This window comes from Malania oleifera, chromosome 13 (genome assembly GCF_029873635.1).
Source record: "Malania oleifera isolate guangnan ecotype guangnan chromosome 13, ASM2987363v1, whole genome shotgun sequence".
Classification (NCBI taxonomy): domain Eukaryota; kingdom Viridiplantae; phylum Streptophyta; class Magnoliopsida; order Santalales; family Ximeniaceae; genus Malania; species Malania oleifera.
The window spans coordinates 70,097,737-70,169,825 of record NC_080429.1 but is presented as its reverse complement, the minus strand read 5'-3'; the positions used below and the strand labels follow the sequence as shown (position 1 = coordinate 70,169,825).

General features: G+C 36.6%; 1 protein-coding gene across 1 annotated transcript; it reads left to right on the top strand.

Moving 5' to 3' along the window:
• The first annotated feature begins 18,526 nt into the window (after positions 1 to 18,526).
• Positions 18,527 to 20,549, top strand: LOC131146854 (desiccation-related protein PCC13-62-like). Its single transcript, XM_058096661.1, has 3 exons — positions 18,527 to 18,969; positions 19,310 to 19,535; positions 19,958 to 20,549. The coding sequence occupies exons 1-3, from the start codon at positions 18,599 to 18,601 to the stop codon at positions 20,333 to 20,335; spliced, it is 975 nt and encodes a 324-aa protein (XP_057952644.1). The 5' UTR covers positions 18,527 to 18,598; the 3' UTR covers positions 20,336 to 20,549.
• Positions 20,550 to 72,089: the final 51,540 nt, after the last annotated feature.

The following is a 72,089-nucleotide window of genomic DNA, read 5'->3' as shown; positions in this document are numbered from 1 at the left end:
GATCTCGAAGAAACTCGCTTGTGCTCATCAACAAAACTAAAACAATCATCCTTTAAAACTTCATTAAATCCATTTTTGAAACTCTAACGAACCACTTTGAAACCCGATTTTTCTGTCTCTGAGGCCTTAGAATCACCATATTCTAACGACTTTTCTTTGATAGTGGAGTTTCTTATTAGACAAATGCTTGACTTTGGATCTTCACTTTAGAGTTTGTCCGACCATGGCTGTCGATTCCGATTGCCCATGATTTTTTACCATGGCTCTTGCTGCTGATTGAAGGTTTGGAACATGGGAGCGAGACGAGAGACCAAATGGGTAAGGGTATTTGGGAAACAACCTTGTTGGAGATGCATCGCTGGTTTGGTTACTCACTATTGCAGAGCTATTGTTTTGATGTTGATGGAGAAACACGCTTGACTATAGTTGTTTGAATTAGTGTGGCTCCTTATTTTTGGTTTCCATACGGTTTAATTTTGGTTTTCTAGCAGATACTGCCTGTTGGTGAATCTGGACGTGATTTGCTTTAAATTTTGGTTTGAGTTTGACTTGTGATTTATTGGATTCTCGCTTGGCTCAGTATTGACAGATTTGGTTTCGCTCTTGCCATCCTTAAATTAATTTGTTTCTTATATCTTGGGTATATTTGTTGATTCTCTACAATCTATTAGTGTGCGGTTGGATGGTAAAAATTATTCTTATTGGAGTTATGTGATGAGAAATTTCTTAAAGGGTAAGAAGATGTGGAGTTATGTCTCAGGTTTGGCTCGTAAACCTATGGAAGGGGTTGATAAATATGAGGACTTATTGGATGTGTGGGATACTCATAACTCTAAAGTTATTACTTAGATAAACAATTCTGTTGATATTCACATTGTGATTCAATTGGTGAAATATGAAACTGTAAAGGAGATTAGGGACCATTTGGCAAGGTTCTATGTTCCATCTAACTTTGCTGTTCAGTATCAATTAATGATAGATATTCGAGCCCTTGAACAAAAGGATAGGAGTGTTTAGTATTTTTATTCAGCTATGACTGATCTTTGGGATCAATTGGCTCTCACAGAATCTGTAAAATTATAGAAGTTTGCTCTATATATTGCTCATAGGGAAGAGTAGCGATTGGTCCAATTTCTGATGGCTCTCCATGATGATTTCGAGGGCATTCGTGGATCAATTTTACATCATGTTTCACTAACTCTAGTTGATTCAGTGGTCAGTGAGTTATTGGTAAAGGAGACTGATTACGCGCTTAAAATGCGTAATTAGGTACTTTAATTCATGTATTACAAATGATATTTTGTATTTAAATGCCTAACTACTCTCAATATTCTAACATTGTGTTCTATTTATAAAATTTGGGTTTTATTGAGTAATGTATGAAATTTTGGTGTTTTTTATTGCAGAGCAACTGTTGGAAGCTAAAAAAACCGACGGTACTTTGCAATCTGTGCGTAACTCTCTCATCCAATCTCTGATTCAGATGATTCAAAATTCCGTAGAAAGATAAGAAAACAATCTACAATTTTCGTGTTTTGTGCCTTGCAAACTACTGGTAGCATCAAGGCCGAAATCAGACGTGAAGTTAGCATACGCCGTTTTATGGATTTTTTCGACAATTCTTCGTAATCTTGGCGTAACTTTCTCATACGAGCTCCGATCGAGATGATTCAAAATTCTGGAAAAGCTGAAAAAGAGCTCTACATCTTTTGTGTTTTAAGTTTTGAGAGTTACGAGCTGTAAGAGGGTCGAAAGTGGGCTTGAAAGAGGAGGGCAGTTCATGTACCTTTGAAAAAAAAAAGAAAATCAAAAAATCAAAAAATGAGATGTGACCCAGCCATGCAGCTGGGTCATCTCATAAGGGCAGTGTGCGCTGGGTACATAGAATGGAAAGACAAAAGAATGGAAAAAAAAAACAAAAAAGAAAGGAAAGAAAAGCAAAAGGAAAGGATTGAAAAAGGAAAAGTCAAAGGAGGTTTCCTTGTGGGGGGAGTGCCGTGTGCAAGAGGAGATTTGGAGAGAGCAGCGTGCGCTGGGGCTGAGGGGAGAGAGGCCGCATTATAGGAAAAAAAGAAAAGATTTTTCTTGGGGGGAGAAACACAAGGGAGGCCAAAAAAAAAAAAAACACATAAAGTTTCTTAGAAAAATTATTTTTTGGGGAGCTTTCTTGTGGTTTTCTTTTGGGGGTGCTGCGAAGATACACACACAGCCAGCAAAGGAGAGTTGGAAGCACGTAAAAAAATACTATCTTTTCAGAATCGGAAGGCGGCGAACAACGGCGGTGTTCGGGGTGTTCGTGACGCGGGACGGCGGTCCAATTTCTGATGGCTCTCCATGATGATTTCGAGGGCATTCATGGATCAATTTTACATCATGTTTCACTAACTTTAGTTGATTCAGTGGTCAGTGAGTTGTTGGTAAAGGAGACTCATCTCAAATCTCATACTAGAAAGGGAACATATCCCACATCTACATCCATTTTGGCTGCTCCTCCTAAACCTCCTTCCTTCAGTCAGAATCAATCTTCGCCTAGCCCCAACAATGAGTGCAACTTCTATAAGGAGAAGGGACATTAGAAGGCTCAGTGTCCAAAATTGTTGAATAAAACTCAAACTTCATTGCTATGGCAATACGGAGGCAAGCCATCTCAACGTTTATAGGGTCCAATGCCCCAGCAGTGGCGACTAGGAGGGCACCAGTCAAATACAATAGCTGTTGCCCCTTGATCAGATAACTCAGGGAATGATTCCTCATTTGATCCTTGCATAAGTGCCCTTGCAGAACAGTTCCCGCAATTTCTTGCTTCACAACCATATGCCATGTCCACTCCATCTACAATAAGTTTGTCATCGTCTACTACTTCAGGTATATCCTTTTATTTGTGGGTTTTAGATTCTTGTGCATCTCATCATATGTACCTTAGCTTCTCTTCATTTGCATCTATACATCCATCATTTTCTTCAAATTTTGTGCTAACTATTGATGACACCCTACGACTTTAAAGGGTCTTGGTTCCATTCGTACTCATAATTTCTCACTTTCACATGTTTATTACATTCCTAAACTAACCATAAGTCTTGTCTTTGTTGGTCAATTGTGTGATTTTGGTTATTCTATTCATTTTTCCTCTACTTCTTGTCATGTGTAGGATGCTCAATCCAGGAAGTTGATTGGGATAGGTCGTAAAGAGGATGGCATATATGTTTTGGATAAACTACGTGTTCCTGATCATGTGGCAGCATCGAGAGTAGACCTATCCTCATTTTTATTGGATTCCCCATCTTCTGTTTTTTACTCGTGGCATTCTAGACCTGGTCATGTGTTTACCTCTTGTTTAAAATTTTTGATATTTAGTTGTGTGACTTACAGATACATGATATTTTTTATTGTAGTGGTTGCAAATTGGCAAGGATTTTTGCATTACCTTTTAATCATAACATGTCTAAGTTTGTTGCACCCTTTGATTTAATTCACTCTAATGTGTGGGGTCCTGTCCCTGTTGACACAAAAGGGGGGGCCTAGATACTATGTTTCTTTTATTGATGATTATAGTCGGTATTGTTGGGTCTATTTAATGAAACGTCGATATGATTTCATCCATATCTATACTGCTTTCCGTTCATTTATTTATACTCAACACTCTATTGTAGTTAAGTGTTTTCGTTTCAATTTGGGTGGGGAGTATACTTTCAAGGCATTTTCTTAGTTTCTCATCTCTGATGGTATTGTTTATCAATTTTTTTATACTAATACTCCTCGACAAAATGGTGTCGCCGAAACAAAATATCACCATATTGTTGAAATAGCTTGCTATCTTCTCTTATCTACTAAGGTTCCTAGTGAATTTTGGGGGAAGCAGTTCTTACAGCGATACACTTGATTAATAGAATCCTCATATCCCACAATTCTAGCCTCTCCCCTAGGAAAATATTATATGCCCCCCCTCGATTTCTCCTCTCTTAAAGTCTTTGTTTGCCTATGTTTTATCCTTCGTCCCACTATTGAGCGTACTCAATTATCACCACACTATGCCATGTGTGTATTCCTTGGTTATGGAGAAGGATAAAAGGGTTATAGGTGTTTTAATCTAGTTGCTCAAAAACTATATGTATCTAGTCATGTTGTCTTCCTTGAACACATTCCTTTCTTTACCATTCCTACTAGCTCTCCTTATATGGAACAGCCAGACCTTATTCGTATTGACCCTTTCTCTGATGATGAAATGGTGGCGATGGTGGTGGTGATGACGATGCAAGTAGTGATGATGATGATGCCCCTCTTTCAGTCCCCCAAGAACTCTTGGGGGTTGTGGATTCTTATTAGTATCACTATCCCAAGCATGCTCGTAAGTCCACTCAGTTATCAGATTTTGCTCATTATTGTTATTCTGGTTCTTTCACTTCCTTTTTAGCAGCTATTCACCCACTTTGTGAGCCTACCTCGTACAAGGAGCTGGCTGCTTGTGATCCTCTTTGGTAACAAGCTATGGCTGAGGAAATTTTTGTGTTGCATAAAACTCATACTTGGGACTTGGTGTCACTCCCTCTTGGTAAGAAATCGATTGGTTATTGTTGGGTTTACAAAATCAAAATGAAGAAAGATGGTTCTATTAAGCGATACAAAGCTCGTTTGGTTGCTAAGGGTTTTACCCAAGAGTATGGTATGGATTATGAGGAGACTTTTGCCCCGATTGCCAAAATAACAACTATTTGTGCTCTTATTGCTGTAGCTTTTGTTCGTCGGTGGGCTATTTCTTTGTTGGATGTTAAAAATGCCTTCTTGAATGGGGATCTGAAGGAGGAATTTTACATAGTACCTTCGCCAGGTGTCTCTCATAACCTAGGTGAGGTTTACAAACTCAAGAAGGCTTAATTTATATGGTATCAAACAAGCCTGTCGAGCTTGGTTTGAGAAGTTTTCAATGGTTGTCACTTCTCTTGGCCTCTCTTCCAATGCTCATGATTTAGATCTATTTGTTAAGTGTACTTCTGCTTGCCATATCATTCTTTGTTTGTTTGTTAATGATATGATTATTATGGGTGATGATATTGATGGTATTGTGGATTTGAAAAAGATGTTGGCTCAGGAGTTTGACATAAAGGATTTGGGGCCACTCCGCTAGTTCTTGGGAATTGAAGTTGCCTACTCCCCCAAAGGTTACTTGCTCTCCCAATTGAAGTATGTTGTAGATATTCTTGACAGCACTCGTCTCAATGAAAGTTGGACTGTTGATACTCCTTTTGAGGTTAATGCCCACTACACTCCCACTGATGGTATTCCCCTACCTGATCCCACCTTGTATCCTACGATTGTTGGTAGTTTGGTCTATTTGACTATTACTCGCCCAGATATTGCTTATGCTATCCACATTGTGAGTCAGTTTGTTGCTTCACCTATATCTGTGCATTGGTCAGCTGTTTTGCGCATCTTACGATATCTTCGAGGGACTCCCTATCAGAGTTTTTTATTCTCTTCAATCTCGTCATTGAAGCTTAGTGCCTCCTCTGATGCAGATTGGACTATTGATCCTACTAATCGAAAATCCACTAACGACTTTTTTTATATTTTTAGGTGACTCCCTTATTTCTTGGAAAAGTAAGAAGCAAGCAATTGTTTGTGCTCTTCCACTGAAGCTGAATATGGTGTGATGGTGTCTACCATGATTGAGATTGTGTGGTTACGTTGGTTGTTGGCTGATATGGGTGTTATATTTTCTGCTCCTACTCCTCTGTGTTGTAACAATAGGAGTTCTATCCAGATTGCAAGGAATTTGGTGTTTCATGAATGGACCAAACACATTAAAATTGATTATCATGTCACTAGACACCACCTTTAGCAAGGGACTATTGCTTTGCCCTTTGTTCCCTCCTCCATGAAGGTTGCTGACTTCTTTATGAAGTCCCACACTGTCCAACGCTTTTGTTTTTTGGTTGACAAACTCTGGATGCTTCTTGCAGCTGCATCATGAGTTTGAGGGGGTGTAACACTCCGAACCCTTAAACCCGGGTCCGGTGCATTATACCTGATCATATCCTGATAAATCATAATCCATAACATACGCAGTGGAAAATATAATCATAGTCTCCATATAACATAACACCAGAGTTTACTAATTCTAATTATAATCCATAATAAATCATCCATCACCTGCATTTCCATAAATCAACATAACTCCCAAAACATTTCAGTATATTCACAATCATTCCTTACTCAACAACTTTAAAATATAAAGACATAAAACATAAATTTTTACATTCCCCAAAACTAACATAGGAATATACCATTTTCTTTTTCTATTTCCCAATAATGCTAGAAAAACTTCGAACTCTCAAAGCTCTATTTCGAGGAAATTCTGAAAAAGAAATACATTTATATTCGGGTGAGACACATCTCAGTAAGGGAATAAATAATAAATTAAAACAGTGTGTGACCAACATGAATTTATATATGACATATTATTTAACATTTGAAAATTGTTAACATAATTTTTGAAATCATTCCTTGAACCTAATCAAACACATGAAAATGTTTAATCCATGAGATTACTCGAGGATAGGGGTGATTATCCGCCTATACAAGTAGCACTCCTCTGCTTTGATATTTAGGCAACCCAAAGGTTGCAGCTAAAGCATACCAGGACACTCACCTTACTCAGTAAGCTCTCAAGTGATAAATTGATCTCGTACTCACACAGTTCATACAAAAGTTTATCGGCAAAAGCCCTAAGGATAGGGAAATCTACCCGCCCATACAAGTAGGTCCCCTCTGCCCTAGTACGTTATGCGGCTACTGCCACATCTGTAACTACTAGTGCACTCGCCTTACTCAGCAAACCCTCAGACGAAAGGTACGCCTCGCCCAATCGTAACATGTTCTATGTACATACATACTTCTAATATCATAATACATCATTCTTTCTATCATTATTCAATCATACACATCCTTTCATGTTCATAACTTAACATTTCCTTGTATTTCACTTTAAGTGACTCTTTCCCATTTGTATCATTCACATTTCACATTTCATTTCATTACATTGTCATTCCTTGTCATTTCATTTCATAACATTTTCATTTCATTCCTTTGTACTACAGCCGTTCTTTAGCCGTCATCAGTTAGTTCACATAGAAATGCGCTAGAATTTGCTACAGTTAGTCCACATAGAAATGCGCTAGAATCTGCTAACCCGACTTTCAACTGTCGTACCTTTACATGGTTGCATTTAACATACACAGACTACATTGTTCATATCATATTTTATTCTCATTACTTTACTTACTTAGCCTGCATCTTATACATTTAACATATATTTGCACAGAATATCATGCCACACAGTTTAGTAGTAAAATTCATACATATTTCTCATAAAATAATCCAACCCAAATTTAACATTTATATTCTCAAAATACATTTCATTTCTTATTTAATTCATCAGAAAATTCTTTTTACTTTCACATATACATAACTATATCGACAATCCTAAGCTCAGAAAACATAAAATTCATGGCTGACATTTTAAACCCACATAAAAACATATATACATAAATAACACATAATCATTTTTAATTCATGAAAAACTTGATTTAATATATAAAATTTTCCCTTACCTGATTTCTTACACTACGCCAACAGGGATCCCAAAAAAATGTCTGCGGCGCTCACCCAGACTCTAAAATTAAATTTCTAATTCTAATAAATTATTCCTGAATAAAATATTATTTAAATATTTCCTAGGGGCCATAATTTCTAAATAAATAGTAATACCCGCAAATATACCAAAATTGTCAAATTTTCCAAATTACACTCTTGCTTTGGAGTAGTGCGTAGAAAACCCCAATTGGGAGTTTACCTAAACCAAAATGACGACAACCTTGATTAGGACCACGTGGTGGTACCTGATCGTCGATTTAACCGCATATTAACAGCGAAATTGGGAAAATGGGGAAAAATTACCTTTCCCCAGGAGCAGTGCCGAAGCCGTTCTCACGAAAAATCTATTCTAGTAGAAATGTCGGCAGCGGAATCAGAAATCCAACGGCACCTTCAGTTTCCTGATCCGCCACAAACTTGTCGAGAAATTGAGAGAAGGAGAGAGACGGAGACGGAGAGGCGCAAGAGAATAAAAATATTCAGGGGGAGGGTTGCGTGCCTCTGTAATTCTTCTTCTTCAGTTACTTTATATATATATATATATATATATATATATATATATATATATATATATATATTCTCTTATTTCAATTAGTTTTTTTTTTTAAATCCAATGTAAAAATGTTTAATTTAATAACTAATTATTTAATTATTTAATTAATCTTAAATATTACCTATAATAATTTATTGCATTATACATAAGAATAACGTATGATAATAATATATTATAAGGTGATTAATATATATTCATACATTGTATACATTTATGTCACAAAATTATTATTACCCATTTTTTAATACTAGAGGGTGGGTCTTAGATTAACAATAAAGTTACTCTGTGCAGTTGATCAAGAATTTGAGTTCAAAAAATAACCTCTCGACATAAAAAGTAGAGTTAAGACTCTGTATAATATGAGACCCTTCCCCTATCTTCAGTTCTTCACCAAGTGAGGAGCCTTTTGGGCCTCAAAGAAACTTTGTTTTTTTTTTTTTTTCAATACTATATAATATTTTACTATAATAATATAATTAACAAGAGTGTGCATGATGCTATATTATAAGAGATATTTTGTGTAACGAGCTCAATTAATATTTTCATTTTCCATGGAAATAAACAATTACCAAGGTTGAGCATGGAACGAAATTCTTATATGGAATCAAAATATTTTAGATCGTATTAGGAGGATAGATGTTAACTCTTAAATTTGAATTTGTATAAATTTGGATAAAACTTGGTAGAAATACTATCTTATTTTTTAGTTTTCAACAATTATACAGGAATGCCGAAAAGTGATTTTTTTTATTGTGCTTTTTTTGAAAAAAAAATCTTTATAAATATAGGGAAAAATGAAATGTGATAAATGACTAATGGAAGGATTAACAAGGTTGGGCTCTACTTTTACCAGATGGGCCAGCCATTCTTGGGCCAGATGGTGGGCTGGGCTGTGGCAGATTAAGGGCTTCAATGGAATTTGGAAGGGCTGGGCTGTGGCAGATAGGACCATTTAAACGTCCACACTTGGATTTGGTATTGAGTAGCAATTAATTAAACTTACAAAATTTAGGGGTGGCAAAATAGATTCAGGGCTGAATTTGAACGAGTCATAGACAGGTGAGGGTTCAACGGATTTGGGTTTGAATTGATCTGTTTATTAACAGGTAAATAATTAGCAAATCTAAATTCTTTTATTTATTAAACGGGTCATAAACAGGTATCTCTTAAGCACCCGCTTAAAATGATAATTTACAATACATCCCTTTAATTTATTAAAAACCTTAAAGTAAAAATAAAAATTATAAAATATTATTTTTTTGATGTAAATGAGTGACCCGATGGGTACCCGATCTCGATTTGTCTAATTCGTTTATTAAACGAGTTGGATTCAGATTGACAGTTTATAAACGAGTCATCTCCTCTTAAACCTAAATCCGATCTAAATTTGGACATTTTAAAGTGCTCCATTGCAATGACTATGCAACCAAAAGACCCTTTTATTTACTTGAAAGAGAAACAAGTCAGTGAATTTAGAAACAAGTCAGTGAATTTACTACATGTTTGCTTGAAAGGGCAAAAAATTATAAATTCCATTCAAAGGGTAGAGATCCGGCCGCTTGGAATTCTGCCCACTTTCCAGAGAAAAATGATTATTCTGCTGACTACTGGTCCAAGAAATGCATGGTACTTAGCCACACTATTTTATTTTATTTTTTGATCATAAGGTAAATGTATATTGATCAAAATGCATAACAAAATGTATATTTACAAGTACTCTGGGCATCCCCAGGTTGTTTGTAACCTTATTCCTTATCCAATTACAATCAAAAGAAATATATCAGAACCTGGGCATTCCCAGGGGCTATATATAGCCAATCAGAAACCTATCAATACTCCAATGATTTAGAAAACCTGTGATAAAAATTCCGAGACTTAATCAATGGAAAACATATTAAATTTTTCAAAGACCCCCATGTATGTGAATTTTTGTATTACATTAATCATTTTAGGAGAGGAAATGTAGTATCCCTCAAATCTAGCTGTATTTCTAAAGTGCCACAGAAAGTACACCGAGGCAGTAAGACCAATTCTCCTTCCTGTAGCATGGAAATTCTTCCCTTTACCTTCTTTGCACAGCCATTTCACTGCAGCTTTGATTGTTGACATTTCCCTTTTCAATCCCAACCATCTTCTAATTCCCTTCCATACCTCAGCTGAATACTTGCATTTAAAGAACAGGTGGTCAAAGCTCTCAGGTTCCACCCTGCAAAAAACACACATTGGATCCATGTCATCTGCCACCACATTTTCACAAGTGGGTAATTTTCCTTTCACACCCAGCCATAGACAAAAAGCATGTTTGGAGAGGATGTCTCCAGACCAAACAACTTTAAACCACGGCACCCTGTGTTTTTTAATCCTCCAATATTTATAACACTGATGAGAGCTCTTTTCCCACAGCTTCATATTTTCTTCTACACTTTCAATACCTCCACAACTGGACACTAATTGATCTCTAATATGCAGCAGGTTTTTGAATAGATTTGAATCCTCTTTCTTTGCTGTAATTTCCTAGATGGAGGCTCTGTCCAGATAAATTTGGTGTACCCACAGCGACCACAGAGTGTCCTTCTTCGAGTGTATATTCCATAGTGTCTTGGTCAACAGAGCTTTATTTCAAGAACCCAAGTCCAATATCCCCAACCCACCTTCATTTTTTGGTACACAAACTTCCTGCCAAGCCATCAGTGACTTTCTTCTTTCGCCCCACAAGAATCCCCTACAAAGTTTTCTAATTCGGTTTAGAACATTGAGGGGGATAGGGAAAATTGCAAGCCAAAAGCATTCAATTCCTTGGATAACAGATTTAAGGACCTCCAATCTGCCAGCATAAGAAAGAGTCTTCTCAGGCCAGTCCCTGAACTGATATGAAATTCTACAGACTAGAGGCTTATAATGGGTAGCATTAAGCCTTGCTGCCAACAGAGGAATGCTCAGATATCTAAAAGGAAATTCACCCAGACCAATTCCAGTTAAGCCCTGAATCTTATCTAGCTCCAATTGCTTAATACCAGCCTATACAAATTTGATTTTAGACTGTCAGCATGAAGCCCCGAGTAGTTAGCAAATTTTTCAGACAGTCCATCATGCAGCCCACTGATGTTGAGTCACCCCTTTAAAATAACATCAGGTCATCTGCAAAAAAACTTGTCACATTATTAATGCAGTGTGATAATGATTGAAGATGGGAAATAAAGACAAATGGATGGGCTCCTCCCAGCTGGCATGGATAACAAGAACAATAGTTTTCAGAACGAAATCCAAGTTGTCCTCAAATTCTCATCCAGTAAATGTGATGTGAATGATACGTGTCAACCGTAAAGGGAGCTTATGAAGTGTGTGCAGGTTGAAAACTCAGGTCCTCACTAATACATTTTAAAAAAAATATATTATGGCATCACTATAGTCATAATACTTGAGTAATTTAAATAAAAAATATATATATTTAAATTACTCATATTGATGCTATAATAGTGTTTATAGTATATATATACTATATAAAGTTTGGGATAAAAAATATTTTTACAATTACAGAAAAAGGTAAATTTCCACAAACACACACACACACAGCCCTACAAAAAATTTAGACAAGTCATGCAAAATTTAGACAAGTCTTCATCTGTTTCCCCACCCTAGCAAAGACCTTTTTCTGTTTCGACATTTTCTTGCCAAATTTAATCACTAACAAATCCATGTGGCCCGATATAGAAGCAAGCCCATCATGGCGTTTTGAGGATTGAGAGAACACTTGATTATTTTAGAGGCCAACCCACATTTAGAAAAAACCCATACGTAACGGGACAGCAAATTAAAGGCACATTAAACCAACTCTCTCCCTCTCGCTCTCTAATCTTCTTTAAAATTTGTTTGGATCAAGCATTTAGTCAAGAGGAAAAAAAATAAAATAAAAAAAATTATTTTTCATTATATTTTTCTTAATATTAAATATTATTAAAAATAAAAAATTATTCTAATTAATATAATTAAGAATAAGAAAATGTCAAGAAAATAACCATAAATTCTGAATTCTCATTCATATTAATTCATTACATCAACATATATTTATAGCTGAAATTAACTACACGAGAACAAACAATAACAGAATTACAAACTGAAAATTTACAAACTGAAAAATAGTTAAGTAATAACAATATTCTTCCTAACTAATTAACTCTCCAACTATTAACTAACTATATAACTGGCTTAACACTCCCCCTCGAGATGAATGTGATTGAGTATGAACATCAATTACACCCATCTTGGGAAGCACCCGAACTATGTGACAATCAATCTCAATATGCTTTGTTCTCTCATGAAATACCGGATTAGCAGCTATATGTAGTGCTACTTGATTGTCACAAAAATTCAAAACTAGCCTTGTATGCTTAATCTTTAAATCTTTAAGTAGTGAAAGCAGCCAAGTTACTTCACAGACAGTAGTAGCCATGGATCTATATTCTGATTCTGCAGATGATCAAGAAACTCTCTTCTGTTTCTTGGATTTCCATGAGATTAAAGAGTTTCCTAGGAAAACACAGTAGCCTATGACTGATCTCCTAGTCTCTATGCAACTAGCCCAATCTGAATCACAAAAGCCTTTAAACGTATGTCTAATGAAGCTGAAAAGAACAATCCTTGACTAAGGGTTGCTTTGATGTATTTTAGCACTCGATATGCTGCAGTCAAGTGTGGTGCCCTTGGATTATCCATAAACTGACTTAAAACATGAATTGCATAGGATATGTGAGGCCTTATAATAGTTAAATATAACATTCTCCCTATTAACCTTCTATAGGCAGTGGGATCTTCAAGTAAATCCCCTTCTTCTGTAGTTAATTTCATGTTTTGCTCCATGGGAAATTTGACTGCCTTAGAGACTATATAGCCCGAGTCTTTGAGAATATCCAATGCATATTTTCGTTGACATATGGAAATACCTTGTTTAGACCTTACTACTTCTATCCCCAAGAAGTGCTTCAATTCTCCTAGATCTTTAATTTTAAACTTCTCATGTAGAAAATGTGTCAGACTCTTAAATTCCTGTAAATTGTTCCCTACAAGAATAACATCATCTACATATACTAGGAGAGCAGTATATGATTCACTAGTATCCTTAGTGAAGAGTGAATAATCTGCAAGTGACTGTTTGTAACCAAATTCTGTCAAAGAAGTAGATAATTTTGAGTACCATTGTCGTGATGCTTGCTTAAGCCCATAAAGTGACTTGTTGATCTTGCATACAATGTTCTCCCCCTTGTTAGAAAATCTAGGAGGCACACGCATATAGACTTCCTCATCAAGATCTCCATGAAGGAAGGCATTATTGACATCTAACTGATGAAGGTGCCAACCTTTGATAGCAGCAATGGATAAAATGCATCTAACACTGACCAGTTTAGCAACAGGGCTAAAAGTTTCTATGTATTCCAAGCCTGCTTGCTGTGTAAAACGTTTGGCCACAAGTCGTGCTTTGGCCCTTTCAACAGTACCATCAAATTTGAACTTAATCTTGTAAACCCAATTATTATCAATGGCAACTTTCCTAGGAGGTAGTTCAGTCAAGATCCAGGTATGATTGTCTTCTAAAGCCTTGATTCAACAGCCATAGCTTTTCTCCATTCAGGATGTAGAGATGCCTCCTTATAAGATTTTGGTTCAACAAGATTGGTGACTAAAGACACAAAAGCTTGATTGGCAAGGGAAAGATTGGAAATGGATATGTAAGGAGAAATGTCATGAGGGCAGCTTGGATCTACAACAGTGGTTGAACTGGACTGAGTTGTCAAAGAAGGCAGAGAGCATTGATAATTTTGGAGGTAAGGAGGAGGACGGATTTGTCTTGAAGTCCTTCTCAAAGGGACAGAAAGAATGGAGGTATTAGAAACATTCGGGGAATCAATAGAAATATTACTCGTGTCTGTTGTGATATTTGGACTATGGGAAGGTAATTCAAAAGTGAATGGTTCTGAAGTGATAAAATCAAAAGAATCTTCCTAGTTTGGCAAAATTAGATAAGGAATATCAGAAGAATGATCTTGTGAAAATTTCTGAAAAGGAAAAACATGTTCATGAAACACAACATCACGGGATATGAATATATTTTGAGTGTGTGGATCATATAGCTTTTAGCCTTTTATAGAATAAGGATAGCCTACAAATATGCAAGACTTTGCTCTAGGATCAAATTTAGTTTGACCATGTGAAATAGTAGAGGCAAAACAAAGACAACCAAAGACTCTAAGATGAAAATAACTAGGAAGTTTATGAAGCAACATTTCAAAAGGAGATTTACCATTGAGAATTGGAGTGGGCAACCTGTTAATGAGATAAACTGTAGTTAGAACATACTCACCCCAGAAATGAAGAGGTAAGTTGGAATGAAATCTAAGAGATCTAGCTACAACAAGAATATATTGATGCTTTTGTTCAACAACACCATTCTGCTGTGGTGTATAAACACATGACTTTTGGTGGATAATGCCTTTGGAAATAAAAAAAATTGGGCATGTGAAATTCTGCACTATTATCAGTATGAATGGTTTGTATAGTAATATGAAACTAAGTTTCAACAAAAGAAACAAATGATCGCACATAATATCTCGCTTGTGCCTTAGATTGCATTAGGTATAGCCAAGTGCATCGGGTGTAATCATCAACAATGATCAGAAAATACTTTGCACCATCAATTGATTTAATAGAAATAGGACCTCAAATATCACAATGTACAAGTTGAAAAGCTTTTGAAGATTTATTATTACTGTTTGGGAAAGGCAACCTCTACTGTTTAGCAAGAGGACAAGTATTACAATGGCTAGAATGAGACTATTTTATTTCAAGAACAGATTTATGCAACAGATCTAGTCTAGATTTAGAGGGATGTCTTAATCTATAATTCCAAACATCAAAATTAGAATTATTGACAGATAATGAAACAGGCACAAGAGTTAGGCCACGATTATTGGAAATTGTATTAGAGACTGACATAGTTGAATGCTTATTGAGGAGATGATATAAACCTGCCCTCTCTTCACCCAATCCAATCATCCTCCATGTTTGCAGGTCCTGTATAAAGCAAAATTTGCCATGAAAAATAAGGCAACAAGAAATAGATTTTAGAAGTTTGCTGGCTGAAATTAAGTTGTAGGCAAAAGAAGGAACAACAAGAACATCAGTGAGAAGCAAGGTAGATGTTCTAAGAATTGTTCCAATGTGTGACTACAACAAGAGCACCAGTCGGTAATTTCACAAATGTATTAATGGAAGTTGTTATGGTAGTGAGAGAGTTGATAGAATTTACCATATGATCAGTGGCCCCAGTGTTAATGATCCAAGTGAGACCATTTTGTGTTCGACCTCGAGTACAGACAGCAGATGAGCAAGAAGAAATACCTATCATTGTGGAGAAAAGATGATAAGCAGAGAAAGGATTTGTATTTTGAAGAAAAGATCCAGTCACTCGAGCAACTGAAGGGTGTGGCTGCATTTTAGGTAAGGGATGCATGATTGCCATCATCTGTTTGAGTTGTTCCTGAGTGAATGGAAGTTGCCGCACTTCACCAGATTGCTCAGTATTGGTTACCAAGATTATTTGATTTGCTAAAGAAATATTGTGCTTGGATCTTGACTTGTACCCTGGAGGATATCCATGTAACTTGTAACATTTTTCAGCTGTGTGTCCTAGAAGTCCACAATGAGAACACAAAGGTCTTTCTTTCTTGCCAAAATTTTGTCTGTATCGTTGATTTCCTATATAGCTTTTCCCAGCATGGCTGTTGGTTCAATAATTATTACTGAACTAATCTCCCTTTGCCTCTCTTCTTGCACAAGCAATGCAAATACCTTGTTTATGGGAGGTAAGGGATTGCTAAAAAGAATTTGACTTTTAACATGACTATATGACTCATTCAAACCCATTAAAAACTTCATTACATAATCTTGATTCTGATAATCAGCCAAGACCTTCAAAGAAGCAAAGGATGTTTCGGGAATAGGCCTATAGCTCATCAGTTCATCCCGTAAGGACTTTAATTGTGTGAAATAATCAACAATATTCATCTGAACTTGTGCCAAATTAAAAATAGATTGCTGTAATTGAAAAATCCTAGGTCCATTGGTCAACGAGAATCGATCTTCAAGTTTAGTCCATATATCCTTTGCTGATTTGATGAACATCACACTGGAATAAACATCATCAGACAATGAATTGAGGATCCATGACTTCACAGTGTCATTGCCTCATTTCTAAGTGGCATAATTTGTATTAGTAGGTAAAGGAGCTACTAGAGTTCCATCAATAAACCCTAGCTTGTTCTTGGCACTCAGTGCCATCGTAACACACATGCTCCATGTCTGATAGTTGTCTTGAGTAAGAACCTTATTAACAAGATGCAGATTTGGACCATTGCTGCCCTGGAAGTAATGAGGATTTGAGTTCGGATCAACAATAGAATTGACAGGAGAACAAGAAGTGTCTGTAGAGGTTGCAGACGAAGCCATGAGAGGAGAATTTCTCTAATCTTGCTTTGATACCATGTGAAGAAAATAACCAGAAAGAAATTCTGAATTCTCATTCATATTAATTCATTACATCAGCATATATTTATAGCTGAAATTAAAATAATAACAGAATTACAAACAAGAAATTTACAAATTGAAAAATAGTTAAGTAATAACAATATTCTTCCTAACTAATTAACTCTTAACTATATAACTGGCTTAATAGAAAAATTAAATACTGATGATATAAAAATCAAATTTTGTTTGTTAATTTATTACATAACACACACTCATATATATATATATATATATATATATATATATATATATATATATTTCACACTTTTTTGACATATTTATTTTATTTAAGTTTTTAAATATTTTTCAAGTTGCAAACATGGTTTTGGGGTTGTTTGGAATTTTTGAAAATGTTAAAAAAAATTAAAAATAAATTAATTTAATATTTTTTTTTCATGTTGGTTATCACTGAAAGAAGAAAATAAAAGAAAAATCTGATATATCGTAGGATAAAAGTAAATATATTTACACATCATTAAATTTTTTAGACAATATTTTGATATCGATAGAAAATACATATAATAAAAAAATAATTTTTTTCCCTTTCGTTTCTTTTTTCTCTATCAAATCTTTGATCCAAATGAGGTTGAGTGCTTGCATTCATTAAATTAAATTAATTAAGGTAGTACTTGAGAGCATGAATTGTAAAATTTGGATTTGAATTTGCATGGAACTAGTTAGAAGAAATTGAATACAATTTTGTACTTCTTTTTCTTTATATTTACACAAATTCAAATTCAGAGTAAATTTTATAATTCCAAACGCAGTGTAATAATAAATTTTCTTATTAAAACAAATACCGCTCAACTATTATGTTTGCGCATGTGCGTGTGTATCAACTTGTTTTGTGGTATGTTAATTAATTATCACATACCAATGTTGGAGTAGTAATTAATTATATGTTTTTAAGAGGAGTCCGGTTAAAAATTGATCACCCATCATCCAAAGATCTAGGGCAACAATTTTTTGTTAAATAATCTAATTTAATCAAATTAGATATCTGAGTTGACAACCTAATTATTTTGAAGCTGGCCTTCATCTAGGTTATCATGTGGGGGATAGCATAGCATAGTTAGGGGACATCTCATTATCATTCATTTTCACTTTTGTTTTGACTCATATATATATATATATATATATATATATATATATATATGTATGTATATATATTTATGTATATATATATTTATGTATATATGTATGTATATATATATTTATGTATATATGTATATATATATATATATGTATGGCACGTGATATTACCATATCATTGGTAACATGAATTTTAGACTTCAAATTTAAATTTGTATAAATATATTTCATGATATGTAATTATATAAATCTAGGTTTGCTAAAAAGATAGAAATCTCTCCTTAAGTTTTAAAAATGTTAGAGACCTCCTCTAAAATTTGCTAATCAGATAGAAATATTCCCTTAAAAAACTTATTTTTTGTAAAATACAAAGAAAATTTTGTATTTTTTTATTTTTATAAACCTCATGTCCGTAAAATTCTAGTGTAGTAGAGATTAGTGTCTTTTGTACTAAACTTTTTTATCAAATACATAAATTAAAATTCAAAATATCTCCCAAACACAGGTGAAATGATTTCCACACAACACCCTACGATCCATCATTCAGCTCCCCACGTGCATGGATGTGTTCAAACTATGGATGACTCACCAGCACCTCTTTGACTGTATCTACCACCAATATATTCTCTTATCTATATATTCTTGGACAAACGTGCAGAGTTAACACACACGAGAGAGAGAGAGAGAGAGAGAGAGAGAGAGGCAGTTTGGTGTATAGCAGAGGTTATGGGGGGCAGGGGTAGTGGTGTGTGGGTGATGGGGATGATGATAAGCCTCCTCCTCTTCTTCTTCTTCTTCGTAGGAGGGGCGTCGTCGTCCTCTGGCGGCGAGGCTAGGAAGGGTGGTGGGGGTGGGGGTGGGGGTCATAAGGACGCCGTGCCGAAAGAGGACGTGGATCTGCTGGAGTTCCCACTGAATTTGGAGTTCTTGGAGGCGGAGTTCTTCTTGTGGGGGGCACTGGGGCGTGGGCTGGACGTCGTGGCTCCAAAACTCGCCATGGGAGGTCCTTCCCCCCTCGGTGCTAGGATCGCTAACCTCGACCCTCTCACCCGAGACATCATTGCCCAATTTGCCTATCAAGAAGTCGGACACTTAAGGTAACCAACCTACTATGCGGCTGCTGCTGCTGCTGCTGCTCCTCCCCCTCCTCCTACAACTACTATATATATATAAACACTCCAGAAAATTATAGAATATCCCTATCTCTCTATGCGTTTAATTATGCTTGGCACGTACATACGGTTCAAGTTCTTCCATATGCGTGCCTGTTTTAAAAACACTTAAATTTTAGTTGAAATAATTTTTAAATAGTTTTTTTTCCATTATTATACTCAAGTAAAAGAATAGAAACCAAATAATCAATTTTGATAGTTTTAACTAATTGCGTTAATTGAATTATGGGCTGTAATTTGCTGCATTTATTATAATTGTATATAGGGCTATTCAAAGTACGGTAAAAGGGTTCCCGAGGCCACTACTAGATTTAAGCGTTAAATCATTCGCAACTGTGATAAATAGCGCCTTTGGACGACCCTTAGAGCCACCCTTCGATCCTTATGCGAATTCCATTAACTATCTGATTGCGTCTTATGTAATTCCTTATGTGGGACTCACGGGATATGTTGGAGCAAACCCTAAACTCCAAGGCGCGGTGTCCAAGCGGGTAAGTTAAACCCAAGACCCTGTGATTCTTAATGAAATTGTTGCAAATTTTTGTCCTGGTCTTTTACACTCAATTATACACTCTTAGAATCTAAAACAAAAAACAAAAAAACATAAGGCTAATTTCATTGGACAAAATTTTCTCCAAATGTGGACAAACTATTCAAAAAATATAATGATACTTCAAACTTTTTTAGTAAAGTTTGTTGAAATTTTATTGAGAAATTAAATTTCCTTGAGATTGAAATCAAGTTTGGAAACCCTCTAATTATCAAACTTGATAAGGTACTATTTTTTTGTGAAGCATTGAAAAAAAAAAAAAATTAGGGTTTGATAATTCCCAAAGCAACACCAATATATTAGCCCAATATAAATACTACATTGATCTTCTTATATGTGTACCTATATGTGCACATGTTTTAGCTTGTTGCAGGCCTTTTGGGTGTCGAATCGGGCCAAGATGCTGTCATTCGAGCACTCCTCTACGAGCACAAACTAGAGAAAGTCCATCCCTATGAAATTACAGTGGCAGAGTTCACTAGTCGAATTTCCCAACTAAGGGATAAGCTTGGACACCAAGGATTGAAAGATGAAGGGCTTATTGTCCCAAAAGTTGAAGGGGCAGAGGGAAAAATTAAGGGCAATGTTCTAGTAGGAAACGAGTACTCAATTTCCTACGATAGGACCCCAGAAGAGATACTAAGGATTGTGTATGGAAGTGGGGATGAACACGTTCCTGGAGGATTTTATCCGGAGGGAGGAAATGGTCACATTGCCAAGTCTAAGCTACATAAAGCCTAAACAAGAACATGGAAATTATATTACATGGAGACACTTTTCACGAGTTGGTCAATTCTTACTAAAAAGTGATTAAGAAAGCTCTAATGTTGCTGCGAGCCATCCTTTTCTAAGTAAGTGTTATAATTTGATATTAACGTGTAATAATGCAACATTTTACTCTCACAATAATGTATCCACGGACCAAATGCCTCATAAATAATTGTAGATTTGTCGACTTGGACATCTTGAATTCAATTTCTCGTAAAACATAAATATACTTGTAATAAAAAAATAGTTTTAAAAAATAACTAATCAATTTATGATCAAAGTCCATTATCGGAAAAGAGTTGCTATGCCAATGTAGATGCTAGGTATTTGTAGTTCCCACCATAAAGGGTGACGTTTTCAAACTATATTAATTTGATTTAGTGCTTTTGGTTTCTTGTTCCTTTTAGGAATTGATTTTTTTTTTCACAATAATAAAGTAACCTATACAACAATTGTTGGGAATCTGGGAGCAACAACCACATACAAGCAAAAATAAACAAACAAAATAAACACCAAGATTTAATGTGGTTCGGTCCAAATTGACCTACATCCACGGAGCACACTGAACTACACTAAAATTAGGAGAAAAATACAAGAGGAGGAGAAGGCTCCTGCACTCCACTCAACTCAACTCACCTTTTCACACACCTCTCTCTCTCTCTCTCTCTCTCACACACACACACACACACACACACACACCTTCAACTCAATTACACTCACACTCACAAATCATTTCATGCCCACACACCTCCATTTATATAGATGGATGGGGATTGACATAAATAGAAGATGGTAATGAGGATTAATGAGGTATTTCAATGATATGAGCTGGGATTAGCACCGACACTCTAGCACATCAAAGCTAGCTCTCCAGAGCTGATCAAGGCTGTCTTTCTACAACTCATCAAGGGCTTATCAAGGCTCCGTTTCCATTTCAGCTCAATAATCTCCCACTTGGAGACAAAGACATCATCTCAACCAGTATATAAGTAAATGATATGCTCAAATTTGTCTTCAAGCATGAAGATCAACTAAAGTTGAGTACAACTTCAGCTTCTCCATAGTCATCACATTTGTCAACATATCTGCTGGATTCCCGCTACATTGGATTTTTTCAAGTGTCAACACTCCATCCTCTAGCAGAGATCTGACAAAGTGATAACGTAGTCCAATGTGTTTGGTTCCGGAATGAAATACAGAGTTCTTTGCAAAACATTTCTCACTGACTTTATTTTAAGCTCTTTCAACAAACTTTGAAGCCAAATCATCTCTTTGATGGCTTCTGTCACTGCTACGTACTCAATTTTTGTAGTGGATAGGACAATAATATTTTGTATCTGTGACATTCAACTGACAACTATTGTGCCAATAGTGAACACATATCCGATGGTGCTTCTGCAGTGATCAATTTCACCAGCAAAATCGGCATCAACACACCCTTGAATTTTCAAGTCTCCTTTTTCCAAAACATAGGCACTTATCAATAATGTCACGTAGTTATCTCAAGATCCACTTCATTACTTCCCAATGAGTCTTCCCTAGATTTGACATAAACCTGCTGATAGCTCCCACTACTTGGCCAATGTCTGGTCCAATACTAACCATGGCATGCATGAGACATGTAATGGCTGATGCGTAAGGTACTTTAGCCATAAAGTCCTTCTCTTCATTTGTTTGGGGAGCCTGATCCTTGGAAATGCGGAAGTGACGGCCAATGGTGTATTTACTACTTTGGTGTTGCTCATGTTGAATCTCTATAAAACACGACTAATGTACTTTGACTGAGATAACCACAATGTTCTTTGTTGCTTATCTTCAGATCTCTGCATCCCAAGTATCTGCTATACTGAACCCAAGTCTTTCATGTCAAACTCCTTTGACAATTGTTGTTTTAATTTTCTGATCTCTTCTATATCTAGTCCTGCGACTAGCACGTCATCGACATATAGCAACAAAATGATATAGTTAGACGGATACCTTTTGAAGTAGCAACAGTGGTCGACATTGCACTACTGAAAATCTTTCCTGTGCATAAATCTATCAATTTTTTTGTACCATTGCCTAGGAGCTTGTTTAAGACCTTACAAACTCTTCTTCAATTTGTACACAAGATTCTCTTTAACTTTCATTGAGAATCCTTCTTGTTAGTGCATGTAAATCTCCTAATCTAGATCACCGTGAATAAATGTCGTCTTCACATCCAACTGCTCGATATGTAGGCCTTCAGAGGAAACAATGCTCAAGACTAATCTGATGGTTGTTAGCTTCACAACTAGTGCAAAGATGTCGGTATAGTTGATTCCTTCCTTCTGCTCGAAACCTTTGACTAACAATTGGGCTCTGTACCTTCTAGAGCCATCATGCTACTTTTTGATCTCTTACACCCACTTGTTGTGAAGAGCCTTCTTATCTTTGGGCAACTTAGCTAGTTCCCATATTTTGTTGAAGGTGAGGGACTTCATCTCATCCTTCACCGCAAGCTCCCATTGCTCAAATCTCCTGCTTGACATGCTTCATCATAGCATTCGGGGTTCTCCTCCATCTATAAGAAGTAAATAATTCATATACCTCTTATTTGGTACATGGAGTCGAGAAGATCTCTTAAGTTCTGGAGCTGGAGTAGGAAGCGGTGGTGCAACAATTTGCTTCATAGGTTTCTTTGTCTGAGGATTCTTGGCGTTTTGCTATTGTTTTTCTGCCGTGTTCCAACACCTTTTATGACATCATCCAAGTTTACATAAGTTGTTTCATTTTGAACTGGTTCTATGGATTCTGTTGTGTGTATGTATTTGTACATCACCTTTTCATTGAAGATCACATTTGTTAGTTTTGGTGCATTCCCAAAAGGGGGGGGGGGTGAATTGGGTATTTAAAATTTCTCTCATAGGTTCAACTAATTTAATAACAGTATTACTCAACTTAGGGTCTTTCTATGCAATTATAAAGCCAATCATTCATAATAAAACATAAACGTGTAGTAAATAAATTGCGAGAATGTAAAGTACACACACGATATATTATCGGGGTTTAGTTAACTGTGCCTACGTATCTGCCTTGCCTCACTAGCACAAGAATTCCACTAATACTCATTTAACGGGTGGAACGGGACCGGTTTCAAGTAGGTCAATTAACGGGGCTGACCTCAACCTATAACTACACCTTATCAGGATGGGGCACCTACCTTTCCTAACCGGGTCTAAGCTAATTTGGGACTATTCAAGAGAGCTAGTCTCCCTCTTCAGACCCACGGTTGGAATACAATAGATATAAAAATTAGAGTATATGAAAATATGCTTCTACACAAGCAGATATGTACTACAATACAACACAATATAATCAATGCACCTCAAACAAATATGAATTATAAGCTCAGTGCCAAATGTGTCCAACTACACTCTTACTAACATCAATAGGCAATCAAAGCAATGAGTGTATTTTTTTTAAGCAATCTTTGAAACAATCAATCACAATATCTCAATCACATGTAGGGTTTCAAAGATATCCAAAAAGTTTAATCAAAATATCTCTAAGATGATTTTCTCAAGATTCTAGCACATGAGATATTTGAAAAATAAGCTTGTGAAAAATATTTTTTTGCACAATCAAATACAAGCTTATATGTCTTGCAATGCAAGGGCCAAGACTCAGAAGCTACAAGGTTTTCCCCACAAAATATTTATTCATTTAAACTGAGGGGGAAAAACTCTTGGCTAAAACTCTTAGTAAAAATAAACACGCAATCAACACAATAAGAGTTTTTGCTAAGTAGGAACAGTAAGGAATCACTCAAGGCACTCTTACTAAGTTTGATTTTGCAAGGGAATAGCAAAGAGTGAGAGTATAGGGTTTGTATTTGAAAAATGAACTTGGAAAATTTCAGAGAATTTTGGCCCTAATCACAATGCTAATCCCCCCTTAATTTGACAAATAAATGTGTATATATAGAGAAGGGTTTAAATATAGTCGTTGGGGACTCAAGGGTAATTATTAACTTTGTTTTAAAATTTTTTAGGAAAATTAACCTCATTTAACCCCTCTTAATCGCGATGAAAAATTGTGCAACTCTAGAGTTTCGGGCGCTTGACCTGAAGTTCGGTCGTCCGAACAGACACAACAAAAACTATTTTTGAACATTTGGGGGTGCCTGAATAAGGGTTCAATTTGCTGAACCAAAAGCGATTTCAAAATACCGCGGTTCGGTCACCCAGTTCTGAGTTCGGTAGCCCGAGGCAAATTTGAATATGAAGTTCGGGCTGCCGAGTTGGTGGGAAAAGTCAGAATCAAGGTTCAGTCGTCTGTGGACGCTAAGGTCATTTTTGGTTTGGTCGCCTGAAACCAAGTCAACCTTCTAACTAGTCAAAGGTTAGGTCGACCAAGGTGCTTTGAGCACCAGGGGTTCGGTTGCCCGAAGCCTTACTACTTTTACCCTATAATTTCTTTTTAAAACCAAAAGTTTTCCCTGATAAAATATATGATAATGGGGACAAACTTAAGTGAAAGTGCAATGACCTAGGGTCTTTCTAAGGTCTTTGAGTTAGTCCCAAAAATCTGGCGTCGGTAAATGAAAGTCACTCCATGGTCTTGAGCTTATAGTCTTACATGCATGATATGCAAATTATTACAGACCTTTTTTGAATTTAAATATTACATACCTGAATATGAAAATACAACAAGTAAATATGTCGAGGTTTTCATTCTTCTTCAAGTTGCCGCATGTCATCAATATGATCCATTTAGTATGATCCTACATACAAACTTCAAAGTCATCAAATACAAAGAGTATTTGTCATTAACAAAATAAGGAATGACCTATAAGGTCAACAACGTCTCTGCTTCTAATTACCTTCTTGTTTTCATTGCCCCAAATCCGATACCCATACTCATCTTCACTATAGCCAACGAAGGTGCATTTTCAGGACTTTGGATCAAGCTTGTTTCTCACCTAATAACTAACATGCACATATGCAAAACAACCAAAAACTTTCAAATGTGAAAGTCTCACATCTTTTCCACTCCATACTTCTTTTGGTAGTCTGTGGCCCAATGGTACTGATGAACTCTTGTTAATAAAGTATGCTGCTGTGTTGATTGCTTTTGCCCAGAACTGCTTTGGTAGGCTTGATTGCATACGCATGCTTCTGGCTCTTTCGGTCAATAATCAGTTCATCCGCTCAGCTACGTCGTTATGCTGGGGGCTTACGTGGCATAGTTCTTTTCATCTTGATACCATGCTTATAGAAGAATTTGTTGAACCTGGTGTGTTCATACTCACCACCGTTGTTGGTTCTTAGCTTCTTGATTTTTAAACCAACTTCATTTTCAACCATTGCTTTCCAGATCTTGAAAGCATCAAAGACATATAATTTATATTTTAGAAAGTGAATTCATACCTTCCGAGAATGATCATTAATAAATGTAACGAAGTAATTCTTTCTGCCTGTGGATAAGAGGGTTCTCGGTCCCCATACATCTGAATGGACTAGTTCAAGTCTCTCATTATTTAGGGTACATGTGTATGTCTAGAAACTAACCCTCTTCTATTTCCCAAGTATGCAATCCTCGCACATGTCAATATTTACTAGCCGTAGATTGCTCAACTTTCCCTTTGAGTGCATCACCCTGAGTCCTTTCTCGCTCATGTGACTGAGTCACTGGTGTCAAATGTTGTTATCATCATTTCCTATGGCAACTGAAATAGACACCTAGGTATTAGAGGTCACATAAAGTGTTCCTTTTTTCTTACCTCATGCAATCGTCAGTGCACCCTTTGATATCTTCCATTCATCGCCAATGAATGTTGTGGTATATCCCTCATCTATCAGTTATTCAACTGAGATCAATTCTTTCTCAGTTCTGGAATATATCTCACATCCCTTAGCTTCCATACCGCCCCGTTCATTTTGATATTCACAATTCCTTTTTTAGCTATCACGTAAGGATGATCATTGCCAAGGTATACCTTACCAAAAATGGCATGAAATAAGGCTCTAGAGTCTAAGACCCAAGACTTCTTCTTGCTCGCCAAAGAGCATATCAAAATATCACCTCTTTCTGAAGCGATATTTGCTTCTATTTTCGCCTCATATTCTTTTCTTGGACCTTTGTACTAATTTATGTAAGGACCGGTCTTTCCATAGTTTTAGCACTTAGACCTCTTTTTGAAGCGACATTTGCCACGGTTGTTTGATCGTCCATGTCCGCTTCCTTTCCATGAATCTTTCCCCCGACTTTCCATGTCATTCAAGGCTGAACTTGAAGTGGAAGCATTGTTTGATTGCATCCTGATCTCTTCTGTCAAAATCATGCTAATGACCTCGTCATACTTTAACTTTGATTTTCCAGTGGAGCTACTAATCACAGTAAAAATACCTTTCCAACTCTCAGGCTACTGACTAAGAATCAGTAAGGCACAAATTTCATCATCAAACGTGATTTCAACTTAGGCGAGTTGATTTGACAGCTTGTTGAAATTGTTCAGATGTTTACTAAAATTTCACCTACGGGTTTGTGCATAGTAAATAACTTTTTCATTTAGTGTACCTTACTGGCGGCTGATGGCTGCTCCTATAGAAAGCGCATCCATAAGTGATTTGGGGGTTGTCATGTGCTTGATGCTGAAGGCAATAGACTTTGCCAGCGTCATCCCGATAGCTCCGAGAGCTTTCCGATTAAGCAACTCCCACTTGTCCTCCATCATGGATTCTAGATTTCCCTTCAATGGTAAGTGCAACTCCTTACCAAACACGTAGTCCTTGATCTACATCTTCTAGAAACCGAAATTGGTGCCGTCAAACATGTGCTGTTAAACATCTCGATCTTTGAGCTTTTTTAGTTTAATATCTCGATTTACCTATTTAAAGATGGAATTAGCTCAAACGGATAGCATGGTTGGATCCGAAAAGGCTGAAAACGATGAAAATGATTCAACTCATTCAAAAAATGGACCTGAAATTTCTCCAAAAATCTTGGTCAAACTTCTTAGTTAAACTCCATTAAACTTAACGAAATATGCTGATGTCGTGCCATTACTAATTTCGTTACTTCTAACATGTTGCTAATGTGGTAGTGGGGCCCAGATGATGATGTGGCAGCTTACGTGGTAGTACGTCTCAGTTGTGATGTGGCATAGTGGGCTCAGCTGCTAATAAGGTGCTAACACGTACGCTGACGTCACAGCTGTAACACACACTGTGATATAATCGGCATGTAAGGGTGCGTGAAGACGTTGCAGATTCATAGAGGCATGTGTGGGTGCATGTGGGCTCGTTAGACCTCTGTTCGAGCTCTGATATTCCCCATTGGCTTCATCTTGTTGAGAGGAACACACTACTGTGCTCAAAAGTTGGTTTTAAGATACTGGGCAGAGGCTCATATCTGGCAATTTTGCTTCGATCTAGCTCTGATACCAATTGTTGGGGATCTAGGAGCAACAATCACACATAAGCAAAAATAAATAAGTAAAGTAAACTCCAAGATTTAACGTGGTTTGGTCCAAACTTACCTACATCCACGGAGCACACCGAACTTCACTACAACTTGGAGAAAAATACAAGAGGAGGAGGAGGCTCATACGCTCCACTCAACTCAACTCACTTTTTCTCACACCTCTCTCTCTCTCTCTCTCTCTCTCTCTCTCTCTCTCTCTCTCTCTCTCTCTCACCTTCAACTCAATTACACTCACACTCACATATCATTTTATGCACACACACCTCCATTTGTATAGATGGATGGGGATTGGCATAAATGGAAGATGGTAATGAGGATTAATGAGGTATTTCAATAAGATGAGCTGGGATTAGCACTGACACTCTAGCACATCAAAGCTGGCTCTCCACAGCTCATCAAAATTGTCTTTCTACAGCTCATCAAGGGCTCATCAAGGCTCCATTTCCATTTCAGCTCAACAACAACAACAAAAACAACAAACCAAATCTTAAGTCACACTAGATAAGGTTGGCTACATGAACTTTTTTCTACCAATTTATGCGATCATGAACAATTTTAGGACTACTAAATCTTTATTTGCTTATTCATTTCAAGCTATTTTATGTCACCTTTTCTGTTACCCCTTGTAGCAACTCTTTCTCATTGGCGCACTATGTGTCATATGTTGCAATTGCCCAAACCATCTAAGTCATCCCTCTATTATCTTATCAAGTAATCTACCAATCAAATAAAATACATTTTCAAATTATATTAATTTGATATTATGCTTTTAGTTTCTTGCTTTTTTCACGGAATGATTTTTTCTCAAAATGATCAAGTAACCTACCTGTGAATTAAAAGGCACCACTTAAGGTTACGATATGCATGAGGACCAACTTCAAACTGATTCTTGAGGTGCATGGATGTGCTTCCTTCTCCATTGGGCCAATCGCCTTCTGTTATTACTAATTCTAGCTTTTGGACAAGGAAATGTCAAATTAGAGAAGGCATTAATTGCATGCTACCGAATACCAAACCTGTCCTTTTCAAATTTTCAACAAATCTAGTTATATAACTTATAACTATAAAACATTATTAGTCAAAAACCTAAAAATAAAAAATAAAAAATAAAAAAAAATATTATTTTTTTTAATGTAAATGAGTGACCTCATAGGTACCCGATCTAGACTTGTCTAATCTGTTTATTAAATGGGTTGGATTCAGATTAACAGTTTATAAATGGGTCATCTCCTCTCAAACCCAAACCCGGTCTAAATGGACAGATAATGAGTCACCCATCGAGCCTTGATCTATTTTACAACCCCTAACAAATACCTTTTTTGTTTTGACATTTTCTAGCGTAATTTATCACTAACAAATGTGGCGCACTATAGAAACAAGCACATCCTCGCATTTTGTTGATTGAGAGAATACTCGATTATTTTAGAGGCCAACCCACATTTAGAAAAAGCCAATACGTAAAGGAACAAAAAATTAAAGGCACGTTAAACCATCTTGTTGGAATTGGTGTGATCCCATGAGAGGGGTGAATTAGATTTTAAAACATTTTTCACTAATTTAAACAATTACGCCGATTCACCACAGTTCATATCTCATTCAATATTGAAAAACATGTACGTACAACGATTAAGTGATCAGTGTGTGTATACATACAAGTGTGCTGCTTATCTCATTTAAATCAATTCTTTGTGCATACAAGATGGTTATAACAAAACATGAATAGGCATACACATGCTGAAATTTAATTATAGGAATTTAAATAAGATAGAGAGAGAATGACACACAGATTTGTTAATGAGGTTCAACCAATATTACCTACGTCCCCACCTTGGGCATAAGCCCCAAGGATTCCACTAAACCTGCTCACTTAACTGGACGGAGCAAAAGCTTTTTACATCCTATCCTTATGGGGAGAGGAAAACCCCAGATCAATTACTAGGCTAAGCCAAACTAGTCTCACTTACGGGGCTGAGACTCCCCAGTTCAATTTCGGGTTGAACCAAATCGGTCTCATTTACAGGGCTGAGACTCCCCAGTTCAATTCACGGGCTGAACCCAACCGTTACAATAAAATCATTTTTGTACATGAAAGTGCTTCTGAAAATACAAGCTGAGATGTACATGTTTAAGCTTAAATAAATGCACTCTAATATGATATGTAATAATGCTCAGTAGAGTAAGGGTGTTTATCTAAATAGTATTTTGCAATCTTTGAAAAGAATGTATATAATAAAGAGTTTCAAAGATTTAAACCCAACAAAAGATTTTCTCCACATAATATTTTTCAAGAACGAACCGGAGAACCTAGGGTTTTATATTCAAATAAGTTTGCATAACAAAACAAAATACAAGCATTTTAAAACCATATGTGCAAATCAAAGTGAATGCCCAAAATAAAATTTTTTCTTTGAAAAGATTTTCAAAATAATGAGTGGAAGAGAATGGAGAGCATAAAAAATAACCCTATAAAAGATTTTGGGGGAACTTTGATTAGGATAAAAATTAGAGAGAAAAAGTGCTAATCAAAGTTACTAATCTTGACTTATGAAGGGGTATATATAGACTTAGGGAAATTTTTGACCGTTGGGGACACGCTGGGAATTATTAAAACGATTTTAAATAAGTTTAGGAAATTAACTCGATTTTAACCCCAATTAACTTTGGTATAAATAATTTAACCCGACAAGGTTCGGGGTGGCTGAACTGAGGTTCAGTTGCCTGAGTAGACTTAGCTAAAAAGGTCATTTTAAAGAGTTCAGCAACCCGAGTGCAGGTTCGGTAGCCCGAACAAAATTCAGAAACATTCGTTCGTAGGTTCGGGTGCTCGGTGCTAAGTTCGATTAACCGAACCAACAGGTTCGGTCGCCCAAGGCATATTTGAACATGGGATTCGGGTGCCCGGGTTGGTGAAAAGGTATCTGACATGAGTTGGAAGCTTGGGGATGCTTAGTTCAATTTGGTTCGGTCACCTAAACCAAGTCAAACTTTTAATCGGACAACAGTTTGGTTGCCTGAGGCAGTTTGAACTGCAAGGTTCGGTCGCCTGAAAGCCATTTGATTTTCACCTAAGGTCATTTTCTTTGCACTAAAATTTTCCTAATAATATGAGAACTATGTTAGGGCTTTGCGCACTTAAGTGCGAGAACCTAAGGGTCCCTAAGGTCATTTGGTTCCCTATGGTCAATCTATGGTCATCTGAGCATTCAAAACATATCATGCAAGATGTATGCATTATTACATACCAAATAATAAAAAAATAAATGCAATACATATTAAAATTAAAATGAACGTCTTCGTCTTTTGCTCTTTAGTCTTCATGGAATATGCCTGATAATATGATCTTTATGTTCTTCCAGGCTTCCATGTCCTTTACCTCATGTGTGTGCTGAATCATGAATCTGTTCAAAAACACTAAATGCACACATGAGATACTTGTTCTTTATTAGCATCAAAACAGGAATCGGACTCAAAAAGTCAACACATCTCTCTCTCTCTCTCTCTCTCTCTCTCTTTCTCTCTCTCTCTCTCTCTCTCTCTCTCTCTCTCTTCTTTAAAATTTTTTTGCATCAAGCAATTTTTCAGGAGGAAAGAAGAAAATAAAAAAACTATCTTTGCTATATTTTTCTTAATATTAAATATTATTAAAAATAAAAATTTATTCTAATTAATATAATTAAGAATAAGAAAAATTAAATACTGATGATATAAAAATCAAATTTTGTTCGTTAATTTATTACATAACACACACTCATATATATAGTTTTCCTACTTTTTTGACCCATTTAGTTTATTTTATTTTTTAAAATATTTTTCAAGTTGCAAACATGGTTTTGGGGTTGTTTGGAATTTTTGAATAAAAAAAATATAAAAAAATAAATTAATTTAATATATTTTTTTTTATGTTGGTTATCACCGAAGGCCAAAAATAAAAGAAAAATCTAATATATCAAAGGATAAAAAAAAAGTAAATTTACACATCATTAAAATGTAACTTGTTCTGATTTTTAATTACATTAACAAAATTTTAAACAATATTTTGATACCGAGAGATAATACATATAATGAAAAAAAAAATATATTTTTTCCTTTTGTTTCTTTTTTCTCAATCAAATCTTTGATCCAAATGAAGCTAAGTCCTTGCATTCATTAAATCAAATTATTTAAGGTAGTACTTGAGAGCATGAATTGTAAAATTTGGATTTGAATTTGCATGGAACTAGTTAGAAGAAATTGAATACAATTTTGTACTTCTTTCCCTTTAAATTCACACAAATTCAAATTCAAAATAAATTTCATAATCCCAAATGCAGCGTAATAATAAATTTTTTTATTAAAATAAAATACCGCTCAACTATTATGCTTCCATATGTGCGTGTGTATCAACTTGTGTTTGTAGTATGTTAATTAATTATCACATACCAATGTTGGAGTATTAATTAATTATATGTTTTTAGGAGGAGTTCAATTGCAAATTGATCCACCATCTTCCAAACATCTAAAGCTCAAGTTTCATTTAAAACCCCCAAAGCCCAAGTCCTATTTAAAAGCCTCAAGGCCCAAGTCCCATTTAAAAGCCCAAGGCCCAAGTACACCATATAAAACCCCTAAGGCTTAAGTCCCATTTTAAAGCCCAAGGCCGAGGTCCCATTTCAAACCCCTAAAGCCCAAGTCCTGTTTAACAAAGCTCAAAGCCCAAATCCCATTTAAAAGGCCCAAGGCCTAGTCCCATTTAAACCAAAGAGAAAATATAAGGAGACGGAAAGGGAGAAAAAAAGGGGGAAAAAGAGAAAAGGAGAGAAAGGGAGAGAGAGAGAGAGAGAGAGAGAGAGAGAGAGAGAGAACGGGAGAAAAGGTGGAAAAGGGAGGGAAAATAGGTTTTATAGTAGGAGTTAGTGGGACATGTGTCACTGTGTTTATGGTGGCATGTATCATAACCTGGACTGTGTATTTGAGGGGCGATATGGACTAATCCTGATCGTTTGATTTTTGTTTTCTCTAGACAGTCGGATTGCTATCACATTAGCAATCCACGTCAAAATCTCATAACCACTCAGGGCTTGAAACGTGGCAGGTGATGTCATACTAACGTCATCTTGTTAAAGTAAATTCAAGAAAAAAAAAATAACCGAAGGCTAACACGTGGCAGATGACGTCACGTTGACATCACCTTACTACAGTAAATTAAAAAAAAAAGAAAAAAAGAAAATAATCAGAAGTTGACACGTGGCGGGTGACATCACATTGACGTCACTCTGCTATAGTAAATTTTAAAAAAAAAGAAAAAAAAAGAAAAGGGAAGCCACGTGTCACCACTGTGGGTGAACATGTGGCCCACCAAGCCCAACCGAGCCAAGTTCAGTCCAGACCGGTTCAACTGGCCTAATTTCCTAAACTATTTTATTTATTTCTTTATTTATTTTTATTTTAAATAATTTTATAATGGAGGAAAATAAGGAAAAATTAGAAAAAACTTGGAAAACCAGGAAAAAAAAAATTTACTAGAGTTGTTTTGAATCAAAATAAATGGAATAAAAAATAAAAATAAAAAGGAAAAATCTTTAAAAATCTCGAAAAATTTTAGAAAAATGTTGAAAATTTTCTGAAAAATTTCTATGAATTTTGGGAAAATCTGGGGATACTTTTAAAGAATCTTTTGCTCAATTTTTTTTTTTTATTTTTCTTGATTTTTTTTCTTGAGTGTGTCTCAATGTTTTTTTAAAAAGGGTAAAGAGGTATTTGAGATCTCACTTATCTTAGTTCTTTGGGGGAGGTTTATCTAATTAGATCCCCTCGTTTGAGGTTTTATTAGATATTCATAAATCGCAATAAAATTTTCATTTTCCTTTTATTTACTTACTTATTCACTCACTCATTTATTTATTTTTTAATCAATTTAGGGATAATTCATAATTAATTAGGTATCGTTTGTAGAACATGTGTGTAAGGGGCGCTGATACCTTCCTCTCACATAACTGAATTTTTGATCTTAACTGTGGTAAAAGCAGACCGAGACTACTAGTTCCTTGACTTAGGATTAATCTAGAGACCAATTAATGGGTAGTGATCAAGTGATCTAATTGGGCCTAAGAAATAATAGGTTAGTGGCGACTCTGTCAAATTTCCAATATCTATATTAATTCCTCACTATCCTAGAACCCTTTTTCTAGACACGTCGCGACAAACTCCTTAGAATCACATTGTATGCAAAAGGAATTTTCACCATGAGCAAATCTACCATTGCATTGGCTTTAAAGGACTAGTACTCATGGGGAATGACAATGTTATCGTTCTTGTGGGGTGCACAGTTTCCCTTGTAAATCCTACCTCATGGTTTTGAGGACCATCTTCATTTGTTGGAATATGTCTCAATGAAGGATGTCTGCCGAGCGCCTGTTGTTGGCTAAGATTCTTTTGACATCGTGGTTAGTGATGGTGGCTACAATCAGAAATGCATCATTTTATGGTTGCTTAAAGTTCTCAAAGTTCTCATTTGAAAAAATGATGGCTGACTTAGATATGGAATTTGACTTAGACAGAGATTTCTTGATCATCCTGATTATAGTGTGAGTTTGTGACAGAGTTTTGTATTTTTGGGTTAGATGATACTGGGAGAATGTTTTATGGCTATAGTCTGTATGTACTGAATTCTAGTATTATATAGTATATATAGTTGTATGACTTATGTCTCCGCTGCATAGGTATGATTGTATATATATATATATATATATATAATGATATAATTTTGAAGTCGTTACACCTCTTCTTTTCAAATTTTCAACAAATCTAGTTATATAACTTATAACTATAAAATATTATTAGTCAAAAACCTATTATAAAATATATATTTTTTTAATGTAAATGAGTGACCATTCAATGGGTACTAGATCTAGATTTGTCTAATCTTTTTATTAAATGGGTTGGATTTAGATTAACAGTTTATAAATGGGTCATCTCCTCTCAAATCCAAACCCGATCTAAACGAACAGATAATGAGTCACCCATCGAGCCTTGATCTGTTTTGCCACCCCGAACAAAGACCTTTTCTGTTTTGATATTTTCAAGCCTAATTTATCGCTAACAAATGTGGCGCACTATAGAAGCAAGCGCATCCTCGCATTTTGTTGATTGAGAGAATACTTGATTATTTTAGAGGCCAACCCACATTTAGAAAAAGCCAATATGTAAAGGAACAACAAATTAAAGGCACATTAAACCATTTCTCTCTCTCTCTTCTTTAAAATTTGTTTGCATCAAGCATTTAGTCAGGAGGAAAAAAGAAAATAAAAAAATTATTTTTTCTATATTTTTCTTAATATTAAATATTATTAAAAATAAAAATTTATTCTAATTAATATAATTAAGCATAAGAAAAATTAAATACTGATGATATAAAAATCAAATTTTGTTCGTTAATTTATTACATAACACACTCATATATATAGTTTTCCCACTTTTTTGACCCATTTAATTTAATTTATTTTTTAAAATATTTTTCAAGTTGCAAACATGTTTTTGGGGTTGTTCGGAATTTTTGAAAATAATAAAATAAAATAAAATAAATTAATTTAATATATATATATATATATATATATATATTTTTATGTTGGTTATCACTGAAGGCCAAAAATAATAGAAAAATCAAATATATCAAAGGATAAAAAAATTTAAATTTACACATCATTAAAATGTAACTTGTTCTAATTTTTAATTACATTAACAAATTTTTAAACAATATTTTGATACCGAGAGATAATACATATAATGAAAAGAAATATATATTTTTTCCTTTTGTTTCTTTTTTCTCAATCAAATATTTGATCCAAACGAAGCTAAGTCCTTGCATTCATTAAATCAAATCATTTAAAGTAGTACTTGAGAGCACGAATTGTAAAATTTGGATTTGAATTTGCATGGAACTACTTAGAAGAAATTGAATACAATTTTGTACTTCTTTCTCTTTAAATTCACACAAATTCAAAGTAAATTTCATAATCCCAAATGCAGTGTAATAATAAATTTTCTTATTAAAAAAAACACCGCTCAACTATTATGCTTCCGTATGTGTGTGTGTGTATCAACTTGTGTTTGTGGTGTGTTAATTAATTATCACATACCAATGTTGGAGTATTAATTAATTATATGTTTTTAGGAGGAGTTCAGTTGCAAATTGATCCCTCGTCTTCCAAACATCTAAAGCTCAAGTTTCATTTAAAACCCACAAAGCCCAAGTCCTATTTAAAAGCCCCAAGGCCCAAGTCCCATTTAAAAGCCCCAAGGCCCAAGTCCCATTTTAAAGCCCAAGGCCCAAGTCCCATTTCAAACCCCTAAAGCCCAAGTCTTGTTTAACAAAGCTCAAAGCCCAAATCCCATTTAAAAACCCAAGGCCTAGTCCCATTTAAACCAAAGAGAAAAATAGAGAAACAGAAAGGGAGAAAAAAAGGGGGAAAAAGAGAAGAGGAGAGAGAGAGAGAGAGAGTGAAGAAAGAGAAATGAGACAAAGAAAACGGGAGAAAAGGTGGAAAAGGGAGGAAAAATGAGTTTTATAATAGGAGTTAGTGGGACACGTGTCACTGTTTGTATGGTGACATGTATCATAACCTAGACCGTGTATTTGAGGGGTGATGTGGGGCAATCCTAATCGTTTGATTTTTGTTTTCTCTAGGCAATCGGATTGCTATCACATCAACAATCCACGTCAAAATCTCATAACCACTGAGGGCTTAAAACGTGGTAAGTGATGTCATGCTAACGTTATCTTGTTAAAGTAAATTTAAGAAAAAAAAGGAAAAAAGAAAAAATAACTGAAGGCTGACACGTGGCAGATGATGTCACACTGACATCACCTTACTACAGTAAATTTAAAAAAAAAAGGAAAAATGAAAATAATTAGAAGTTGACACGTGGTGGGTGACATCACATTGATGTCACTTTGCTATAGTGAAGTTAAAAAAAATGAAAAAAAAAAAAAGGGAAGCCACGTGTCACCATTGTGGGTGAACATGTTGCCCACCAAGCCCAACCGAGCCGAGTTCAGTCCAGACCGGTTCAACCAGTCTGATTTCCTAAACTATTTTATTTATTTCTTTATTTTTTTTATTTTAATTAAATTTTAATGGAGAAAATCAGGAAAAATTAGAAAATATTTGGAAAACCAGGAAAAAATTTTACTAGAGTTGTTTTGAATAAAAATAAATGGAATAAAAAATAAAAAAAAGGAAAAATCTTTAAAAATCCCGAAAAATTTTAGAAAAATGTTGAAAATTTTCAAAAAAATTTCTATGAATTTTGGAAAAATCTAGGGATATTTTCAAAGACTTTTTTGCTCAATTTTTTTTTTCCTAATTTTTTTCTTGAGTGTCTCTCAATGTTTTTTTTTTAATAAGGGTAAAGAGGTATTTCAGACCTCACTTATCTTAGTCATTTGGGGGAGGTTTATCTAACAAGATCCCCTCGTTTGAGGTTTTATTAGACATTCGTAAATTGCACCAAAATTTTCAATTTCCTTTTATTTATTTACTTATTCACTCACTCATTTATTTATTTATTTATTTTATCGTAAATGAGTTAATTAAAGAACCTTAGATTCAATTTAGGGATAATTCATAATTAATTAGGTATCGTTCATAAAACGGGTGTGTAAGAGGCGCTAATACCTTCCCCTCACATAACTGAACTTCTGATCCAACTTTGGTAAAAGCAGACTGTGACTACTAGTTCCTTGGCTTAGGATTAGTCTACAGAACAATCAATGGGTAGTAATCAAGTGATCTAACCGCGCCTAGGGAATAATAGGTTAGTGGCGACTCCGTCAAATTTCCAGTATCTATATTAATTCCTCGCCATCCTGGAACCTTTTTTCTAGGTAGGTCGCGACAATCTCCTTAGAATCACATTGTATGCAAAAGGAATTTTCACCATGAGAAAATCTACCATTGCATTGGCTTTAAAGGACTAGTACCCATGGGGAATGACAATGTTATCGTCCTTGTGGGGTGCATAGTTTCCCTTGTAAATCCTACCTTGTTGTGTGTAATATAACCAGCTGATTGTTAATTCAATTTTCAGATTTTAATCTAAGCATCAACTACAATCACACCTAAACTTAAACCTGTTTATTTTGACGCGTGTGTGTGCTAAGTCTAATTAAGAAAAATGTACGTTCACCAATTTAGAAGCAAAGCATAAACATGTCAATCACACAGTCACAATCCACAAGAACACATTTACGTGGTTCGAACCAAAAATTGGCCTACATCCACGGCAGAAACTCACCTCCAGAGACACTATATTAAATTGGAAAAAATAAATACAAGTACACTCAGATTTACTCCTTCTTGTCTTACCGATCTCTGCTGGAAATCAGCCCAAGAATAATCCAAGAAACCCCCTTTTCGCACCTGCAAAGAACCCGAGATTTCTCCTTATATTCCTCCCTGATTTTCCTACAAGAAATCCCTCCCAAGAAACCAAATCTGAGCTTACCTTGCCTTACCCTTGCGCGTGCTTCCGCTGGAGGTTGGAGATACCCCCAATGTCAAACCTCCGCTGCAGATCCCCAGTTCTGACCGCCCTCCTACCGTCTCCTTCTCTCTCGTGCGCAGGCGAAGGATCTCTCTCGGCTACAGGTGCTCTCTCTTGATGGGGAAAGGATCTCTCACAGCTGCAGGTGCTCTCTCTCGGTGGCTGCAAGTGACGATGTCTCTCCTGCGCTCGAGGTAAAGAAGCAGACTCGCTGCGACTCTGCAAAAGTCTCTTACAGAGTCTCTCGCTTAGTTTTGAAGCTGTAAACAAAAGATGGATAAAGCCCCACTTGTTCTGAAGTTGCCCAGCCGATTCCTTAACCCATCCCATGCTCTGTTTGTCTTTTATTTACAAGAAAGAAAAGAAATGAAGCAAATTACAACAATGCCCCTTAACAGCAGCTGTTGGATCTGGAAAAGAACGGACGGTCTGGATCTCTTCAAGCCTCGACACTCCAACAATTTCTCCACCTTGGCAAGCTTGTGATCCTTGCACCTCTTTAGCATCTCCTATGGCGGTTCCTGCAAAACAGACACTAGAAACATCCAAGGTTAACCAATTTTGAACAATACTTAAACTTGGATTTAGGTACTTAAACTTGAAATTTTTCTTACTTCTATTTCTCCACTAGAAATAATATCTCTCACAAAATGCAGCCTAACATCTATATGTTTGGACCTATCATGATAAACATGACTCCTAGCCAAATGAATAGTTCTTTGATTGTCACAATAAATTGTAACAGCTCCACTATGCATTCCTAACTCTAGGCATAGTCCTTTTATCCATATAGCCTCCTTAAAGGCTTCAGTTATGGCAATATATTCAGCCTCCGTGGAAGACAAGGCTACCACTGACCGCATGTGAGATTTTCAACTAATAGCACTACCTAAAAAACAAAAGACCATATCAGACAAAGATTTCCTAGTATCTAGATTTCCAGTATAGTCAGAATCTACATATCCTTTTAACCCTATTTCACAATGCATATCCTTTTTACCAAATATTAATTCTTGTTGTTTTGTTCCAGACAAGTGTTGAAAAATTTGTTTCAAAGCATGCCAATGTGGTTTTCTAGGTTTGCTTATAAATCTACTCACTTGACTTATAGCATAAAATAGATTAGGTCTAGAACATACCATAGCATACATTACACTACCAACCATACTAGCATAAGGTATTCTATTCATAAACAGTGACTCATCTTCAGTTTCAGGATACTATTTGCTAGACAACTTAACATGTTGTGCAACAGGAATAGAAGCAGATTTAATATGACTCATTCCAAATCTTTTTAATACCTTTGAAATATAAGACTTTTGAGACAAGTAGAGAAACTTTTTATTCCTTTCTCTAGTTATTTCCATACCAAGTATCCTTTTAACAGGTCCTAAGTCTTTCAGTTCAAATTCAGATTTGAGCATGCACTTAACTTGATTTAACATATTCATGTCTTGACAAGCAACCAGCATGTCATCAACATATAATAGAAAATATATATGACATTTATCACATGGTTTAAATTAAACACAACCATCATAATTGCTTCTATAGAAATCATTTTGAATCATGTAAGAATCAAATCGTTTATACCATTGTCTAGGTGATTGTTTCAACCCATATAAAGATTTCTTTAATAAACATACATGATTTTTATTCATTTCCGTATCAAAGCCCTTGAGAGGTTGCATATAAATTGTTTCTTCTAAGGTACCATGCAAGAAAGTAGTTTTAACATCAAGTTGTTCCAAATGCAAGTCATGTACAGCAACAAAGGATAATAGAATTCTAATAGAACTATGCCTCACAACAAGGGAAAATATTTCATTATAGTCTACCCCTTCCCTTTGTGTAAATCCCTTAGCCACTAACGTAGCTTTATACCTAGGTGATTCAACTCCAGGGATTCCCTATTTCCTCTTAAAGATCCACTTGGATCCTATGAGTTTTTGTTTTTCCGATCTAGGTACCATCACCCATGTCTCATTCTTGTTAAGAGACTCCATTTCTTCTTACATTGTAAGAATCCATTTTTCAGCCTCTTTACTATCCATGTCCTCTCTAAAAGTCCTAGGCTCCACCTCAATTTCTGTTTCAGCAACAGAAAGAGCAAAAGCTGTCATATAAGCTTCCCCATACCTTTGAGGTGGTCTTATGACCTTCCTCTCCCTATCCCATGCTAGAAGGTAAGTTTTACTTAATTCAGAGGTTTTCGTTTCTGATTTTTGCTCCTCAAAAACTATAGCATCTGTTTCTAAATGGCTATGAGAAGTGGAGGGTTGCTCCACCTCAAGCTGCGGGTCACTGGTATCAGAGTGCCTAATACTTTCATATGAATTTTCTGGTTTTCCTCCCATTGTAGTTTCATTAAAAACTACATCCCTGCTAATAATACATTTTTATTTTCCAGGTTCTACTACCCAGAGCTTATAGCCTTTAACCCCCTCTGGGTATCCCACAAAAATGCATTTAATAGCCCTAGGCTCTAATTTATCAATTCTAATGTGGGCATAGGCTACGCACCCAAAAAATTTTAAACCCTGATAATCAGCAGGCTTACCCGACCAAATTTCTTGAGGGGTTTTATAATGTAAAGTTGTGGAAGGACACCTATTAATAAGGTATACAGCAGTGGTCACAGCTTTTGCCCAAAAGGTCTTGGGATGACCTGAAGTGGCTAACATGCATCTTACCCTTTCCAAAATAGTCCTATTCGTCCTTTCAGCTAATCCATTCTGTTAGGGAGTATCCCTAACAGTCCTATGTCTAACTATGCCCTCATCTTTACAAAATTCAGAAAATTCATTTGACAAGTACTCTAATACATTGTCTGTTCTCAGTATTTTAACTTTTCTGCCAACTTGATTTTCAACTAAGGTTTTCCATTCTTTAAACTTTTCAAAAGTATCACTTTTAAGTTTTAGAATATAAACCCATACTTTCCTAGAAAAGTCATCTATAATTGATAGAAAATACCTAGAACCACCATGAGAACTAACCGTAGCAGGCCCCCACAAGTCTGAATGTATGTAATCAAGAGTCTGTTTCTTGGTGTGAGTGGACTTCTTAAAACTAACCCTAGTAGACTTACCCAAGACACACTCCTCAAAGAATGACAATTCCTCCAAGGAGCCCCTATTTCTCCAGCTCCTTTAGGCCCAATTGGCTAACATGTCCTAGCCTCCTATGCCACAAGGAAACCTGATTTTCTACCTTGTGATTGATAGGTGAAGCTTCATCAATCACTGTCTTTCCTACCAAGGTGTACAACCCATTCTTTAGCACCCCTTTCATCACTACCAGTGAACCTCTACAAACTTTTAGGCTACCTCCTTCAGACTTAAACGTGTACCCTGTCTTATCTAAGCTACCAAAAGAAATCAAGTTTCTCTTCAACTTAGGTATGTACCTCACATCTCTTAACACTCTTTCCATCCCATCATGCATTAGAAGTCTCACAGTCCCAATACCCTGTATTTTACATGATTTATTGTTTCCTAGGATAACATGACCTCCTTCTAAGCATGTAAAGGACTCAACCAGTTTTTCAATGGACACATGTGGAAGGAATATCCTGAATCTAGTATCCATTCTTTTCCTGAATCTTTATCCGAGACATTCAACACTTCCGCACTATCATACCCATCTAAAACTACAGCTGCCTTACCCTTTGATTTAGAGGTGGTGACATTTGCACCATTTTTCCTCTCAGGGTAGTCCCTCCTAAAATGTCCTTCCTTGTGACATGCAAAACATTTTAGTGCCTTGCTCTTATACTTTGATCTAGACCTTTTGTCTTTTCATTTCTTGTTCCTTTTTTCAGACCTACCTCTCACATTTAACCCTTCCCCTGACCCTAATTTAGGCTTAAACTTAGTGTGCAATTCCCTAGAGTGCAAAACGACTTGCACATCTTCTAAAGTCAGCCTCTCTCTCCCATACATCATAGTTTCTTTAATATGGTCATATATGGAATCAAGAGAACTAAATAAAAGAATTGCCTGGTCTTCTTCATCTATACTAATATCAATATTAGCAAAATCCAAAAGAATTTTATTAAATTCATCTAAATGTTCATCAATTGATGTTCCAGGGGTCATTCTTAAGGTGTAGAGTCTAGTCTTCTTATGGAGTCTATTTGCTAGGGATTTTGTCATGTACAAACTCTCTAGTTTTGACCACACTCCAGCTACTATATCCTCATTGGCAACTTCCCTAAGCACTTTGTCTCCTAAGGACAAGATAATGGCACTATGTGCCTTTTGGAGGATTTCAGGCTTCACTTTGTTGGTGGAAGGAAAATCTAGTTTCCCCTCTTGTGAAGTGGAGGCTCCCTTCTTTTCTCCAAGAAGAGCCCCTTCAAGCCCCTGCTGTACCAAGATGACACGCATCTTAATCCTACATAAACTAAAGTCATTTTTCCCAGTGAATTTTTCTATTTCAAACCTAGTGGTCCCCATCACATAGCCAGGCTCTGATACCACTTGTTGTGTGTAATATAACTAGCTGATTACTAAATCAATTTTCAGATTTTAATCTAAGCATCAACTACAATCACACCTAAACTTAAACCTGTTTATTTTGACACGTGTGTGCTAAGTCTGATCAAGAAAAATGTACGTTTACCAATCTAGAAGCAAAGCATAAACATGTTAATCACACAGTCACAATCCACAAGAACACATTTACGTGGTTCGGCCCAAAAATTGGCCTTCATCCATGGCAGTAACTCACCTCCAGAGACACTATATTAAATCGGTGAAAATAAATACAAGTACACATAGATTTACCCTTTCTTGTCTTACCGATCTCCTCTGGAAATCAGCCCAAGAATAATCCAAGAAACCCCACTCTTCGCACCTGCAAAGAACCCTAGATTTCTCCTTATATTCCTCCCTAATTTCCCTATAAGAAATCCCTCCCAAGAAACCAAATCTGAGCTTACCTTGCCTTACCCTTGCGCGTGTCTCTGCTGGAGGTTGGAGATACCCACAATGTCGAACCTCCGCTACAGATCCCCAGCACTGACTGCCCTCTTGGCATCTCCTTCTCTCCCGTGCGCAAGCGAAGGATCTCTCTTGGCTGCAGGTGCTCTCTCTCGGAGGGGAAAGGATCTCTCATGACTGCAGGTGCTCTCTCTCGGTGGCTGCAAGTGACGATGTCTCTCCTGCGCTCAGGGTGAAGAAGCAGACTCGCTACGACTCTGCAAGAGTCTCTTGCTACTGCAGGAAGACTCTTGTGGCTCTGCAGAGTCTCTTGCTTAGTTCTGAAGCTATCAACAGAAGATGGATAAAGCCCCACCTGTTCTGAAGTTGCCCAGCCCAATCCTTAACCCATCCCCTGTGCTGTTTGTCTTTTATTTACAAGAAAGAAAAGAAATGAAGCAAATTACAACAATGCCCCCCCAACAGCAGCTATTGGATCTGGAAAAGAACGGACGACCTAGATCTCTTCAAGCCTTGACACTCCAACATACCTCATGGTTTTGCGGACCATCTTCATTTGGTGGAAAATGTCTCAATGAAGGATGTCTGCCGAGCGCCTATTGTTGGCTAAGATTCTTTTGACATTGTGGTTGGCGATGGTGGCTACAATCACAGATGCATCATTTTGTGGTTGCTTAAAGTTCTCAAAGTTCTCGTTTGAAAAAATGATGGCTGACTTATATACGAAATTTGACCTTCTTTGCACTCACCAAGTAGAGGTTCCTAGGCGAAATATGCTCCTGCTAGTCCTTTAGAGATCACGTGGATAGTCTAGGTTGCTTTTTATGTGCTCTCTTTTGAATCAGTTGGCTAGTTTAGATAGGCTGGGCCAAGTAACCATCTTGAATGGAGGCCTCAATCATGTCCTTAAGGCGTTGGCAGTCATCCTTATCATGATCATAATCCTAGTAAACTTGGTAGTGTTGCTCCGGTTATTTTCTCTAGACCGCAGTTTTGAATGGTCTTGGTAAGCAGATCATTTGGTCGTTCTGAATTTGTACAAATGATTTGACTTTGGGAGGCATTAAGGAGAGTGATTTGCTTAAACCTCTTCTTGAAAGCCTAGTCATTGCTGAGGGATCATCTATCATTTTTCTTCTCTTTGTATTTTTACTTCCCATTTCATTCTTATCCTTTCTTATCTCAGTAGTTCTTTATTTATTTTTGGCTTTACTCAATTTATTTAGCAGCTTGGTTAGAGTGTTTTTTTTTTTTTTTTTAGCTTCTTTGAAAGTGCAAAGATAAAATCGAGAATGGTTCAATCGTGTCTAGAACCTTGAGTCCTCCAAAATTCAAATAATCCCTCAAATATTCTCTGTGGGCTTTTAATAGATCTTCATGAACCCCAACTACATCACCTATTGCTTAGTAAATGCCTTATGAACTATACACTAAAATACTTGAATGTGGAAATGGACTCTAATGTTAGACTTAAGCACGATGCCCTAGTAGACTTCTTCAAGATAACGAAAAAAACCTAGAATATAATGGCATTGGTAGCTTCATAAAGGACCAAGATGGTTCAAAAGGTCTTCAAATAGGCACAATGTAAAGACCCGAAAAATTATAACAATTAAATAATAAAAGGAAGCAGAGAAAAGGAAATTTCAAAGAAGGACTCAGCAGGGTCTCGATGACAAACGCGGACATATGTCTTGTCGACGAGAACTTACCGAGATGGCTGATTTCAAGGTCTGAAATTCATCGACGAGGGTTATGTGTTCGTCAATGAACCTCCTTCTTGGACTCATCGATGAGGTGTTGTGGCTCATCGACGAGGCCACGTGGACAACACTCTATAAATATGAAAAAATCGAATTTTGGACGAAATTTTAGTTCCTCTTCTTTCTTTCTCTCTAGAATTCAGCTGCTCTGACTTCTCTTTAGATTTTCGGCTCCATTTCTCCCTAGTTCGACGATCATAAGTTACCATGATGATTATGGGGAGATTCTCTACAACCTAGTCAGAGCAGAATTTCGATTTGAGAAGTTTGGGAATCATCCCAAAATCAGGGTAAGTAGATTATAGAGGTATTTCTAGTATTATCAGGTTTATCTAAGCCCAGATTTTGTGTTATATGAGAATATACTAGTGTTTTGTGGAGTAAAATTAAGGTGTTATGATTTCAAGGTTAGGGTGTTTTTGGGACCCTGCAGACATGGGTTGAGGACCCCGGCGGATAATTTTTCTAGGAGGTCAGGTAAATTATAGTTTAAGAAATAACTAATAGACAGACTCGAGAAATATGAGTGTGATGATTTTCTAAGAAATTTAGTGTTTTACTGAGAAATTTGTATATATGTGATTATAGGATTTTGTGGTTGGTACGTCGAGGGCGTGAGGGTTGAATTGGAGGCAAGCCTCCCAGTTAGATAGGTAAGGGAAATATTCTATGCCAGCTGATTTAGAAATACTTATTAGTAAAATATGATATATGAATATGGGTGTTTTCAAAGTAAGTAAATTATATAGTTCTATAAATTTTAGTACATGTGTTTTGTTTAATTAATTGTGTGGCATGAGAAATTATCAGTACAGTACATAATTTATACAGCTTTTATGTTATCACAATTTATGTAATTTTACAGAGTTAAAATATTTAGTTTTCTTAATACCATGATTATACAGCTTATGCAGAAAGCACAATATGCAATATTAACTAGAATTATAATTTATACAGATTATGATTTTTTTTTACAGCTTATACAGAAATATGAAATTCAATTTTCAGTGAACCATGATATTCAGATTACAGAACCATAACATTCAGATATATCAGTTTATTTAGATTAGTTTATTACAGCGTTATGATTATTTCAATTAAACAGAATCATTGTTAATCAGTAACATAGATATATCAGTTATATATATATATATATATATATATATATATATATATATATATATATATATATATTTAGTATCAGACCTTGATGCACTAGATCAGTTTTCAGAGCACGATATCGTAGCTATTTCAGTTCAGAGTGCAACCACATATCTTAAATGGTATGTGGATTTTCAGCAGTCGATCGAGCCTTTGTTATGGACAGGATCCCCGTCAATTAGGGTTGAGGTGACCGATCTGACTATCAAAGTTCAGTTGACTTATCCTGTTCGGCCAACTAGTGTTAAGTCCCGCCTACGGGTCGTACAACCCTGTCATGAGGAGTTAAATCATGACTTTCAGTTATCCATCCAGGTAAGTTTTCTCAGTTATTATTATATAACTAGATTTACAAAAATTGCGATCATACTTATAAATATTAGAAGTATTTTGAATAGAATATTCAGAAAAATAGTTTATGTTAAGCAAAATAGGTGTGTGTTATACGGTGTTTTATTTATGTGTGTTTTCACAGACTCGGTTGTTTACAACATACAATGCTTTTAATCAGTTATTACAGTTATACAAACTCATCTGCCACACACTGGTAATTACATATTTTGTCTTACTGAGAGTTGTCTTATCCTAGTAATTTATTACTTTTCAAGTGAACCAGATAGGCGAGCAGATCAGGCGAGCAGGTAAAGGGGATTGTAGTACTGCCCTATTGTAATAACCAGAAAAAAAAATTTGAAAAAAAAAATTAATTAATTAATTAAAAAAATTAAAATTAAAAGTAATTATTGATTAGCTAATCAATTAAATATTATTAAATTAATGTATTAAATAAAAAAATAAAAGGAAAAAAATTAAATTAAATTAAAATTATTTATTATTAACCAATTAATTAATTAAGTATTGTTAAATTTAAATTGTTGAATAAATAATATTATATATATATATATATATATATATATATAATATGATATAATATTATTATTATATTACATGATAAATTAAGTTAAAAAAAAGAAAGAAAGAAAGAAAGAAAGAAAGAAAGAAAGGGATAAGAGGAAGCTAAGGCTTCTTGAAGGAAGCTGCATCTCGCAGGATCTCTCTGCGCCTCTCTCTCTATCTCCAGCTTCTCCCCGCCCACTCCTCTGTCATCCTCCTCTCTCTCCTCAATTTTGTCAGCCTAATGAGCGCTGATCGAAAAAAAGAAGGTGTCATTGGATTCCTAACTCCACCACTGACATTTCTATTGGAGCGGATTTGTCGTGGGAGCGACGTAGGTACCACTCCTGGGGAAAGGTAACTTTTCCCAATTTTTTCAATTTTGCTTTAAATCTGTTGTTAAATCGACGATCGGGTACCACCACGGGTCCTAGTTGCGATTGTCGTCATTTTGATATGGATAAATTTTCAATTGGGGATTTCTAAACCCCACTCCAAAGCGAGAGTGGGATTTGGAAAATTTGGTAATTTGGCTATATTTAAGGATATATTTATTTATTTAGAATTTATGGGTTTAGGAAATATTAAAATAATATTTTATTCAGGATTAATTACATAAAACTAGAATTTTTGATTCAGGGTCCAGGTGAGTGCTGTAGGTATTTTTTTTGGAGTCCTTGTCGGCGTAGTTCAAGAAATCAGGTAAGGGGAAATTATATATTAAATCAGATTTTATGAAATTAAAGGTAATAATTTATGTTATATTATATGTATGTTTTGGTTGAATTATTAAAATGCCAACCATGAAATTCATATTTTCTAAGCCTAGGGTTGTTTATATAGTTATGTATGTGTGAAAGTAAACGAACGAAAGTGAAAGGAATTTTCTAAGGAACTATGTAAGAAATGAAGTGTATTTTGAGTATATAAATGTTAAATGTGGGTTGGCTTGTTTTATGAGAAATATGTATGAATTTTACTGTTAGATTGTGTGGCATGAGAATCTGTACAAATTATATATTAAATGTATAAGATGCAGACTAAGTAAAACAATGAGAATAAAATATGAGATGGACAATGTTGCTTGTGTATGTTAAATGCAACCATGTAAAGGTATGACAGTTGAAAGCCGGGTTAGCAAATTCTAGCGCATTTTTATGCGGACTAACTGTAGTAGATTCTAGCGCATTTCTATGTGGACTAACTAATGGCGGCTAAAGAGTGACTATAGTACAAAAGAATGAAATGAAAATGTTATGAAATGAAATGTGAAATGTGAATGATACAAATGAGAAAGAGTCACTTAAAGTGAAACACAAGGAAATGTTAAGTTATGAACATGAAAGAATGTGAATGAGTGAATAACGATGGAAAGAATGATGTATTATGATATTAGAAGTATCTATGTATGTAAAACATGTTACGATTGAGCGAGGCATACTCTTCGCTTGAGGGCTTGCTGAGTAAGGCGAGTGCGCTAGTAGCTTCAGATGTGGCAGTAGCTGCATAATGCACTAGTGGAGAGGGAACCTACTTGTATGTGCAGGTAGAATTCCTTATCCTTATGGCCTTTGCTGATAAACTGTTGTTGAATGCGTGAGTACGAGATCAAGTTAACACTTGAGGGCGTACTGACTAAGGTGAGTGCTCTGGTATGCTTCAGTAGTGACCTTTGGGTTACCTAAGTATCAGAGCAGAGGGGTGCTACTTGTATGGGTGGGTAATCACCCCTATCCTTGGGTAATCTAGTGGGTAAACCTTTGCATGTGATTGTTAGGTTCAGAAAATGGTTTTAATGTTATGATAATGATTTGCAAATGTATTTAAAATGATACCTATATACCTTATGTTGGCAACACGCTGAGTTTAATATGTTGTTTCTTCCCTTGTTAAGATGTGTCTCACCCAAATATAAATGTATTTCTTTTTCAGGACATCCTTGAGGTCGAGCTTTGAGAGCTCGAGGTTTTTATAGCATTATAAAAGAAAAGGGTATATTTCTATGTTAATTTTGGGGAATGTAAATATTTATGTTTTATGTCTTTATGTTTTAAGGTCGTTGAGAATGGAATGGTTGTGAACATACTGAAATGTTTTGGAGATTTGTGTATTTATTGAAATGCAGACGATAGATGATTTATTATGGATTATAGTTAGAATTAGTAAACTATGGTGTTATGTTATATGGAGATTATGATTATGTTTTTCGCTGTGTATGTTAGGGATCATGATTTATCAGGAATTTTATCAAGTATAATGCACCGGACCCGGGTTTAAGGGTTCGGGGCGTGACACCTATCTGTAGGGTAAGTACTTTTAGAAAGATGCATTTTTGAGTGATCTCTAGGAGATCAGATGGGAGATTTTTGGGGATGTTCTTGTATGTATGTATTTTGGGAATATTGAAACTCTTGTATTGTTAATGTGGATGTATGTCTTTATATTTACCATTGCATAGGAAATTACATGGACGTTCAGGTTTTATGGTCCCCACTTAGATCGGGATGACGTTATAGATTTTATTCAGGGTATTAGAGTAGTATAATTTTATGACATAAAAAAAAATGGCATGAAAATCAGGTTGTTACACCCAAAGGTTTGTTGTGTAATGCCCCGAAACTGAAAGTGGGTCCAGAGTGCCATGTAGGAAAAACATACTAATCTGATACCACAATTGTAACGCCCCAAAATCATCTGCTTTGATATAATAATGTCTTAATGATATCTCTAATACCATACTATCACATCCCCATTTTTTTCTTTCATTTTAATCATAAAGCATATATTCATGATATTTCAAATATTACATCTGCCCATTCACTGCCTGCGGAAGCAAAAATAGACCTATCCAAAACTATACATACCATAGTACTACCTCTCAACCATTACTATACCATTCCCTCAGACAGAACTATAATCCAAAAACTCAAAATATTTATATACATAGAGCCACACTAGCACTTACCCTATTTGTGATATCTACACCCCAACCATGAGCTCCTAGGCTTGGTTACCTGGGATCTTGAAATGTTGAATGATGTGGATATGATATGGGATTTTATGTAACAACCTGCTAATTTTATTTAATTTTTTTTGAAAAATACATATATAAACATATACTAAAATTTACATTGCTCCGATACCTTTTAATTAAATAAAACCATCAACCTAAGCAGTAGGAAACTGAATACATAAAAACATATTCCCCTATATACTACAATAGTAGAGTGTCAGAGTAATCTTCAAACTGTACATACACAATTGTTCTCCAAAAATACTTTCTACTGAAACTAAGGACCTACAAAACAACTTCCCAAAATACTCACCCTCAGAGAGGGCAATACTATAGCCCCTCTACCTACGAGCCTGATCTGCTCGCCTAGTGGGATCACCTAAAAAATATTAAACCACTAGATGAGACAACGCTTAGTAAGATGAAATATGCTATTACTAGTGTGTGGCAAGTGAGTTACATGCTTGTAAAATTTTGATTTAGAAATACCATAAATTACAGAATCTGATAAAACCCATATACCTGTTACAACATAAATCATACCTATATTGCTTAACATAAACTGATTTTTCTGAATATTATATTCATAATACTTCTAATATCTATAGGTATGTCTATTTTCTGTAAATATGATCATATGTATATGTAATAACTGAGAAAATTCCCTAGATGGATAACTGAAAATCATGATTTAACCCCTCATGACAGGTTTGTGAGGCCCATAGGCGGGACCTATCCTGGCTACCTGACTAGGGTAAGTCAATTGAACTTCGATAGTCAAATAGGCCCCCTCCACCCTTATCTAAAGGGGAGCCTGCCCACAACATAGGCACGATTGACTTTTGAATACCACATACTATCTGAGTAATGTGGTTGCACTCTAAACTAAATATAGCTACGATATCGTGCTCTGCTGACTGAATCAGGTCCATCAGGGTTTGATACTATATAAGTAACTGATATTTATATAATACCGTTTTACCATGATTTTGAAATAACCATAACCCCCGTAAAACCTATATGAAAATCTGAATAATTGACTGAATATGTAATTTCTATATAACTGAATAGCTGTCTAAATATCTGAGTATCTGGGTGTTATGGTTCTGAAATCATGATGTTCTAAAATTGCTAAAATATATATATTTTTGAGTATACTGTATAATTTCTATTTGTATGTACACTGAAAATTCATCATTCTATAAACATGTAAATATCATGATATTTCTGCTAATATGCTGTAAACATGGTACTTGTAAATTGTATAAATATTGTACTATTTTGTTGCTAACTCATGCCACTCATATAAATATTAAGATTCTTAGATTCCGAAAACTATATTTATGGTCTGTATAATAATCTGGTAAAAATATATAATTTATACTGAAATCATACTAAGATTTTCTAGCATAGCATATTCCCATTACTTGATTCCTGCTAAAGTCCCTTACTATGACTGGTCCTACACTCGTAGGGTTCCCCACTCAACACCCTGAAAACAACATCTCCTAGAATAAAATATCATTATTTCTTCGACTACTACATTTTTTACAACTGCTGGAAAGCCAAATATTAAATAAAAGACCTTACCCTGAATTTGGGTTGGAATCCAAGTTGACCTCACCAACGATCCACTCCAGCAGATTTGGAGAGAATCTTCCCAGGAGTGATGTGGTGGCTTTGGATCGTCAATCCGGTGAAGAACGGAGCCGAATTTCTAGAGAGAAAGGGAGAGGGATGAAAACCTAGAGAGAGAAAAGAGTTTTGCGTGATTTTTTTGATGAAAATCCATTTTTAAGAGTACTTATAGCCCCGAATTCGTCGACGAGACACGTCACCTCGTCGACGAGTCCCTGAAGAATTTAGTCGACGAACCTGAACTCCTCGTCAACGATTTTCAGACTACCAAAAACCCCCTCTCGGTATCTTCTCGTCGACGAGACGTGCCCTCGTTGACGAGATCCTCATATACCCTCGTCTACGAATCCCTTGTGTTCATCGATGAGGCCCTGGTTAATTTCTTGGGTTATTACATTTTATGTATTTTATGTATGTGTTTTTGGGAAGTTACATGTTGTGCCATCACATATCTCAATGAATCCATTGGTAGTTTGTTTCTCTTTTATTTCTTTGGTGAAGAAAGTATCCCACTTATTTAATTCTTTTGGGATGTGCATCAAATCTATTGGGCTCTTCGACAACACGTACTCATCCACCTCCATTCTCCTTAGCGTTGGTTGAGGTTGCTCAATTAGCATCTGACATAGAAAATCACGAGGTGCAACTAATCTTCCCTATGCATATGCCTTGTATCTTTGATATACAAGGTGGAGATTTCGACGATTGCGAGTTGTTGAGTCCTTAATTAGGCCAAGTTGTGACTCTCTCTGCCCACACCTTCATTTGGCCTTGCATGATTTGGAATTACTACTAGGTCTTGAGAATGTATCATGTCGGAGCTTAGGATTGATTCTACTTCCTAAGAAGGGTTGTTGAGGCTAGAGAACATGAAATGTGCTTTTGATTGCCCTCTAGACTTCTTCATAGGATGTGGGATGCATATATAGTAGCTTCATAGAATCATTGAAAATGTGGCGCACAACTTCATAAAACCATTGAAGCGCTTCTCCTTCATGGGTTATAAATGTGCACTCTGCATGTGCACCCCCTCATTGTTCTTGTCCTTGTCAATTATAATAAAGTATGTTACCATATTTTAGTATAATGATTATTTTTTTAACGAAAACCCCAATTTTATTAATGACCCTCACTTATGGCGAAGAAAAACTGTGGTTAGAAGTAGGACACATGGGATTTACAAATAAACTATTAAAACCATTCCAGGCATAAAAAACAATACTAAAAACCCAGTACCATTATCCAACTTAACAATCTAAATATGCCTATATGTAATCAAAACCAAACAAAAACAAACGTAAAAAAATTACCTGCAAAATGATGCCAATTACCTGCAAACATAAATCAGAGGAAAACCAAATGATGACAATTAAAGACAAAGGCTTGGAATACTCATCTTATCCATGCGAATTAAACCTCTCATTTTACTTGACAACACATCACCTACAAATTATCTCCTCGTGTTGCCTCCCTCACCTTGATGAGCTAAGAAATTCGCTACCTGATTACCTTATCTAAATTAGTGCTTTATAGAGAACTGAAGACCTTGTAACTCTCCCTCTAACAATTCCCAAAAGTCCTATAAGTATTAGGAGGAACAAATTCTAGATGTGAGCCATCCCACCACTAATTCCGAGTCGCTTTCAATACAAATATTTTGATATCCCAACTATTTACATAGTCGAACATCACTAGTAAGAGCCTACAACTCCTCTCCTTTGTTAGCACCTAGCTCGAAATTTTCTAAGAAAGTGGCCTTAATATTACCCGATGAGTTGCATATGATACCACCACCACCACAAGAACCTAAATTTTCTCTACAATACCCATCTATATTTAGCTTCAACCAACCTATTGGAGGCTTTTCCCAGACTACTTTTTGAGTTCTAAACTTCAGCGTTTTTGCTTTCACCTAGAACTCTTTCAATAAATTATTAACTATAGAGGGCAAAGAACCCTTCACGCCTTCTATAATTTTTGCGAGTCAAAATGTAACGACCGGCCTAATGTACCAACTTGAAATTTTTTTTTTTCATGATAACATTCAATATAATAATCTTGTACCACTGAATAACATAATCAACCTGGAACCATGGGTACTAGGGATATACACAAAATACAACTCAGATACCTAAGCAGTAGGAAACGTAAATTACAACATACCATACAACCAACCACAATACCAGAGTCCTACTAAAGCTATTATATATAGACAATCATCCACAAAAAGACCAAAAGTAGCCTAGGGTCACTTCCCAAAAATAAATCTAACCCTAGCTCATCAACTCACCCTTCTAACAGGGTAGCTCAGTCGGACTCTACTGTCGCAGAGCTTTATCTGCTCTTCTACCTAGATTTCCTGAAATGTTTATATAGCTGGGGTGAGACACCTCCCAGTAAGGGAAATAAACTAATATCAGTGTGTGACAACATGAATATTTTCGTGTTATACATATAACTGTACATAAATCTTATCTAGTAAAAATGTCTGTATCATATCCGTTTAAAACATAATTTATCATAACATGGTATAATATACTAAGTTTCTATACAAGAAGTCATCATACATAACTGTACATGAAATAACACTCTGGATGGATAGCTAGCTGGTGTCATGTCTTAACCCCAAATGACTAGGTTGTGTGGTCCGAAGGCGGGACCTAGCAATGGCTAACTGACCACGCTAGATCAACATAAGACTGTAAGTATGATAGGTTTGCCTCACTTGGTCTGGATACAAGAGGGACGCCTGCACTACTATAAAACCACATCAACTGTCGATCTTCCACAGTCCCTTATGACACGTTGTAGCACTAACATATACTTGATCGTGAACACGCAGCTATGGTACCATGCTTTATGAAAGCCTAAACTAAGCCATCCGGGGTCTAATAACATACAATATATTTCCAAATAATGATACATGACTATTTCATAATAATAGCTGTCATGATAATACTTTCATAAAATTTTTGCATAACATATCATATAAAATTCATGGCCCTTATGCCGACATTCTGTATCTTGTAAATAACGGCCCTTACGCTTGCATAGCATGTCATATAAAAACAACGACCCTTACGCCGACATATCATATAAAATCCACGGCCCTTATGATGGCGTACCATATAACATTCATAGTTTGAAATCCTTGTAATGTTTTTAATATTTTCTTGAAAACAATAATACATAATTATTCTGAGAAAACTTAATATTCCATTAACATTATTTCCATGGTAAATGTTACTCATGCCACACAGAAAGGGTAACATTCAGAACATAAATATGCTCTAAAATCATATTTCTGATAAAATACATTAAAACCATATCCCTGATCAACAATAGTATTCCCAAACATAATTTTACAATATACATATTTACCTAAAATTAAATGCTATAAAATGAGAAATATATTTTCATAAGAAAGCTGACATAGTTTATCCCCTTACCTGACTTACTAAGCCCACAATAGTCCAATATTACACCTGTGGTGTTCCCAGCACAACACCCTAAAATTAATGTTTCCCTCCAATAAAACTTTAGTATAGATCCATCTAATACCTTTACTCAGTCAAAAAATACCAAATACCCTTTTAAATATTAAAATAACTAAACCAAAATTTGGGATGGTTCCCAAGTTAGCTTGACCCACAAATCACTCCAGGAGATGTGAAGAGAATCTTCACAGGAGTGACGTGGTAGCTTCGGATCGTCGAACTAGCGAAGAACCAACCCAAAATCCTAAAGAGAAGGTGGGGAGACCGAAGTGAGAGAGAGAGAGAAGAAAGATTTACATGCTATTTTCTCACTGAAAATTCGAGTTAGAGCTATTTATACACCTACCTTTGTCGAAGAGACACGTCACTTCGTTGATGAGGCCAAGTAGAGAGTTCGTCGATGATCACTTATTCATTGTCGACGAATTTCAGGCCCTGCCAACAGTCCTCGCGGTAATTTCTCGTTGACGAGACATGTGTTCCCGTCGACGATCCCAATAAGCCGCTTCATCGATGAACGCTATCCTGCTGTGACCCCCTTTAAAATTTCCTTTCTCCCTATTTTATTATTTAAATACTATAATTCTTCAGGTCTCTACATTCTCCCCTCCTTATAAAATTTCGTCCTCGAAATTCACTATCTATTTTGAACACCATCCTTTGAAGAAAATGGGCTACTTATTTTATTATTTACCCTCACTTGTGGCGCAGAAATACTGTGATTACATTCAGGGCTCTGGGAGATTACATATACACATAAAATAAAATTCTCTCACAACCAAAATACTACCTACTACTAGAAAATTATTACATCTAACTAACCTGCACAAAAGAAATTTTATATACTCACCCATAAATTTTCTTGATTACTACTGATCCCCGTTGAAGAGATACGGGTACTTTTGTCGTATCTGCTCTTGAAGTTCCCATGAAGCTTCCTCTATCGCATGATTTCTCCACAACACTTTTACTAAAAGAATCTTTTTATTGTGCAATTCCTGTTCTTTCCTGTTTAGAATCTACACCGGTACTTCCTCGTATGCCAGAGTATCGCTTAGCTCTATCTCACCATAACTGATCACAAGGGAGGGTTTTGGGACGTATTTCCTCAACATGGAAACATGGAATACGTCGTGCATTCTGTACAAAACAGGTAGTAAACTAGTCAATAAGCCATTGACCCCACTCTTTCAAGTATCTCGAAAAGACCAATGAACCTAGGGTTCAACTTACCCTTTCTCCCAAACCTCATAACTTGCTTCAATGGTGCTACCTTCATAAACATGTGATCTCCCACATCAAATTCCAGTTTCTTGTGGTGAGTATTAGCGTAACTCTTCTGTAGGCTCTGAGTTACACTGATTTTGTCTCTGATTAGCCAAACCTTATCATATACCTGTTGCATTAGCTCTGGCCCCACAACTCGCTGCTCACCTAACTCATCCTAATATAGAGGAGAACAACATCTCCTACTATAAAGTGCCTCATAAGGTGTCATTCCATTGTTGGCTTGATTACTGTTATTGTATATGAACTCTACCAGCAGCATACACTGAGTCCAACTACCCTAAAATCTAGTACGCACGCCCGCAACATATCTTCTAATATCTAAATCACCCTCTCATTCTGGTTGTCCCTCTGAGGTTGAAACATCGTGCTGAAAGATAACTGAGACCCCAGAGCCTCCTGAAAGCTCTTCCAACACCATGAGAATGGACTATCTCCTGAACATAAATCTCTGCCACACTATTAATGGAGTAGTTGACTTTAATAGGAATTAAATGAGTGGTCTTCATCAATCTATCAACGGCCACCCAAATAGAATTCTAACCATGCGGTGCCGGTGGCAAACCCATCGCAAAGTCTATAGCTACATGATCCCACTTCCACTCTGGGATGTAAAGTGGTTGTACTAGCCTGCCGGCCTCTGGTGCTCAGCCTTTACCTGCTAGCACGTCAAACACTGTTATACGAACTCAACAGTTTCCCTCTTCATGCCAAGACTCTTGCAGGTCCCTATACATTTTAGTACTACTTTGATGAACCGTCCACAAGGACCTATGAGCCTTTTCTAAAGTCTTCCTTCTGATATCAGCATCTGCAGGCACACATAATTTGGTACGAAACCACAGAGCTCCGTCATTTGAAATACTGAACTCCTCCCCCTATCCATCCTACACCTTAGTTATTAACTCTTCTAGTTCTGTATCATCTCTCTAAGCTGTCTTAATCCTTTCCTGTAGAGTAGGCTACACTACTAGGCCGGCAATAAATGCCTGAGGATCACTCTTTACCAACTCTACACCGAGTCTCTCCAAATCCATCTGGATCGGATGCTGAACCTCCATAACTGCCAGTGTTGGTCCTATTGATTTCCTACTCACAGCATTAGCTGCCACATTTTCTTTCCTTGGGTGGTAACTAATGGTGTAGTTATAATCTTTAATAAGTCCCAACCACCTTCTCTGTCTCATGTTCAGCTCCTTTTGAGTGAAGAAGTACTTCAAACTTTTGTGATCGGAGAATATCTCGCATCTCTCACTGTACAAGTAGTGCTTCCAAATCTTTAATGCGTGCACCATTGCATCCAATTCCAGATCGTGGGTAAGGTGTTTCTTTTTATACCTTTTCAACTTTTAGGAGGCATAAGCTACAACCCTACTATGTTGTATCAATACACAGCCGAGCCCTTTCAAAGATGCGTCACTGTAAATTATGTAACCATCACCCCTAACGGAATGATCAACACTGGTGCAGTAACAACCATCTATTTCAGTTCCTAAAAATTCTACTCACAATCCTCATCCCATTCAAACCTAACATTCTTTTTGGTCAGCCACGTGAGAGGTCCTGATAAAGTTGAAAACCCCTTTACAAACCGATGGTAATAACCCGCCAGTCCCAAGAAACTCCTAATTTCCTAAATGTTCTTCGGCTTTTCCCAATTCAACACTATCCCAATCTTGTTGGGATGCACTGAAATACCATCCCCTGAAATAACATGCCCTATAAATGACATTTTCTCTAGCCAAAATTCACATTTACTAAACTTGGCATACAATTTCTTTTCCCTAAGCATTTGAAGTGCCTACCTTAAATGCGTCTCATGCTCCTTAAAATTCCTTGAGTGGACCAGTATATCATCAATGAAAACTACAACAAACTGGTCCAAATACTAGTGAAAGACTCAATTCATCAAGTCCATGAACACAATGGGAGCATTCGTTAGACCAAATGACATAACTAGAAATTCATAATGTCCATACCTAGTCCTGAAAGCTGTCTTCAAGACATCTTATGCTTTTACTTTCACCTAATGGTAGCCTGATTTGAGGTCAATCTTGGAATAGACCCGCATACGCTAAAGCTGGTCAAATAAATCATCTATACGGGGTAGAGGATACATGTTCTTGATTGTCACCCTATTAATTTCCCCGTAATCTACACATCCTCATAGACCCATCCTTCTTCTTTACTAATAACACCGGAGCTCCCCATGACGATACACTAAATCGAATAAAATTCTTATCCAGCAAGTTTTGCAATTGACCCTTTAGTCCTCCTAACTCTACTGGGGCCATTCGGTAAGGAGCTTTAGAGATCGGTGCTATCCCGGGAAGTAGATCAATAGCAAAATCTAACTCGCGGTTGGGAGGTAACCCAGGTAGATCTTCTAGAAAAATTTCTGGAAATTCCTTAACCACTGGTGCATTGTCCAACTTCAATTTATTTTCTAACACCTCCTTTGAAAGGCAATAAACCCCTGAAAATCATCCAGGAGTAATCTCCTCGCCTGTATGGCTAATACTAACTGTGGCAGGGATTGCACAAGTGACCCTATGAATATGAATTCTAGTCTTCTCGGAGGTCTGAATATTACTTCTTTCAAACGACAGTTTATACTAGCGTAATTAGCTGCCAACCAGTCCATACCAAAAATTACATCGAACCCATGCATGTCCAATACTATCAAATCAATTGGCAAGACATTCCCCTGAATATCAATTGGACAGCATCGGAGCACTCTACTACACCTCACTACTGACAGTTCAGTGTCTAACAACACATAATCTAATACACCCCACAGACACAAACGAGTGTGTGGCTCCTAAATCAAACAATAAAAACAACTTTAAATGAAAACATGTTAATCATACCTGTTGCCACAATACTGGTTGTCTCAACATCTCCAGACGTCAAAGCAAAGACCCTCGCCAAAACTACATTCCTCTGCTAGCCTCCATGGGGCATCTGATACCCTCTCTAGTACGGTCTAGGAGCAAGAACGGTACCAGGTGGTGTAGGGCAATCTCACACCAGATGTCCCTGCCTATCACAGCGATAGCAGATAGCTTTCTGCACTCGACAATCTCCCAAGTGTCTCTTTCTACAAGTCTAACAAACAAGAAAATTATGCACCACCTAAAACTTGTAACCTCCAGTCTTCTGCCTCTGTCCTGTGCTATAATTTTGTCTCCTCTACTGACCCTGCCTAGACCCCTACTGGAAGCCTGAACACGTAGATCTCTTCTTCTGTCCCTGCTCCTCTGCATCCATGCGCTCACTAGCCTCGGCCAAAGCTTCTCTGTCAACCAATTCAACAAAGTCCTATATCTTCAACACTACCACCTGCTTTTATATTCCATGCCTCAATCCTCTTTCAAATTGTCTCGCCTTCTTTAATTTATCAGGAACAATATACAAGGCGAAGCGAGATAGCTTTATAAATTTCGCTGCGTACTGCTGGACCAACTGATGTCCCTGCTTCAAATTCAGGAACTCTTCCACTTTAGCTTCCCTAACGGTGGCTGGAAAATATCTATCAAAAAATAATTTTTTAAATCAGTCCCATGTTATAACTATCGGTGTCGTCCTCTGCTGCTCCAGAACTTTCACAGCAGTCCACCACCTTTCAGCCTCCCCTGTCAGTTTATAGGTGACGAAGAGGACCCTTTGCTCCTTTGTACACTGCAATACAGCCAACACCTTTTCGATCTCCTGCATCCAATTCTCGGCGGCTACAGGATCAACTCCTCCTAAAAATGTCGTAGGATTCATCTTGGTAAATTTCTTTATCGTGCACCCATGGCCTCCAGACTGGCCTCCCTGATCCCTGGTGCTCCTAGCAATCTCAGCCATAACCTGCTAAGCCACATTGCATATTACGACATCATAATCAACCTCGCCTACACTTGAGGGCCTTGCACCCTCATTACCGCTCGCATGGGCACTACCTCCTCCAGGGTCCATCCTGAAAAGACAATAAACCTGGCTCAGGGATCCTATTCTTATAATTTACACGTCTAACTAAAATTCCCTATCTTAACATCCTTATCTTATTTCAAGATTCAGTCCTACACTATAGAAACACAACCCGGCAATAGTTTACTATGGCTTTCCTGAAGCCGTCACCCCACGAAAGACAAAGAAACAGCTACAGAAGTCCTGCCCCTAGACTGCAAAACAAAATCTTAAATTATTCTTTAACTCTTGTATCGTTTCGACAGCACACTAAAGTCTACAGAATGTAGCAACCTGAGCTCTGATACCAAATTATAACGACCTACCTAATTTACCAACTTGAAAAAAAAAATTTCATGATAACATTCAATATAATAATCATGTACCACTGAATAACATAATCAACCTAGACCCATGGGTACCAGGGATATACCCAAAATACAACTCTCATACCTAAATAGCAAGAAACGTAAATTACAACATACCATACAACCAACCACAATACTAGAGTCCTACTAAAACTATTATATATATATATATACAATAATCCACAAAAATACCAAAAGTAGCTTAGGGTCACTTTCCAAAAGTAAATCTAACCCTAGCTCATCAACTCACCCTTCTGATAGGGTAGCTCAATTGAACTCTACTGTCATGGAGCTCTATTTGCTCCTCTACCTGAATTTCCTGAAATGTTTATATAGTTAGGGTGAGACACCTCTCGGTAAGGGAAATAAACTAACATTAGTGTGTGGCAACATGAGTATTTTCGTGTTATACATATAACAGTACGTAAATCTTATCTAGTAAAACTGTCTATATCATATTCGTTTAAAACATAATTTATCATAATATGGTATAACATACTAAGTTTCTATACATGAAGACATCATATATAATTGTACATGAAATAAAACCCTAGATGGATAGCTGGCTGGTGTCATGTCTTACCCCCCAATGACTAGGTTGTGCGGCTCGAAGAAGGGACCTAGCAATGGCTGGCCGACCATGCTAGATCAACATAAGTCTATAAATACGATGGGTCTGCCCCTCCTGGTCCGAATGCCAAAGGAACGCCTGCACTATCACAAAACCACTTCGTCTACCGATCTCCTATAGTCCCTTACGGCATATGGTAGCACTAACATATACTTGATCGTGAACATGTAGCTATGATACTGTGCTTTCTTAAAGCCTAAACCAAGTCATTCGGGTTCTAACAACATATAGTATATTTCCAAATAATGATACATGGCTATTTCATAGTAATAACTATCATGATAGTACTTTCATAAAATTTTGCATAACATATCATATAAAATTCACAGCCCTTACATCGTTATTCTGCATCTTATAAATCATGGCCCATAAGCCGACATAGCATGTCATATAAAAATCATGGCCCTTATGCCAACATATCATATAAAATCCATGGCCCTTACACAGGCATATTATATAACATTTGATAGTTTGAAATCCCTATATCGTTTTTAATATTTTCCTGAAAAATACATAATTATTCTAAGAAAACATAATATTCCATTAACATTATTTTCATCGTAAATTTTACTCATGCCACATAGAAAGGGTAACATTTAGAACATAAAATCTATTCTAAATTCATATTTCTTATAAAATACATTAAAACCATATCCCTGATCAATAGCAGTATTCCCAAACATAATTTTACAATATACATATTTACCTGAAAGTAAATGCTATAAAATGAGAAATATATTTTCATAAGAAAGTTGACTTAGTTTATCCCCTTACCTGACTTACTGAGCCCACAATAGTCCAAAATTACGCTCGCGGTGTTCCCAACACAACACCCTGAAATTAATATTTCCCCCCAATAAAATTTTAGTATAAATCCATCTAATACCTTTCCTCAGTCCAAAAATATCAAATACCCTAATAAATATTAAAATAACTAACTTACCCAAATTTTGGGATGGTTCCCAAGTTAGCTTGACCCACAAATCACTTCAGGAGATGCGAAGAGAATCTTCCCAAGAGTGACGTGGCAGCTTCGGATCATCGAACCGGTGAAGAACCTACCCAAAATCCTAGAGAGAAGGTGGGGAGACCGAAGTGAGAGAGAGAGAAGAATGATTTGTATGCTATTTTCTCTCTAAAAATCCGAGTTAGAGCTATTTATACACCTGCCTTCATCGACGAGACATGTCACTTCATCGACGAGACCAAGTAGAGAGTTCGTTGACAATCACTTATTCATCGTCGATGAATTTTAGGCCCTGCCAACAGTCCTCTCGGTAATTCCTCGTTGACAAGACACGTGTCCCCATCGACGATCCCAATAAGCCGCTTCATCGACAAACACGATCTTGCTGTGACCCCCTTTAAAATTTTATTTCTCCCTCTTTTATTATTTAAACACTATAATTCTTTAGGTCTCTACATTCTCCCCTCCTTATAAAATTTCATGCTCAAAATTTACTATCTGTATTGAACACAATCTTTTGAAGAAAATGGGCTATTTATTTTATAACTTACCCTCACTTATGCTGGAGGAATACCGTGGTTACATTCAAGGCACTAGGAGATTACATATACACATAAAATATAATTCCCCCACAACCAAAATACTATCTACTACTAGAAAATTATTACATCAAACTAACCTGCACAAAAGAAAATTTTACATATTCACCAGTAACTTTTCATGATTACTACTGATCCTCGCTGAAGAGATACCACTTTTGTCGTATATGCTCCTCAATTTCCCATGAAACTTCCTTTATCGCATGATTTCTCCACAAGACTTTTACTAAGGGAATCTTCTTATTGTGCAAATCCTGTTCTTTCCTGTCCAGAATCTACACTGGTACTTCCTCATACGCCAGAGTAGCCCTGAGCTCTATCTCACCATAACTGATCACATGGGAGGGGTCTGGGACGTATTTACTTAACATGGAAACATGGAATATGTCGTGCATTATGGACAAAATAGGTGGTAAAACTAGCCGATAAGCCACTGACCCCATTCTTTCAAGTATCTCGAAAGAGCCAATGAACCTAAGGCTCAACTTACCCTTCCTCCCAAACCTCATAACTCGCTTCAATGGCGCTCTCTTCAGAAACATGTGATCTCCCACGTCAAGTTCGAGTTTCCTGTGGCGAGTATCAACGTAACTCATCTTCCAGCTCTAAGCTACACTGATTTTGTCTATAATGAGCCAAACTTTATCATATGCCTGCTGCACTAGATGTGGCCCCACAACTCGTCACTTACCTAACTCATCCCAATATAGAGGAGAACGACATCTCCTACCGTAGGGTGCCTCATAAGGTGCCATTCCAATGTTGGTTTGATAGAAATTATTGTATGTGAACTCTACCAGCGGCATATACTGAGTCCAACTAACCCCAAAATCAAGCACGCATGCCCGTAACATATCTTATAATATCTGAATCACCCTTTTAGTCTGGTCGTCCATCTAAGGATGAAACGACGTGCTAAAAGATAACTGAGACCACAGAGCCTCTTGAAAGCTCTTCCAAAATCGTGACGTGAAACATAGGTCTCAGTCTGACACTATAGACACTGGAATACCATGAGAACGGACTATTTCCTAAACATAAATAGCTATCAATCTGTCCATGAAGCAATTAACTTTAATAGAAATGAAGTGAGCTGTCTTCGTCAATCTATCAATGACCACCCAAATAGCATTCTGACCATGCAGTGCCGGTGGCAAACCCATCACAAATTCTATAGCCACATGATCCCATTTCCACTATGGGATGTAAAGTGGCTTCAACTGGCCCACCAGCCTCTGGTGCTCAACCTTTACTTGCTGGCAAGTCAGACACTGCTGCACGAACTCAACAATTTCTCTTTTCATGCCGCTCCACTAGTAAGACTCTTGTAGGTCCCTGTACATTTTAGTACTACCTGGATGAATCGTGTACAAGGACCTGTAAGCCTCTTTTAAAATTGTCCTACTAATATTAGCATCTGCAGGCACACATAATCTAGTATGGAACCGCAGAGCTCCGTCATCTGAAATACTAAACTCCTCCCCCTGTCCATCTTACACCTTAGTTATCAACTCTGCTAATTCTGCATTATCTCTATGAGCTGCCTTAATCCTTTCTTGTAGAGTACGCTACACTACCAGCCTAGCAATAAATTCCATAGGATCACTCTCTACCAACTCCACATCGAGTCTCTCCAGATCCATTTGGATTGAATGTTGAACCTCCATAGCTGCTAGTGCTGGTCCTACTGATTTCTTGCTTAGAGCATCAGCTACCACATTTGCTTTCCCTGGGTGGTAACTAATGGTGCAGTCATAATCTTCAATAAGTTCCAACCACCTTCTATGTCTCATGTTCAGCTCCTTTTGAGTGAAGAAGTACTTCATACTTTTGTGATCGGAGAATATCTAGCACCTATCACTGTACAAGTAATGCCTTTAAATCTTTAACGTGTGCACCATTGCAGCCTATCCAGATCGTGGGTAGGGTAGTTCTTTTCATACTTTTTCAACTTTGAGGAGGCATAAACTACAACCCTACCATGCTGCATCAATACACAGCCGAGACCTTTCAAAAATGCATCATTGTAAATTACATAACCATCACCCCCTAATGGAATGATTAACATTGGTGCAGTAACAAGCCTTTATTACAATATACATATTTTGCTCACAATCCCCATCCCATTCAAACCTAACATTCTTTTTGGTTAGTCACATGAGAGGTCCTGATAAAGTTGAAAACCCCTCTACAAACTGACGGTAATAACCGTCCAGTCCCAAGAAACTCCTAATTTTCTGAACGTTCTGCAACCTTTCCCAACTCAACACTATCCCAATCTTGCTGGGATCAACTGAAATACCATCCTCTGAATTAACATGCCATAGAAACGATACTTTCTTTAGCCAAAATTCACATTTACTAAACTTGGAATACAATTTCTTTTCCTTGAGCATCTGAAGTACCAGTCGTAAAGGTGTCTCATGCTCCTCAAAACTCCTTGAGTAGACTAGTATATCATCAATGAAAATTACAACGAACTGGTCCAATACTAGTGAAAGACTCAAATCATCAAGTCCATGAACACAGCAAGAGCATTCGTTGGACCAAATGGCATAACTAGAAATTCATAATGTACATACCTGGTCCTGAAAGCTGTCTTCGAGACATTTTTGCTTTTACTTTCACTTGATGGTAGCCTAATCTGAGGTCAATCTTGGAATAGACCTGCTTACCCCGAAGCTAGTCAAATAAATCATCTATACGGGGTAAAGAATACCTATTCTTGACTGTCACCTTATTAATTTCCCTGTAATCTACACACATCCTTATAGACCCATCCTTCTTATTTACAAAAAACACTGGAGCTCCCCACGGTGACACACTAGGTCAAATAAAATTCCCAACTCTGTTGGAGCCATTCTATAAGGAGCTTTAGAAATCGGTGTCATCCGGGGAAGTAGTTCAATAGCAAAATCTACCTCGCAGCTTGGAGGTAACCTAGGTAGATCTTCTAGAAAAACGTCTAGAAATTCCTTAACCACTGGTATATTGCCCAGCTTCAATTCATTCTATGACACCTCCTTTATAAAGGCCATAAACCCCTTACAATCATCTAGGAGTAATCTCCTTGCCTGTTTGGCTGATACTAACTGTGGCAGGGATTGCACACGCGACCCTATGAATTTGAATTTTAGTCTTCCCGAAGGTCTCAATATTACTTCTTTCAATTAACAGTCTATACTGGCGTAATTAGCTACCAACCAGTCTATACCAAAAATTACATGGAACCCATGCATGTCCAATACTATCAAATCAGCTGGCAAGACTTTCCCTTGAATATCAACTGGACAGCCTCGCAGCACTCTACTACACCTCACTACTGACCCTATTGGTGTAGTTACTAATAGTTCGATGTCTAACAACTATGTTTTTGCCCCACATAATCTAGTAAACCCTATAGACATGAACGAGTGTGTGGCTCCTGAATCAAACAATACAATAACCTTAAATGAAAACATGTTAATCATACATGTCACTACATCGCCGACTATCTCAGCATCTCTAGGCATCAAAGAAGAGACCCTCGCCGGAGCTACATTCCTCTGCTGGCCTCCATGGGGCTCCTGATAGCCTCCCCGGTATGGTCTAGGAGATGGAGCAGTACTAGGTGGTGTAGGGCAATCTCACACCAGATGTCTCTGCTTACCGCATTGATAGCAGAAAACTCTCCCCACTCGACACTCTCCCAAGTGTCTCTTTCCACAAGTCTGACAAAAAGGGAAATTCTACACCACCTGAAACTCGCGACCTCCAATCTTCTGCCTATGTCCTGTGCTATAGTTTCCTCTCCTCCACTGACCTTGCCTAGATCCCTGTTAGAAGCCTGAAGGCATAGATCTCTTCTTTTGTCTCTGCTCCTTTACATCCATGCGCTCATTAGCCTCAACCAAAGTTGTTATGTCAACCAATTCAGCAAAGACATATATCTTCAACACTACCACCTGCTTGTATATTTCATGCCTCAATCCTCTTTCAATTTGTCTCACCTTCTTTAATTCATCAGGAACAATATACGAGGTGAAGTGAGATAGCTCTATAAATCTCGCTACGTACTGCTGGGCCGACAGTTGTCCCTACTTCAAATTCAGGAACTCTTCCACTTTAGCTTCCCTGACGGTGGCTGGGAAATATTTGTCAAAGAATAATTCTTTAAATCGATTTCATGTCATAACTATCAACGTCATCCTCTACTGCTCTAGAAGTTTCAAAGTAGTCTACCAACTCTCAACCTCCCCTGTCAGTTTATAGGTGGCGAAGAGGACCCTTTGCTCCTCTGTACATTGCAATAGAACCAACACCTTTTTTGATTTCCTACATCAAATTCTCGGAGGCAGCAGGATCAACTCCTCCTAAAAATTTCGGAGGATTCATCATGGTAAATTTCTCTATTATGCACCCATGGCCTGCATACGGGCCTCCTTGATCCCTGGAGCTCCTAGCGATCTCATCTATAACCTACTAAGCCACACTGCATAATACAGCATTAGAATCCTCCCTGCCTGCACTCGAGGGCTCTACACCATCACTACCGCTCGCATGGGCACTATCTCCTCCAGGGTCCATCCTGAAAAAACAATAAACATGGCTCAGGGACCCTATTCTTTTAATTTACATGTCTAACTAAAATCCTCTATCTTGACATCCTTATCTTATTTCAAGATTCAGTCCTACAATATAAAAACACAACCCGGTAATAGTTTACTATGGCTTTCCTGAAGTTGTCACCCCAGGAAAGACACAGAAACCACCACGGAAGTCCTGCCTCTAGACTGCAGAACAAAACCTTAAATTCTTCCCTAACTCCGGTATCGTTTCTGCTGCACTATAAAGTCTACCAAACCTAGAAACCTAGGCTCAGATACCAAACTGTAAAGACCTGCCTAATTTACCAAATTGAAAAAAATAAATTCATGATAACATTCAATTTAATAATCTTATACCACTGAATAATGATTACGCGTCAAAATTGCGTAATTGGGCAACTTAACCCGAACTTTACGATTTATATTTTTAATTAAATGTCCAAAATTATCCAATATTTTAATAAAGTGCCAAAATCATCAGTCTTGAACTTTATTGCACTATTTATGAAGTTTTGGTAATTTTTTGTTGCAGGAAAATTCTCGGGAACCAAAACCAATACATGTTCATATTTCATGCATAACTTTTCCGTTTCGAGCTCTGATCGAAATGATTCAAATTTCTGGAGAAAGAGGAAAGGATTATCTACAAATTTTGTGTTTTGAGTTTTTCGAGAAATGGGCTCCAAAAGAGTCAGATTTGCGATGAACATAGAACAAAAGAAAATGAAAAAAAATATAATAATTGGGTCATTGATATGACCCGGCCATGCATGGCCGGGTCGGGTTGTCCACGCCGGATCCTAGGGCACCTAGCTCCTCCTTTAAATCTCCTTCTCTTCCTCTCCCTACGCAGGTAGCCCCGTGAGGGCTCTCCTCTCCTCTCCTATCCTCTCCTCTCTTCTCTTCTTCTTCTCTTCTTCTTCTCTTCTCCTGTCCCTTCTCTTTCCCTTAGCTTTTCTCTGTCCTCTCTCTTGTTCATTCTCTTTCTCCCCTGTTTTCCTTAACCTCTTGCAGTCTCTCCCTCTCCCTGTTCCTTCCTTGCTGCTCCAGCTTCGCGGACCATCCCGAGTCTCCCTCTCCCGAACTACCTCTGTTTCCAGCACTCGCCTTCGGCATCCATCCGAGCACCCATTCGCTGCAACAACTCCCGAGCCAACAACAACCAGTCGAGCAGAGCACAACCGCCCCAACTTCGACCACTGCCACCAACTCCAGCAGACCTCAGACCAGTTGTCTCAAGCCTCTTCGCAGCAGAGCGCAGCCACGACCACCCTCCTCGCCCCACTCCAGCTCCACCCACACACCAGCCGGCTCGAGAGTTTTCCTACACAACTCTACTCTGTTCTCTCTATCTCTCTCCTTTTCTTTTCTCTTCTTTTCTATTTTTTTAGTTGCAATGAATGATGTGTCTTTTTATTTGTTTAAGTTTATTTGGAATTTGGGATTTGAGTATGTGTTAAGGGACTTTAATTTTTTTTATTGAAGTTTAATTTTTCTTATTTACTCTTATTGTTCTTAATTAAAGTAAGTATTAGGTCTAAAGCATTTAAATTAGTCCTGTTTTATTTATCTTCGCTTAATTTAAATTTTGATTTTGTTTCTTAAAAAAAAGAATAAAAAAATAAATAAAATAAAATAAAATACGAAAAGAAAAAAAGAGAGGAAGTGTTTTGTTTTTAACGAAATTAGAATAGTCATCTTTTCAAGATTTTATATTTGTTCCTAAAGCTCGGTTTAGTTAGGATCCATTTTATTAAACTTCATATTTTTATCGTGCTCAGTTATTGTTTGAGTGTTAAATTCTCGTTGAGTTCGTGTTTGTGTTTAAATTGTGATTGTTGATTTTATTCCATAATTTTGTTAAAGGTTCGGATTTTAGTGTGTGTTTTGAATTTGATTGAGTTTCCATTGCATGTTTTAATTCCTTATTTGTAGTTGCCATCTTTAATTATGCATGTTTAGGTATTTCCTTAAGTAGACTAGAATTTCCATACTTGTTTTTTTTAATTTAGTGAATGTTAGTTTTAGGGTTTTTAAATTACGTGCCATTTAATTCGTCAGAAGTAAAATTGAACAACTCTCAAAAAACCCCGAATCTGAACTGAGTTCAGTGCATTTTTATTTTTGATTGGGAGAACGTTAAATCTGAGATTAAAACGCATTCCCTGAGGAGACGATGTAGCCCTTGGGCTCTATATTACACGATGTAACTCCTATACTTGGGATAGCTTTTGAGCTGCTCATTTTTTGAGTGAGTCAAATAAAATAATCAACCTAGACCCATGGGTACCAGGGATATACCCAAAATAAAACTCAGATACCTAAGCAGCAAGAAACATAAATTAAAACATACCATACAACCAACCACAATACGAGAGTCCTAATAAAGCTGTTATATATATACAATCATCCACAAAAATACAAAAAGTAGCCTAGGGTCACTTCCCAAAAATAAATCTAATCCTAGCTCATCAACTCACCTTTCTAACAAGGTAGCTCAGTCGGACTCCACCGTCGCGAAGCTCTATCTGCTCCTCTAACTAGATTTCCTAAAATGTTTATATAGCTGGGGTGAGACACCTCATAGTAAGGGAAATAAACCAACATCAGTGTGTGGCAAAATGAGTATTTTCGTGTTATACATATAACAATACATAAATCTTATCTAGTAAAAATGTATGTATCATATCCATTTAAAACATAATTTATCATAACATGACATAATATACTGAGTTTCTATACGTGAAATTATCATATATAATTGTACATGAAATAACACCCTAGATGGATAGCTGGATGGTGTCATGTCTTACCCCCACATGACTAGGTTGTGCAGCCCAAAGGCGGGACTTTGCAATGGTTGGCAGACCACGCTAGATCAACATAAGTCTGTAAGTACGATGGGTCTGCCCATCCTGGTCCGGATGCTAGAAGGACGCCTGCATTACCATAAAACCACATCGACTTCCAATCTCCTACAATCACTTATGACATGTGGTAACACTAACATATACTTGATCGTGAACATATAGCTACGGTACCATGCTTTTTGGAAGCCTAAACCATGTCATCCGAGTTCTGATAACATACAGTATATTTCCAAATAATGATACATGGCAATTTCATAATAATAGTTGTCATGATAATACTTTCATAAAATTTTTCATAACATATCATATAAAATTCACGACCCTTATGCCAGCATGTTGTATCTCGTAAATCACGGCCTTTATGCTGGCATATCATATAACATTCATAGTTTGAAAGCGCTGTATCATTTTTAATATTTTCCTAAAAATAGTAATACATAATTATTGTGAGAAAACTTAATAGTCCCTTAACATTATTTCCATGGTAAATGTTACTCATGCCATGTAGAAAGGGTAACATTCAGAACATAAAATTTGTTCTAAAATCATATTTCTAATAAAATACATTAAAACCATATCCCTGATCAATAACAGTATTCCCAAACATAATTCTACAATATACAGATTTACTTGAAATTAAATGCTATAAAATGAGAAATATATTTTCATAAGAAAGCTGACTTAGTTTATCCCCTTACCTAACTTACTGAGCCCACAAAAGTTCAAAATTACACCTGCAATGTTCCCAGCACAACACCGTTAAATTAATGTTTCCCCCAATAAAACTTCAATATAAATCCATCTAATACCTTTCCTCAGTCCAAAAATACAAAATACCCTAATAAATATTAAAATAACTAACTTAATTAAATTTTGTGATGGTTCCCAAGTTAGCCTAACCCACAAATCACTCCACAAGATGTGAAGAGAATCTTCCCAGGAGTGATGTGGCAGTTTCGGATCATCAAACCGACGAAGAACTAGCTCAAAATCCTAGAGAGAAGGTGGGGAGGCTAAAGTGAGAGAGAGAGAAGAAAGATTTGCATGCTATTTTCTCACTGAAAATCTGAGTTAGAGCTATTTATACACCTGCCTTCGTCGATGAAACAAGCCACTTCATCAATGAGGCCAAGTAGAGAGTTCATCAATGATCACTTATTCATCGTCGATAAATTTCAGGCCTTGCCAACAGTCCTCTCGATAATTTATCGTCGACGAGACACGTGTCCCCGTTGATGATCCCAATAAGCCGCTTCATCGACGAACAAGATCCTACTGTGACCCACTTTAAAATTTCCTTTCTCCCTCTTTTATTATTTAAATACTATAATTCTTCGGGTCTCTACACAAAACCTCACAGATAACCAAACTGCATTCCCCAACTCATACTTATCTTCCACGTAGGCTTTACAACATCTAAGTTATAGTCTCCAAGAAATTATAGTTGGTAAGAAACTAATGATCATACCTTTTTTAATTGATTTTTTGGCACATCTGAACCATCTACTAATTGTCACCCTCCATGGTTCAACATCAAAATTTAGAATTCTCAAGACAGGTGCTTCTTTTTTGCCATACCATACTTG

Coding starts and splice junctions, on each gene's coding strand:
- LOC131146854 (XM_058096661.1), top strand. CDS start 18,599: ATGGGGGGCAGGGGTAGTGGTGTGTGGGTGATGGGGATGATGATAAGC. Junction 18,970..19,309: donor CAAGAAGTCGGACACTTAAG/GTAACCAACCTA, acceptor AATTGTATATAG/GGCTATTCAAAGTACGGTAA. Junction 19,536..19,957: donor AAGGCGCGGTGTCCAAGCGG/GTAAGTTAAACC, acceptor CACATGTTTTAG/CTTGTTGCAGGCCTTTTGGG.